This window comes from Hemicordylus capensis, chromosome 2 (genome assembly GCF_027244095.1).
Source record: "Hemicordylus capensis ecotype Gifberg chromosome 2, rHemCap1.1.pri, whole genome shotgun sequence".
NCBI classification, from domain to species: domain Eukaryota; kingdom Metazoa; phylum Chordata; class Lepidosauria; order Squamata; family Cordylidae; genus Hemicordylus; species Hemicordylus capensis.
In genome coordinates this window covers 399186385-399257025 of record NC_069658.1, presented here as the reverse complement: position 1 = coordinate 399257025, position 70641 = coordinate 399186385, and the positions used below count along the sequence as shown (strand labels likewise).

General features: G+C 44.7%; 3 protein-coding genes and 1 long non-coding RNA gene across 9 annotated transcripts; 1 reads left to right on the top strand and 3 right to left on the bottom strand.

The window, feature by feature from the left end:
• Window positions 1-12548: 12548 nt before the first annotated feature.
• MCRIP1 (MAPK regulated corepressor interacting protein 1) lies at window positions 12549-17990 on the bottom strand. Of its 4 annotated transcripts, none has more exons than XM_053297147.1 (5): window positions 17841-17990; window positions 17136-17196; window positions 15870-15988; window positions 15280-15381; window positions 12549-13608 (listed from the first exon to the last, which is right to left on the bottom strand). In XM_053297147.1, the coding sequence occupies exons 2-5, from the start codon at window positions 17141-17143 to the stop codon at window positions 13544-13546; spliced, it is 294 nt and encodes a 97-aa protein (XP_053153122.1). In that variant the 5' UTR covers window positions 17144-17196; window positions 17841-17990; the 3' UTR covers window positions 12549-13543. The 4 variants fall into 4 exon arrangements, with proteins under 4 accessions (XP_053153122.1, XP_053153123.1, XP_053153121.1 ...); XM_053297148.1 differs by having other exon boundaries at window positions 17136-17309; window positions 17841-17966; XM_053297146.1 differs by lacking the exon at window positions 17841-17990 and adding an exon at window positions 17528-17814.
• Window positions 17991-19675: 1685 nt separating this feature from the next.
• PPP1R27 (protein phosphatase 1 regulatory subunit 27) lies at window positions 19676-23089 on the bottom strand. 2 transcript variants are annotated; one of them, XM_053297144.1, is made up of 4 exons: window positions 22956-23089; window positions 22581-22775; window positions 21473-21623; window positions 19676-20499 (listed from the first exon to the last, which is right to left on the bottom strand). In XM_053297144.1, exons 2-4 carry the CDS (start codon window positions 22759-22761, stop codon window positions 20376-20378), a joined length of 456 nt encoding a protein of 151 aa, XP_053153119.1. In that variant the 5' UTR covers window positions 22762-22775; window positions 22956-23089; the 3' UTR covers window positions 19676-20375. The 2 variants fall into 2 exon arrangements, with proteins under 2 accessions (XP_053153119.1, XP_053153118.1); XM_053297143.1 differs by having other exon boundaries at window positions 22581-23073.
• A 22147-nt stretch (window positions 23090-45236) lies between these two features.
• On the top strand, window positions 45237-63430 carry LOC128345322 (uncharacterized). The gene is made up of 3 exons (XR_008316375.1): window positions 45237-45532; window positions 54975-55130; window positions 61398-63430. It is a non-coding gene; the product is annotated as an uncharacterized LOC128345322 (long non-coding RNA).
• On the bottom strand, window positions 46109-66800 carry P4HB (prolyl 4-hydroxylase subunit beta). Of its 2 annotated transcripts, none has more exons than XM_053297139.1 (11): window positions 66434-66776; window positions 64708-64914; window positions 59871-60004; window positions 59503-59640; window positions 53315-53419; window positions 53002-53127; window positions 52396-52596; window positions 50863-50983; window positions 50520-50701; window positions 50058-50144; window positions 46109-47140 (listed from the first exon to the last, which is right to left on the bottom strand). In XM_053297139.1, exons 1-11 carry the CDS (start codon window positions 66597-66599, stop codon window positions 47051-47053), a joined length of 1557 nt encoding a protein of 518 aa, XP_053153114.1. In that variant the 5' UTR covers window positions 66600-66776; the 3' UTR covers window positions 46109-47050. The 2 variants fall into 2 exon arrangements, with proteins under 2 accessions (XP_053153114.1, XP_053153113.1); XM_053297138.1 differs by having other exon boundaries at window positions 47079-49705; window positions 50015-50144; window positions 66434-66800.
• Window positions 66801-70641: the final 3841 nt, after the last annotated feature.

The following is a 70641-nucleotide window of genomic DNA, read 5'->3' as shown; positions in this document are numbered from 1 at the left end:
GCTCTTCCTCTCTTGATCACCAAATATTATTTATATATTGGGGGCACTCATAGGAGTTTGCAGCTTTTCAAAAGCATGCTATCATTGCACAAAACCAGATATTATCCCTTTTGGAAAACTCTAATTTGGCCAGGGTGCGGGAAGAAAAACTATCAGATGACACTGCTGTGGAATGCAAAGTAAGAGAAAAAGAGAAGAGGGCTCTTCAGTGAAGGTAGTTGAATAAGTCTTACTGTGAAGGTTTAAAAGCCATGGTAAAAATGGGAAAGGGGCAGGAAAATGGCCAGGACGGCATTTATAACCAGGACGACTAGTTATTTCTGGCACTAAGCAGCTAAAAGCCCTTCCAGACAGTAGTTTACTCCATCATAAATGATTATAGGGGATTTAATGGAATGTCCAGATAACATTCTCCTCATCCCATATGGAATTTACACTATGCTTAGACAGCCACCCGTTTCCTTTCAGACTTCATTTATTCCAACTTGAAAATACAGTACGAGCAGGGGGGGAAATGTCCAATGGGGAAAGGAGGGCCGGCTCTCAAGGGTACATCACCCCCTTCCACACCTGAGCACACCTTTTCCACTTTCCTTCTAGTTATTGTCCTTTGCAGTTTTGTTTTAAGAGTTCAGTTTTATTGTTACTATGATCTGCATTTAAAGAGATGTCTGCTCCAATTCATGTATACTCAGATGTAAGTTCCACTGTTAATTGGATTTCCTCCCAAGAAACTGGTAGGAGAACTTTGAGTTTTGGAGAAAGAACTAGGGTTGTGAACTGAGAACTTTGTTTCCATCCTGACTGCTCCAACTGTGGGGATTTAAATGACAATAAGTCAAGTCCCAAAACTTCAAAACGATAAAGCAAGCCTATATGAAAACCACTGCAGCTATTGTTTGAAATTTGGAGGGCATCATTCCATTCTGACAAAGAATGCCATCATGGGGTGAAGTGTCAAATTATCTTTACAGAAACACCCACACCATGTTGGTGGCAGTGTCCTCAGAAGGGGCTATCACACCTGTAATTTTCATTCCACTTTGTCAATAATAAGAAAGGTATAGGTATTTTAGTGATTCCTTATCTCTAGAGAATAGAGAATCTTGTCTATATTGCTCATTCTCCTCCACCCTCAGTAATTGAAAGAGTGCAAGAGTAGCAATTTAACATAAATTTCAGAAAGGAGGAAATTGTGGTCTCAACAGCACAAAGTATGCCTATTTACGAAGCAAGTCCCACTATGTTCAGTGGAACTTACTCCCAGGAAGGTGTGCATAAGACTGCAGCCAAGTCATTAAAGAGGAGCAATTGGGCAGGAGGAAAGGAGAATGACCTGCAGGATGTCAGGAACTTATTGAGTCCAGAGAACCAGATGTTTAAAGCCATATCAAACGTTGTTTTTTTCATTCCCAAATTTTATAGGAGTCTTGCTAGAAGGTGGGAGAAAAATAATGCTGCGGCAGTTTGATAAGCAGAATTTAAATTTAAAAACAATTCTCTGGGGATGTGGAGACAGTGGAAGGTACAGGGAAGGGACAGGAGAGACTGAGACAACCAACTGGCAACATTCTGCTCTCTAACATGGGTAGAAAATAGCAATATGAGCACACAAAAGAAACCCACAAGAACTGCTGCATGTAGAAGCTCAATTTCTCCTCCCCATGTAGTTCAATCCAGAAACCCATGGAATTAAGTGTAAAAAAAGCCCTCCATCTGAAGAGGTCCAAGGTTAGTGCTTGTTTTGGAAGAAGTGATATTCAGAGAGCTGGTCTTGTGGTAGCAAGCATGACTTGTCCCCTTAGCTAAGCAGGATCCACCTTGGTTGCATATGAAAGGGAGACTAGGAGTGTGAGCATGGTAAGTAATTATTCCCTTTAGGGGATGGAGCTGCTCTGGGGAGAACATCTAGGTTCCAAGTTCCCCTCCCTGGCATCTCCAAGCTAGGACTGAGAAATTCCTGCCTGCAACCTTGGAGAAGCCGCTGCCAGTCTGTGTAGACAATACTGAGAGAGATGGACCTATGGTCTGACTCAGTATATGGCAATGTCCTATGTTCCAGTACAAAAGTTCAGATCAGTGTCCTTCTCCAATCAGGATGAACATCACCAAAACACGATGAGCCTAAAGCACAACTTGCCCAAGCTACTAATATATTTACTAAAAGAGGCAGCTCATCCAAAAGTAGATTAGCTGGACATAAAACTTGCTCTATCTGAACTCTGCAAATTTTTAAACTAATTTTAAATATAAAAATCACAAATGTGTCTCAGAAAAACCATGTGCCTTTTGGCAGCCACAGAATAGCCTTCATACTATCCAATCACTCCTTACAACAAACTGCACTCCAGCCCTGGGACAAAGCACCCCATTCTTAGGTATTCCTAGCATTTTTATTAGAAGTTAAAAGTAGATCATTGGACATCAACCAGCCTATGCCCACCTCATCTGTGTATTTTCCTGTGGTGTCCTTCCCACTCCAGTGAGAGTCAGCTTGAGCCAATTAGTGTATAAACACTGCCATCTTCTGGCCAAAACCAGGAATATTCAATGAAATCTATCTAAAATATTTCCCCAGCGAAGCAGAGAACATGGGATGGGAGTACAAGAGCACCGCATCACATTTTGACTCCTTTTACTTGACTTCAGGACCAAAAATAGAAGAATGAGAGAAAAAGTGACTTCTTGTTGGGTTACATTTTTAGTACTGTACCAGGAGTCAACACTGACTTCGGGGCACAACTGGGACTTTTATTTGCAGGCAAGTTAAGCTACTCATGTTCTGTTGAAGAACAAAAAGGAGTGATGCCCCTTTGAATTTCTGGAAAGGGCAGTCACAACCAATCCAGGGCTGTTTCAACCTCTCTAAGAAGGACTGGGTGTTCTCGAGTCTCTCTTTTATGCTGCATCATATCACTCAGCTTGCTGCTGCCATGCAGAAAAGTGCAACACTAGCCAGGTTCTCCTCTCTCTTTTGGCTCTCCCTAGCCAGATACACCTCACTTTGTCCATACCTCTACAGGGATGCTCCTCTATAACCACAATAAATTTCCTCCTTCTAGCTCATCCTGCCACTTAAATTAGCTGAATGCACTACTTTCTACACTGGGATATGCTGCTGGAATGGCATAAATAATCTTTTCTGTATTTTTAGAAGCAATTCTGAATATAATTAGCAGATTTTAACTTTTATTGTTCTCAACAGATTTTTAACAATCAGATCAGTAATTCAAAAAGAACATTGTGCCCAAGAGAACCAGATCTTTTCAAATGTACCATATATACCTGTGTTATATACAGGAATATATGGCTACACTGGCTGCCGGTAAGTTTCCAGACAAAATACAAGGTGCTGGTTATTACCTCAAAAGCCCTTAACAGTTTAAGCTTTGGATTTTTAAGAGAACGCCTTCCCTTGCTATTACATTACCCCGGCTGAACTGATGAATTTTATGTCACACTTCTCCTTGCAGACAATAATTTTTCTATCACACACAAAGTTGCTAAATTTTGTGCAGCTGCTGTTAAGATCCGCCAACAACTAACTTTTCTGCCCTTGAGATCTTACCATAAAATGTTTTGTCAGTGAATTGTATAATAGATTTCTTGTCTGAATGCTGTATAATTTGTTGTGTTTATATCTGAATTATGATTGTAATAAAGTCAGTCATTCACAGAACACCTTCTTTGCCATGAGCCCCATCACCAGTTGAGATCTTCTGGAGAGGTACGTCTACGATTGCCACCTACTCACCTGGTGGCTATTCGGGCATGGGCCTTCTCCATTGCTGCTCCTGGGCTTTGGAATGAGCTGCATGTTGAGAGCCTCCCCATCTCTGGCAACTTTTAAAAAGGCACTGAAGACATATTTGTTCACCCAGACTTTTAATTAGATTTATAGTTTTAATACTTTTAATGTTGGGTTTTAAATTATTTTAATTGTAAACTGCCCAGACACACAAGTTTTCAGTGGTACAGAAATATGTTAAATAAATAATAAACTAGCCGACCCCGCTTAGAGCATCTGTGTGCTCTTTGGGGCCGGCGGTTACCTCTCCCCCCTCCCAACCACCTTCTGCCCCAGTCTCCGCTTCCGGGCCCAGCCACCTCTCCTCCCCACTGCCACTTCTGCCCCTGCACTTTCTTTCCCCCCTCCTGGGCCTTGCCTCCATGGCTGGGCTGGGCCTACGCCGCCTCTGGCCTCCGCGACTGGGCCTGCCGCTGCCACGGCGACCAATCCTCCTGGGTATGCCTCAGCCAATCAGGCACGTCCACCGCCCAGCCAATCAGCTGGGTGCTGGGACGCACATTCCAAGGCACACCCAGGAGAATTAATAATATAGATATTCAAAAATAGTAAATTTATTATGATTCTGATTTACCATATATTTATTTATTTAGCACATTTTTATACCGCCCTAACCCAAGGTCTCAGGGCGGTTCACAACAAACAAATACTAACAACAATTTAAAACAAATAACAAACAATCAAAAGTTTAAAAAATTAAAAAGTTAAAAAGCTAAAAAGCTTGGGTAAAAAGATAAGTTTTTAGACCCCTTTTAAAAGCCACTAGAGATGGGGAGACTCTTATTCCCACAGGAAGTGCGTTCGAAAGTCGACAACAGAGAAGGCCCGTCTCTGGGTGGCCACCAAATGACATGAAAGTAGCCACAGACGAGCCTCCCCTGATGAACGTAGTGGACGATGGGGATCATGCAGAAGAAGATGCTGTCTTAAGTACCATGGGCCTAAGCTGTTTAGGGCTTTATAGGTTATAACCAGCACTTTGTATTTTGCCCAGAAACCTATCGACAGCCAGTGCAACTCCTGTAATATAGGAGTAATATGGTCTCTTCGAGATGACCCGGAGACTAACCTGGCTGCCGCATTTTGTACTAATTGTAGTTTCCAGACTACCCACAAAGGCAGCCCCACATAGAGCGCATTGCAGTAATCAAGTCTGGAGGTTACCAGCAAGTGTACTACTGTTTTGAGATCATGAACTTCAAGAAACGGACGCAGCTGGCGTATCAACCGAAGCTGATAGAAAGCGCTTCTGGCCACTGCCTCAACCAGGGAGAGGTGTGGATCCAGAAGCACTCCCAGACTGCGTACCTGTTCCTTCTGTGGAAGTGTGACCCCATCTAGAACAGGTAGATCAATATCGCTTCCCAGGTGACAACCGCGCACAATAAGTACCTCCATCTTGTCTGGATTCAGTCTCAGTTTGTTATCCCTCATCCATCCCATTACTGCTTCCAAGCAGGCATTCAGGGAGGATATGCCTTCTCCTGATGATGTTGACATGGAAAAATAGATTTGGGTGTCATCAGCATACTGATAACACCCAGCACCAAATCTCCGGATGATCTCTCCCAACGATTTCATGTAGATATTAAAAAGCATTGGAGACAGTATGGAGCCCTGAGGGACCCCATATAAAAGCTCAGATTTTGAAGAGCAGCAGTCTCCAAGCAATGCAGACTGCATCATCAATGATGATGCTTTAGTTAAATTAAAGTTTCAAGCTGGAATCCTACAAATGTCAAACTGTTCTTTTACTTCCCTTTTGCAAGCACATTAATACGAAGCCTAACAAGCAGAAGGTTGCCAGTTCGAATTCCCGCTGCTACTATATCGGGCAGCAGCAATATAGGAAAGGCATCATGTTTGTTTGTTATTTCTCTTTGTAAACCGCCCTGAGCCATTTTTGGAAGGGTGGTATAGAAATAGAAATCATCATCAACATCATCATCATCAACATCTCATACTGCGTGGGAGGAGGCAATGGTAAACCCCTTCTGTATTCTACAAAAGAAAACCACAGGGCTCTGTGGGCGCCAGGAGTCGAAATCGACTTGACAGCACACTTTACCTTTACCTACTACATATATTTAATTTCTCTATCAGTGTAATCTATGCAAAATGACTTTGCGTGGTCAATGACAGGCCTCACTTACTAGTCTTCTGTATAACTTTGGGCCATATTTTGCCACATGCTACATATCCTTTTCTGCATACACCTTACATATCTAGATGAATAGAATGGTGAGATCAGCTACCCTACCAAGCATTTCTGCCAGTCTCCCCTTCTCACGGTGGCCCCAGGGGCCTCTGAAGTCTTGCTCCTGGTGGTTGAGGGGCCCTCCAGAGCAGGATAGCATGGATCACTGCAGCAGGGAAAGGGGGATTGGTGCAAGAAGTCCCTTCAAGTGCTTAGGAGGCAACCTCAAGTTTTTTTATTGTCACATGGTTTCTGGAGGAGAGTGTGAACAGAGGAAATATATTCAGTAAGTGTACCCATGTATAGTGAGCCACCTAATGGCACCAGGGGCGTAGCAAGGTTCAAGTGGGCCCAGAGACAAGATTTTAAAATACTCCCCTCACTGAAGCTCAGCTCATGAAGTAAAGAAATCTTAAATTATTTTTTTAAAGGTTTTGTAAATTGTGGACAATGCAAGTAATTTAATGGTACTAGAGAAAGATATGCTGTTCTGGTAGCGCCAGGTCTTAACACCAGCTCCAGGTCTCTCACATCAGTTTCAGAGGATGAATACAACTGAAGGAAGCCTGGGCGGGTGCACGGCTGGGGGAGTCAGTCATGTGACCTGCCTCTGCCCCCCCCCAAGGCAGTGGGCCCCCAGACAACTGTCTCCCCTTGGCCTATTATAGTTACACCCCTGAATGGCACAGCGGGGAAATGACTTGATTAGCAAGCCAGAGGTTGCCGGTTCGAATCCCTGCTGGCACCTATATCAGGCAGCAGCGATATAGGAAGATGCTGAAAGGCATCATCTTATACTGCGAAGGAGGAAGCAATGGTAAACCCCTCCTGTATTCTACCAAAGACAACCACAGGGCTCTGTGGGCACCAGGAGTAAACACCAACTTGACGGCACTCTTTACCTTACCCATTTATAACTATAGGAGTTGATACTTAAGGCTTCCCTAACCACATAGCTGTAGGTCTATATGGAAGAGATCCTACAGGAGTGGATTTTCATACAGATATTTAATGAAAAGGCAGTGATAGATATACAAAATAGGAAAAGTGGCAATTATTGGACAGAAGAGGTTTTTTCCTCCCATGTGACAGCAATGTGTATGGAAGGATAAAGAGTCACTAAGATGGGGAGATCCAAGGTAAGGACGTTCGTGCTCAGGTTTGGCACCTTGGGGAGCAGGGAATGGGAGCTTTATGAAAGAGGAGAGCAGGTCCTTACCTGCTCTCCGCCGCCCCATGCAGCTTCCTGCTGGGATGGCATGCATCCCAAATACCTGCTTGTGGTGCCAGCTCAGGCACCTTTTGTGTGGTCAGCAACCCCATGCTAATCACACAAATGGCACCCGCATATGCATGGATGTCATGTGCCTACTAGCACCACACATGGACACGTGGGTGCCTGGGGTGCGCGATGCCCCAGCAAGAAGCTGCATGGGGCAACAGAGAGCAGGTAAGGACCTGCTCTCCTCTACCTTAAACCTCCCATTCACTGCTCCCCTCCCAAGATGTCCCAAGTCCCCGCACGTGGCACCAGGACCCACATGGAATCCACTCATCAGCCATTTGCATGGTCAACACCATGCTGACCAGGCAAATAGCACCTGTGCATACACCGGCGCCATGTGCATGCTGGCGCCACATACAAGTACTTGGGAGGCATGGTGCCCCAGCAGGAAGCTGCATGGGGTTGTGAAGAGCTGGTAAGGACCTGCTCTCCTCTTTTTTAAAGCTTCAGCTTGCCACTCCCCTCCCAAGGCATCCCCAACCAAGGCATGCCATGTACCAGTGTGGCCAGCAACACCATGCTGACCCCTCCCTGATGCACCGAACCTGTGCTCGAACCTCAGTTCATGCACACACTTAATCCAATGGGGAGTTTTCCTCCCAATATGTTTCTGGGTGACTGACCCCTTGAGCCACCAAATGGTAGAGTGGGAAAATAACTTGCCTTGCCAAGAGGTTGCCAGTTCAAATCCCATTCCTTGCTGGTATGTTTCGCAGACTATAGGAAACACCTATATCAGGCAGCAGCAATACAGGAAGATGCTGAAAGGCATCATCTCATACTGCATGGGAGATGGCAATGGTAAACCCCTCCTGTATTCTACCAAAGAAAACCACATGGTTCTGTGGTTGCCAGAAGTTGACACCAACCCAACAGTGTAACTTTACTTTTACTTAACCCCTTCCCTTGGCAATCTTGTCATACTTTTTTTGGAATCGTTTCAGCTTCTTTGTGCTTATTTAGTGTTTTGGAATTCTTGTACTCCTTAATCACATCCAAAAAGCAGGGGTAGAAGGACTATCTCCCTGCAGCAAAATTGCCATCGCCATTCGCCTAGCATTACTTCAGGGCAGAATATAATGTTAACTGTCGCTGGATGAGAGCTAGGGCCAGCACAGCATTATACTATCTAGGGATTTTTTATCATGGGTAAAAAAAATGTAATTATGCCTACAGAGAGTCAAATGTTTTTACTTTAACCTAAAAAGATTTGCTCTGCCATAATTTGAGAATCTGCACATTAGAAATCTAGGTCACAAAATGCAGGGGAAAGACCATAAACCACAGCTCTGGCTCTGAAACCGGGGTTGTGTTTCAGGTGACAGAGTTCAGACTCGGTGAAGTGATGGGAGAAATCCTGCCTCCGCTAAAGTATACTTTAGATGGTATTAAATCCTCTGGATCAAAGGAGAGAAATAGATCTGGGTCTATTAATAGATTCAGCATTTAAATCCCAGGCCCCTCATAGCAACAGTAGCTCTCATGGCCCCTCAGAGGGCTGTGCTATCACATAGGCATAAAATACACCTAGCACAGGTTTTCAGAGCAATTAAGCCAGGCTACTCCATGTATTTGAATGCATATAAGGTGTCTTCCATGCCCATTAATGAACAACTTCCTTTCCAAGTTCCACACTCACAATTAGTAAAGCTGATTTGAATCCCCACTTCCTATAAGTACACACTGAACGGATGGGGAAAGTGCACCATTTCACAATCCTGATCATTTGAATGCGATAGACTAGTGAAGAGTAAATAAGTCCATGTCAGGTGATCTGAAGTATGTACTTTCAAGTTCTACAGCATTGTGAATCATTCGAAAATAAGACATAATACGGTTGCACACGAAATTAGCAACCATGAGTAAGAATAGGCAGCTGGAGGTCTAGGAGTTAGGGCTTTGCATTTGGCTTCCCAACAGACCCTCTGCTCTCAAAAAGGTATATATACACACACACACACAGTTACACAGTTTAGTCACTTTTTGTCCCAAGCCAGCGTGGTGTAGTGGTTAGAGTGCTGGACTAGGACTGGGGAGACCTGAGTTCAAATCCCCATCCAGCTATGATACTTGCTGGGTGACTCTGGGCAAGTCACTTCTCTCTCAGCCTAACCTACTTCACAGGGTTGTTGTGAAAGAGAAACTCAAGTATGTAATACACCACTCTGGGCTCCTTGGAGGAGGAGTGGGATATTAAATGTAAAAATAAATAAATGTAAAATAAATAAGACACAGATAAAGGGTTCTTTAACCTAATTTCCAACAATATGAACATCAAGAAAGGCTGTCACAGAACCCTTCCCTAATGCACTTCAGTTGCTCCTGCACAAAATCTAAGGCACAAGGCAAATGATAGTGAGTAGCTGAAGCAGGGCTGGCCCTTCCATGAGGCAGCAGATTACTGGGGTGCCAGAGATGTGGCAAGCTGCCCTCCTGCCCCTGCTTTAAATAAAAAGAAGTGGGGGAGGACGATGCATATGTGGCAGCCTGCCTCTGGTGCTGAGAGGTCTCAAGTCTCTCTGTAGCAGAGGCAGGAAGGGTCTGCTAAAGCCTCTCAATCTTTTCTCTGGAAAGATAGGATCAAAGAGTCCTTTGCCTCTGTCTGGGCTTTGTGGGAGAGTGAGTCAGTAGGCAGAGCCAATGATACTGATCCTTTAGCCCTTACACAGCTGAAAGAATATGGCCACTGTTGAACTGGTACCCCACCAGCAGCACAGAGTGAAATGTATGGCTCTAATTGCTTTGCAAATCAGACCACAGCTTCTAACATAGAAACTGGATGTTTCCTCTTGAGATCTGAGCTCTCTTGAGGAAAAGGAGGGAAAGCAAGCGCCTAGCCTTGTGGTTATGAAGGGAAACATGAAAATAAGATGTCCCCATAGAGAAAATAAGATGTCTCCATGTCCCCATGGAGCACCAATTTTAAATATCTATTGCTCATAATATTTTGAGTCACAGCCCTTCTTCTTTGGGTCATGACAAAATCAGTAGAACAATCAATTGCAAATTCTAAGGGGGAGGGGAATCAATGCAAAGAGTGAAACCAGAATAAAGTAAGTCTAGGCAGAATTGCCTAATTTCTCCAATAGCATCAATTTTGGATTGTTTAACACAGAACTCCAAACTTCCTAATCAAAGTCCATCCCAAATCCATCAAGTCTGTATGATTAGGGCTTGTATCCTATGAAATGATTAAGGGTAATTTCATAGGATACATTTTTAACCTAGTGAAAGCAGTCTTTTCAGAGATTTAGTAAAATGAACAGATCCCCACCATATCCTAGTTTAATCCTAATTTTGAAGACATTTCAGGACATACTAATTTTCTGGCCTGATTCATACATAAAGCCATTCAAATCAGTGACCTAATATGAACTGGGCTCCAGTATGGGTCCCATTTGGATCCCAACCAAGGCACGGAAGAGTCAGCTTGTGCAGACTTCAGCCCATACATATGGACCCAAGAAGTTAGCCCTCAAGCACACCTGCTTCTATACTCAAGGGAATTGATGAGGCCAGCATATATACGGTCTTTTGCTTCCCTGTACAGTAGGATTAGAGGTGCTTTTAGTCCAGGAGACTCTGCAGGTAGCTTTCCTAGTCACTTAGATATCCCAATCTCAGAGATTTGCAAAGTGGAGCACAGCCCCCCACAGCATCAGAAAACTGGGCGGGGACAGTATTTATGAGATGGGTGGGGGCAGTATTTATCTCAGTTATGCAAAGAGACTGAGAACATTTCTTGAGATCTACAGAGATTGCATACACTCTAGTCTATAAGATTAAGGAAAGGAATGAGAGAGAGAGAAACTACAAGTTAGCAAAGATTCATGGGGTAGCCACCAAAAAGAGCTACGCCATCTCTAGTGGCCCCTCCTCCACCCACCAATGTAGTAATGAAATATTTTGCACAACGTCATTGCATAGTGCATCCCCACTCTACATTACAGGCTGCTTGAGGAGAGGGGGACAGGAAAACGCACAATGTGATGACATCATGTCATTCACTTCATTACTACTAGGATGAGGAACTAGATACAGGGAAACTGTTGTTGGCCACATCTAGTTGTGCCCTGAGACAGCAATACACTAGTACGAATCTACTAGAAACACCAACAGCAATTAATGAAATGGACTCACTAAACCCCAAATATGGGTTGCAGTCCTATCCTGAATGAGGGTTCCCACCTTGATTCTCAGCCTTGGAGACCGGCTTTCTTTTGTTAGGCTCAGCTAATATAATCCCATTTAAATGAACCCACTTCTCATTTTGGTCTCCTATTTCAACCAGGAAAAGATCAGTGCAGTGCACTAGGGGGAACGTGCAGGATTAAAAGCACTGAAGGACCTAGTGGGATCATCTTAAGCCAGAAATAGATGTAAGTCTCTACAGTCCTGCTGCTCAGACACATCTCTGTATGATCCACAAAACTAATACACACAATCACTCTGTGCCATTTAAGACTACTCGACGTAATCATATGGAAAATAGTACCAGCGTCATACCTAAGGGTCTTAAGGGCAGGAAACACTAGAATTGCATGCTGCCAACCACCCAGATCACACCAGAACACGCATTTGGCCAAGGAAACACCATACTATTTGAAAGGCTACATACACATTAGCTGTCCTACATTCGGGCGACCATCAGAACAAAACAAGCCATACAATGCCTCAACACTAAATACTTGCTATCCAGCATCCTGTCACTCCATTGTCACACCAGAACATAAGCACAGTTCTAGTGTGTACAGTAATGTATATTGAAATTGAGTGGAATCAGACTGTGCCTGTATAGGAAGCAAAAGGAAATATTTCTAGAAGCAGGTGGCTAAACATAGCACACAGCTGGGTATTTTATAGCTCCCTTTAGCTGGGTTCCTATGGGACTGCATAAGAGAGCTTAATATCCTTCTAGAGGCATGGCACAAATCATAACCACAAGTCAGACTGAACTGTAGACTAGGCCAGATAGTTACTTGTCAGAAGGAGAATTTGTAAAGTCTGGCATAACCTGCCACTAATCCAGATTCAAAGAAGAGTAATGGTCAGGCAGGAAACACAGAAGCCATCCAACTAGTGGGAGTCAGACAACAATCGAACAAGTCATCCTTCCTCTCTCTCCTTCTCAGGAGCCCTAAGTCAGGCAAAGCAGGTTAGAACACTGGACCCAACATGGAACCCAGAAACAGACCAATAAGTGAACCCCATTCATGGAAATGCAACCAGAACGCAAGATAAATTCTCAGAGCAGAATGTCAAAATGACTAACCAGCTTTTATTTACAACACTCCTTAAGGACAGACACAGACCAAGAGGGGACATAACAAAGGGAAAGGAACAGCCACCATGCCCCTTGCCTACCCACCCTGGGGCAGGATCCCCGACATCAATGCCCGGGCTAGCAACAAGCATGGACAGTGCCACTATCTGTCAATGCCCAGCACACACCAAGGCTGTCCCCAGCCCTGCTGGGGCACGGGGCTGGGCTCTGGGGCTAGCTCAGAAATGCCACCTGCCCCCTGGCTGGGGCTACAAGTCAGCAGAGCGTAGAGACAACAGAAGTCAGAGCACCTTCTTAGCATAGGTTAAGGGAGACCACTCAGTTTTGTCCTATGCAACAAAATCCCAAGAGAGGTTGCCCTTGAGGGACTTTGCACCTCAGTCCATTTTCTGCTCTTCCCCATCACTGTCCCAAGGGCCTGAACATATACATACAGAGATGGTAGCACAACACCCTTCATCCACCAGATCCAAAGCTCAGGTATTGTATGAGGATACTGGTAGCAATATAGGTATTGTACTGTATCCACCTAAATTCCATGTATTGATAGGGTGGACTACAGAAACCTTTATTGCTTCTGTTTCATCATCCTCTCTCAGCCTCTCCCAAAGAAGGGCTGGGCTTTGAGAGGGGTATAGGAAAAGACTAGGTCTGGTTGTTCTGATTCTTCTGTCTTTTTTCACACTCCTAGATGGACAGGACAAACACACTAGCCTCTTGGCCACCATCAGAGTAAAATGTCATTTACTAAGGGAATAGGAAAATTCCTGGGCCCAATTGTAGAATGAAGGCAGGCAGCCCAGGCCAGGGGGTGCTGTGAAGGAAAGGCAGAAAGCCTACCCCTTCCTAGGAAATTCAGAGCCAGCCCCAGGCACAATCCAGACCAAAGGAGGAAACCAACACAAAGTCATCAAATTCATGTACCAATGGCCACACACCAGCGCTTGGGGCTGGACCGGCCAGGGCACCTTAGGATTTCTTAGCATCTTGTGTGTTCCGCCGCTTTAGGTCACTCAAGTCAACAGGTTTGAATGCTGTAAAAAAGAAGAAAATAAAAGCAATGAGACACAATTTAGGATAAGACTTCTGATTGCCCACATTGCTTTCCATCAAGACTCCCTCTAGTCCTGGCAAGAACAAGAATGCTAGACTCTCCACCATCACCTGACAATTACCACCCTTTATTCTAAGTAACTGTGAGTCAACTCCTCTATGCAACCCTATTCAAAACAGGCCATAAGCTGTCAACACTGAATACCACAACATTGAATTCACAAGGTCATAACACAGATTCTGCAAGCATAAAATTCCAAATATGTAAACTGGACTAAGTTTAAGCAAATTAGGTACATTGACATTCATGTACCTCATCACCAAATTCATGCAGATAGGATTATGAACAGCTATTAGCGATTATATCCAAATAAGTGCTATGTTCAGAAGCAGCATAAGTCTGAATAGTAGCTGCTCAAGACAAGCCATGTGCTTTTATTCCTCACTTGTGGCTTCTTGGAAACATCTATCAAGACTTTGTTGAAAACAGCATGCTACTCTAAGTAAACCTTCAGTCCGATTCAGCAAGCTCTTCTGAGGATATGAACATTTATTTTTAAAATCCAGGACAATGGGTGAGTAGGTATAGACAGAAAGGATTATGAGAAGGGGCAAGATGGACTGAAGACAATCCATACTCCAATAATCTTCAAGTCCTACCCAGAGCACCCACCCACCAACTTTGATTTCTGAACCTCCAGCAGAAGCATTGCATTTATCTGAGCCATTATGATTACAAGTCTGCATCCACTGGTGTGTGTTTGTTTGTTTAATTAGCAAACAGATTCTTAACATCCTAAAAAAAACCCTCCAGATTTTACAGTCTTCAGAGCAAGCATGGCAGAGTTCTAGATCACTATAGTCAAAACATATATTTATTCATTAAAGCATTTCTACCCCACCTTTCTGTCGCCAAGACACTCAAGAAGGAATACCACCATATTAACACACAATTAAAAGTAGTACAATCCTAAAATGACAAAATTCAGCAGGGGGATAGTGCCAGTGAGCAGCAGCAGGCACACTACATCTTCATGTTTCCAAATAGCCTCCTAAACAAGAGTTTCACAGTATGACAGGAGGCCAAGAGTAATGAGGGAACATGGACTTCTTGGGGTAGATTGTGGGGGTATGGTGGGGGAGCATTCTGCCAGCTATTATTTTCTGAATTTGTATCTCATCTTTGCAACAATGTGTCAAGGAAGCTAACGACCACTTTGGGGCAATGGCTGAAAAGGTCTTTAGCCATACAGCTACCCACCCCGCCTCAGATAGTGGAGGAACACAAAGCAAGGACTCAGATGATGACCAAAGTGAATGAGTGGGCTCATAAAGGAGGAGGCAGTCCAACTATCTTGGTCCCAAGGTCAAGTAGGGCTTTAAAGATAGACACCAACACTTTGAATTGAGCTTGGAAACAACTTGGAAGCTAACAAGATGATAAAGTATTGGAGTTGCATGATCTGAGCAACAGACCCAGTTAGGACTCTCATAGCTACATTTTAAACCAAATGAAATTTCCAGACTCCCTTCAAAGGCAGCCCCACATAGTGTGTGTTAAAATAATTGAATCTGATGTCACCAAGGCATGTGAAATACTGGGTAGATCTGACCTCTCCAAGAAAAGGCACCACTGGCAAAGAGAAACTCACCCTTCAGACTGGGGTTTGGAGTCTTCTCCACATACTCCTCCACAAGGCCCCGTTCACCACCTGCCATTTGGCTGCGGAGATCCCGCTCCACACACTGCCATGCTAGAGAAAAGAGGAACAGTAAGGTAGAGAAAAACTCCACACACAAACGAAAGAATAATTATTTTCCTTGGCCCAGACAGCTGCTAGTCCTGGGCAGGCTAAGATAACCTAGATATTAAGCAGTAGTTTGAACTCTGCTTTGGAAACCATTTTAAGATGTAAATAGGGAACTGGGGAGACAATGACCAAAGACACAGCTTTTTGCTATGTTAGATGGGAATTCAGAGGAGAATCTGACACATGGGACTGACAATGCTGATCTATTAGTCCCAAGTATCAGATTCACTCTGACATTACAAAAATCTCCAACTTCAGCCATTTCCCCCACTTCCCCATACACATCTTAAAGACACAGATAAAAACAACACTCAAATTGGCCACATTGTGAGGAAGAGAAACAATACAACAGGGTAGGAAGTGGGATAGTGCGCCACTGACTAAGTGGAGGTGCAGTAATTGGGAATCTTTCCCAAGCGTAACCACCGCACCTTCATAAATGAAGCGCACATTCTCCTCATGTGCAGGAGTGAAGATCTCACTGCTGTTGCTTGGGGAGCGAGGGCTGCTGTTCCTCTTGCCATTGTAAACAACTCTGGAGACAGGGGAGCTGGAAATGAAGTGGAGACCTCAGTGTGAGATAGGGCAAAATAGTGGTCTTTGCCACCAATAGAGAAGCAAGAGAGAAAGGGTTACAATAAGAGTCATGGCAAAATAATCCAATAAAACCCCTCTAGGGTCATCAGTACAGCTCTAATATTTACTCTTTTCAGATGAACTGTAGCCAGCTGAGATTGGGATGATTCTCCAAATGTGGTTGTCAGTAATGGGACACATGTCCATGAGCAAACTGCTTTAAAGTTCCTCTTAGTTTCACACTCACAACTAGGCCATGTTTTGGATTGTCCAAAGCCAAATAATATGTACCAATTCTTTGGGATCATTGGGAGATGGCTGCTCCCAGTGTGGCTGCCTCCTTGCAGTACTGAACATTTCTGGTGCGGGTGGGTGGCCCTCCTTTGCAGAAAGCAAAGCTCTGTACTGTCCCCAGGGACAGCACACAGGGAGACCTGGGAGTTTGTACATGGGGAAGACTGGGAGATATAGTCCTTTCAGGTGCTTTCCCCATAGAGCTCTATAGAGAAAGGACTACATCTTCCAGCATTCCCTGCATGTGGACTAGCGACAACTAGGACAACTTCCTAGTTGTTGCTGGGACAACACAAGGCTCTACTTCCTGTAAAGGAGCCCCCCTTGCAATGAAAGCACCTAGTACTGTGCAGACACTGCCAGACTGAGAATGGCTGCCTCCCTGCAATTCCAAAGGGCTAGTGCATATTATTCAGCTTTGGATATTCCAAAGCACAATCTTACTCACAACCCAAAGTAGACTGTTGTACAGATAATAAGCAGACACTTCCAACAGACTGACTTCCCAAGAGCTACCCAAAGAGTCTGGGTGTATGTGTGCTTGTATGTATTAGAATATAAATACAAGACTCTCAGGTCCAACCTGTTAAAGACTAATTAAGGGCTCAGACCCTGGCATTCATTTACCTTTGTTACCCAAACAATTCCTGATCCACTGTCAGGAAACAACACCAGGTAATTTTAGTCAAACAACTATTTTCACAAGCAAAAAATAATAATTCAAAGATCGATAGCAAAAGCTGCAAATATAAAACGTGAGCCAGATATGGACACCCTCCTTAACACTGACAGAAGTTCAGTCCTCACAGCCCCATCATTTTTCTCACCTTGTCATGGCTACCTCTTGTCCAGCGCTGGCCCAGGCACTGGATGTGTGGGTTGGCGACTCTAGAACAAAGATAGACACTGAGCTCACTAGAGATGGACCCTCATTAGCCACAATTTAAGATGGGGGCAAAATATCCAAATGAGTTAATAAGGATGGAGACATGCCCTGTTCACTGTGAAGAGAAGAGATAGTGCATCTTGCAGACACAGAGGACAGAATTCCAAGTACTTCCTTACCACACTTGCCCACAGAATCCCTACTCCCGTGCCCCATCACTAGAAACCCCCAATATGGTTTTTTTAAAAAAACAAACAAACGTGACCTCCCCTCTCCCTCGACTCTAGAGAGCCCCTGTTCCCAGAGACACCTGTGCTCTGGAGCCCTCGTTACCAGATGCGTCCCTCGACACCCCCAACCCCGGGCTGGCCTGTCTGTCCCCGTCCATGGGAATGGGAAGCCAAGTTTCCAGGCCGGGGATAGGGGGAGAAAGGAGCGAGGAGCCACAGCTCCCTAGACAGTGGTGCGCCCCTCCGTCCGAGAACTACAGCAGGACCGACGTGGTCTTGGCATCACGCTAGGCCGAGAGGAATAAGAGCGGACGGCTCCACGGGAGTCGGTTAATGAGGGCCGCGGCCTGGGGTTCCGCCATGGGGCGGGTTCGCGACCCCGCTCGCCCCCTCCCCGCCTCCCCCACTCGCTTCACCTGGGCCCGGGGTGGTCCCGGCTTTTCTCGCTGCTGCCAGGCCCGGGGCGGAAGAGAGCGCCTAGGCCGGGCTGCGCGTGCGCACTGCGGGTGAATGGGTCCGGATAGCCCCAGCTCGGTATACCCGAGGGAGAGGGTTTCCATGGAAACGGAGCGACAGGGCAGGGGGCGGGGAAGGGTTTCCATGGAAACGGGAGTCAGGGGTAAGCTTTGGAAGGGGAAGCTCCTGTTAACTAGAAGGACCCCGCTTCCCTCATGGCAGAGTCGGAACATCCAGAAACGGGGCTGGAGGGAGAAGAGCTGCCACAAGCCCTCGAGTTACAGCCGTGTCTGTTGCCTCCTTACTGCGGAATAGCTTTACAGGGAAATCTTTCGCTTCTCTTCTGTTTGTTCTCTGGCCAAAGCTAAGCTGGCTTCGTGAAAACTGCGTGACTAGAACATGCTAAGCCTATCCATCATTCATTATAGCCAATCCTCTGATTACTATGGGGGAAACCCGTAAGTAGTTTTCACACGTGACTCCTCCCCCCACCACCGTAGTTTGTAGCATATACCCTAAAGGAGGCTTTCCTATTTACAAAATCCAGCTGTTTGGGCTGTCCTTTGGGGCAAGGGAAATTCCAACGCATTTCCTGATATTTATTCTGTTTTGCTGGGGCAGGCTTGCTTTTGTTATCCGCTTCAGGATGCAGAAGGCTATAAGCACAGATATATAATATTTACACTCACACAAACACATCTCTTTCCTCACACTGCTAAAATCCCCATGAAAATTAAACTTGCCATCATTTGGATGGGTTTCATTATCCATCCATTTTAAACAAATTTTAGATGTTGCTGCCGATTTACAAGTGCTATTTACAACATTCTGAAGGATGGAACAAACTCTCAGGATTCCTCAGGAACAACAGCACAGCTAGTGTTGTGATCCGAGCAACAGACCCAGTGTAGTAGCAACACTGTGCTTCTGTGACACAATCCTAGATAGCTCAGTAGGGGAAAGTGTGAATGGCTACCACAGTGACATGTGGAACCTGAATCTGGAGGAAGACTGAGAGCGCCAACTGAGAAATTAGCCCGACTGCCCTAGATCTGTCAATGCATGCTGACCCACATGGCACCTATTCACTATTGGTTTTCACCAGGGAGACAAACTACCTGATTAGGAAGATGCAATTTTTAGCACTTCAGGAATCTTCCAGTATGGACCAACAACCTCCAGCATGGACTCTTCTCCAAGGAACACCACTTCTTATTTTCTCTGGGCCTAATTCCCTAGTTAATTCATTTGCCAAGTCATTACTAAAGTCATTAGATATAATGCCAAGTCATTACTACAGCTCAAGTCATTTAAAGTCTCCAGAGCTGGTGTAGCATAGTGGCTTAGAAGATGAGTTTCACAGCGCAGTTCTACCATGAATTCACTAGGCAAGCCATTCCTTCTCAGCCTCAGCTGCAATATGGGGATAATACTCAACTTAAGAATTACATCAGAATAATGTTAAATGCTTTGCATGCTCAAAAAGTGCTATGCAAATCCCAAGTATTATTTTTGGGGGAAAGGATAAAAACTTTGTTATAGACTTCTTATACCATCACCAAGTGACTAATTGTAAGAGAACCTTCTCTGCTTGAACTTATTAGAAATGGGAAACCAAAGAGAAAGCTCCAAGTACAGGAAGCCAAATAATTTGTTTCTGCTAACTGTACCATGTACCAAAGATCATACAATTATTAGCAGCAGCACTTTGAATGCACATACAAAGCCATTTATTAATTTGAACAGGAAGCATGGCTATCCCTATACATGAATAGAAGGAAGAAAAACCACCAAAGAGTTTGGGAATGACTTTATTGAAAAAATAAAAGGCTGTACCAGAATCACATAGAAAATACAGTAGAAAAGCAAATCTGGGGTGAGCAAACATTGAAAATAAGACTTTGTATACAACATCATTGGGATAGTCCATATTTACAGCATTGGGATGCCAGCTTGGGTTTGAGGCCATTTTCTCTTTTGCATTATTGTATAAGGATTCTTCTTGGAGTTTCTTCAGGAAAATAGCTTTAACATTGCTGAAATTGCATTATTCAAGATCACAGTCATTGCCAGATGGGTACTGGAAGATGTATGCTTGCACAGATTAGTACCCAGTCCAGTCCAGCTCATCACAACCTGTGTGAACCTCCTGTAAAACAGTGCCATGAAGGCTGGTATGTCCCAGCCATTATACCCATTTTAGCTAAAGCCTGCCTCCAGCAGGTACTGGGCAATGGCAGGTGGCACTTCTCTTTGAAGGGGCTATCTCAAGCATAGCTCTCTGAGAAACCCCTAAGCCACACACACACACACACACACACACACACACACACACACTACAGCCAGACCGCGGTCTCTTTAGGAGGCCATACATTCCCTTGCCAATCTAGTAAGAGCTAATGTCATTTTTGCTAGCCTCCTTCCAGCATGCAACAGATGTTCCTGCTTGCCATGGAAACTGGACTCCACATGGGAAAGAGCTGAAGGGTACAAACTCAGTCCATTCGGGTTGCTTTGAAAAGCTCCACAAGGTCCTTGTACTCAGGATCAATAAGGTCAGATGGCTTCTCCCCTTCATCATTGGTGGCATCCAACTCAGCTCCAAGAGAGATTAGGTACCTATGGAATCAGAGAAAAAGTCAGTGATTGGAGGGGATCTAATTTAATCTATTAAGAATCAAAGAGACAATTCCATCTCTGCTGGAAGTATCCTATATTGCAGAACCAGGTTGTAGCTAGAATTGTGCAGATGGGTTCAAAGAACCTGGGTCCCGCAGCTCCTGAGAGACCCCAGCTCCACCCCTTCCTATTTTCTTCATTATCTCACTCACTCCAAGGGGCCGCTGGGGTGAACACGGGCCCCCTCTCCCCTAGCTATGCCTCTGTGCAAGACCCAGTGGGGATCCTGTTGGTCTAGCACTAAGTCCAGCACTAATACATTGCAATAGGCAACTGTATTACATTTTTATCAGAGGGGCAATCTGTCAGATTCCTCCATTCAATCATTATCTGCGTTACGACACATATGGATCTGGCTGTCTGATTTCTTTGTTATTGCAGCTGTTTAAAACAATTGTAGCCTGAACTGCAGAAATGGCTGCTGATCCCATATGTATGCTGATCCCATATGTACACAGTCCAGCCAACTTTCCCTCATGTACAAGCTGTTGTACATAGGAAATTGAGATGTTGTGAATTGACCCTTTGAGTCTTACGTAAAGCTATCCTTTCTTGATAAAGAGTTCTGGCCTCTATAGGTGGTTTCTATTTTCATAGTCTCCCATTACCTATGTTATATTTGGGAAAGAATTTTAATCACGTATGCCAATGAAGTATCCTTGTCATTGAAAGGAATCCTAGTTTTGTCTGACTAACACTGTCTGTAATGTTGGATCATCTACTCCATGCTCTGAGTCAGCAGCAGACGCTTATTTTCATAATCTTCCAGCCTAATTGTGAAGCAATCACTTCTTCCCTATTTTCCTTGCCTACGAGGCCAGCAGTTTGTCAGTGTGCCAGGGGCGGGGGGGGGCAGGGTTGGACAAGTGGCTCTAGATTTGAAAAGAGGTTCATATAAGTTGACAACTCTGACCTTGCAATGTCAGTATGCCCATCACTGCAAGCTATGTGCAAGGGTGTCCAGCCATCTTCATCTTTTTGATGGATGTCGGCACCATATTTAACCAAGAGCTTGACGCAGTCAAGATTCCCAGAAAGCACAGCTTCATGGAGCGCAGCCATACCTAGTGGGGAGAAGATAAATATAATCAGCCATAGCCTGTGTGGACTCTCTTGAGCCCACAGGCTATGGTCCTAGGAGGGTCTATGAGAATCTGCAGTGCTAATGTGCAAGCAGAGAATCCAAAGGACACAAAAACCTCAGAGCAGGGAAAGAGAGGCCTGAAAGTGAGTTGAAACATCTTCCACTCTACTCAGTAACAGTTTCTCATGAAACCAGACTAGGACCTTGATTTTATTTGGGTAAAAAGACTCCTGCTATCTAAAGTCCGATGTGATAAGGTAAGATGTGGAGAGGCAGGAAGCTTGCAAAATAAGCAAAGAATGATGCACTAGTGAGTAAGAATGAAGCTCAGTTGGACATAGTAGTTAACACATAGTGTTTCTATGGTTACAAAGTAATGTCCTACTGGGTTTTCCAGATGCTTCTTTTCACAGTGAGATAATGGCAGGAGGAAATGGTTCAAAAGGGCAGTGGCTCCAGTTTGGTATGGAATCAGGGTACTTTCTGTCAAGCAGGTACTCTGTTCATTTTCTTGTGCTGCCATTGTGATATGGGTCTGGGATAGTCTTTGCTCTACCCCCACTTCATTTGTTCCGATTATAAATGTAACATTCATCTGCACTGGAACGTGTTATTTTGCAGGTTAATCAAGGGTTTTAAGCTTTCTTGACTAGAGAGAGAATACAAGCTTACATTTTTGCTATATGCCAGGAGATGTCCATCCCCTTAGAGGGGGAGCTAAGACAATTCATCTATAGGGAAGCAAATTATAAGGCCTGCTGTACTGGTGCAACAGAGGGATTGGAGAGATGGGGGAGAGAGCTCTCCACCCTCAGGCAACCCCGCCCCCCAACAAAAACCCCAACATTATATAGTTTGATTCATGGCTTGCCTCTGGGATGAGGCACCTTCTCATGGCTACCACTACCCCGGCTGGTTCTACCCACATCACACTTACCAGAAGGATAGATAGTGTCCAAGGTGACTTTCCTAGCGCGGATGAAACGTCCCACCTGCTCCAGGTCACCCTGCCGAATGTGGTCCTGGAAGACAACGTCGTTGGGGAAACGCACAGTCCTCAGGCTTCTATACCTCCTGTACCTGGGCAGCGACTGCGATGCTGGGTAGTAATACTTCATGGTGGCAGTCTGCTCTGCAGTACCCCGGGAGAAGGGAGAAGAAGAAACCAGTAGGGCGGGGAGACTGAGAAAGTGTCTCCAGAAAGAAGCAGCGGTTCACAGCACCCCACGCAGTTCTTCCCTTCTTGAGGTGCCAACATACATCAGCCCCCTAGCTCTTGAAGGGCCCACTACTGCCCAATGCTTGCAGTTACCAGGCTGAGGGGATTCTGGCAATGGGTTTCAGTTATTCCTGGAACTTCTCTTGAACAGCACTGCACAGTGTTATCTCTTGCCGAGGGATGGAGGGCTTCAGAGGCGTCTTCTGTTATATAGCTTACCCCGCTGGCTATTTTGAGGATCCTCAGCTCATGTTATTTGCCATGAGATTTTGTAATTGAGCTGCCCTGCCCTCCAGCCTCCCCCTTTCAAGCGCAAGGCAGAGTCTCAGCTTACAGCCCACCTGTTGATGTGCAATAGTCAACGGGTCAAGCTTGCTCCATGATTTGCATGTGCAGATCACTGCCACCTCCGATTGTGCAAAACCATTATTTGCAAAACTCCCTGTTTGCTCTGGTTGCAGCAGCCTGTTAGCACAGCGGCCATTGTTTCCCCCGAACTTGGTATACACAGCAATCTCCATGAGCAGAGAAATGCACAAAACAGCAAATGTTAACATTTTCCAGTGAGGAACAGTCCAGTTATGTGAGCACTGACGGCAACTTTTACAGGAAACAATGCATTTTCTTAAGTTGCATTGCTCCAGCTCACTGCACTTCATTATATCATGGCATTTTATAATTTTGCATTTAACATTTTGATCTGATTTTAAAAACATCTTTTAAATTGGTTTGTATTGTGTATTGGCTTCCCCATCCCCACCCCTCCCCTTTTTGGTCTGTTACGATTTAATGTGATGTGTCTTTTTATCTCATGTTTTAATATTGTGTTGTAAGCCACTCAGAGAGCAATTCATTATGGGCGGCTAGCATGGTTATTATTTGAATATTCAAGGTATTTTAAAGTGATATGGTGCATACACTAACAATGGCCACCGACTGAGAACGGTTGAGACATCAGCTTCAGTACCAGTTCTCAGCTGTTAACTGTTCATGCATTGTACAAAAAATGCATCAATGCAAAACAAACCTGCTCTCTGCACCAATGGAAGCCCATCCAGCTTGAGCAGTTAGACAGTGATTGTGTGTAATAGGAAGGATCACACCACCAACCTTGGGCCAGGTCTCAAGGCTGTAATTAATCTCTTGTTATTTTCTTGAACAGAAGTGTCTGTGTGAGGGAAAGAAACGAACTTCAACCACAGCTGTCATTCTCTTCACTATGTCCAATCTCTCCACTTGCATGAATTGCTCCACTGCAGCTGAACTCTATTGCAATAGAATAGGGGGTTCTACTTACAATCTAGGGGCTATATCCCAAGAAAGTTAGTCCTGACTAACTACAACTGAAATAAGTGAGACAATTTAGTCACAACTAACTCAGTCCCCATTCATTTCAGTGGGACCTGGGAACTGTAATTCTCTTAGAATACAATTCTAGGTTTTTCAAGACGCCTGCAGATACCGCTGGGATCCCAGGGCTGATCTGCCACTGCAGTCTCGGTCTCTCTTTGTGAAATTTAAAAGTAGCATTTGGAAGGAAGAGCTTATCAGGAGCAACTTTGGGTCCTTCAGGCCAATTTATAGTACAATTCAGTAACCACTGTTGTCAGTAAAAGAATAGAGGGGAGAAGGGGAAGGGAGCAACATTCATGCTGAAATATCTGTTGGCCTAACCTACCTCACAGGGTTGTTGTGAACAGGAAATAATCATGTATACTTCCCTAAGTTTCTTAATTTTGCATGTTATACCCTCTTTCCATTGTTCTCCTTCCCATTTACATTTACAAGTAAACACAGCCATGGCTGTGTCTACTCTGCATTTAAAAAGTCGGCACCAAAAATCCTGAATTCTGTAACAGAACTTTTAAAAATGTGCAACGAATTCTGTTCGTTTTGCACTGATACACTTGTGCAGAATTTAACAGCTAAAGCATATTGTGTTAGGAATTGGTAAATAAAACAATGCTAACAATATAAAAAGTGACTGATAAAGTGGAAAGTAAAGTGATTAGGCAAGGCTCTCCCAGAACTTCAGACCCTAAGCAAGAGTGTTCATTTCAGACTGCAGACTTCACCATGCTCTCTATTCAGCAATGTTTCAAAGATGAAGGAAATTGGTCTATAACACTGGAACTCTTTCCTGACCATTCATTTGAAATTGTTGATGTTATAATAGAAGTGACCTTCATGCCCAAAAGTATCCAATAGGACCTTAACATTTGTGTCTTAAAGCATTATCAAAGCACGGTAGCCAGTCTGGTCCTCAAGGAAAAAGGCCTCCTTGTAACTATTTAAAGATGCTATCAAATGCAATAGAACAAGACACTCAGGAACAAAATTACTGAGCTTCAAGAAGAGGGAACTCTATCTAGATTTCTTACTGAAGAAGCGATAAGTTAAATCAAGCAGTGTGCACTCTCCCAAGCTTAAGAGTATTTGATTATCTGTTGTATGAATATTTTAATGGGATTAGTGTTTAAGCATTTACTTCCTGGTTGTCTGATGTAGTCTGTATACTAAGAAGGGTGTGAGTAGCAGCCTACAGACTGTTGGAAGTGAAAGACTTTGCGCTGTCTCTTGTCTCAAAGACAGTGGAGGACAGACTAGTGAGTCAGAGGGCTAGAGGGTCAAGACATTGGTCATCCCTTCTCTACTGCTCTGACACTATCCCTTTGGAATGTAGATTGCTACTCTTAGGGACTAACTTCCTTCCTTCCTGCTTTGCACTTCCTCTCTCCCTCCCTCTCTTCCTGTTCCTTCTACCTTGCAGAACTTGTGCATGTGTGCACATGCTTTGCTGCTTAGTCACATTCCATGACATTTACAAGCCTACACAGAATGGGATAAAATCCTCAGAACAGACATTTGACTGCAGCATAAATACAGAAGAGTGGTACAGCTTCATGCAAGGCATCATGAATTCTAACAAACATTATTTTGACCCGACTACTCGCTCACTCACTCCAGAGTTGATGTGCAAACATCGGTAGGATGTCTGTGTTGGGAATTCTCTCTGGTAGGAGAAACCCTTTTTCATTATAGCAGAGTGCACAGAGGCACCACACAGCGGAATTTAGTTAGGCATGCTTGTATGCTGAGAGTAAAGTAACTTGGAGCCAGTTAATAGTTTCAAATCAATATATATGGCATTTATTAGAGAACTCCATTCTAGATAGGAAAGTGAGGAATTAGAAACTCTAATCTAGCTAGCTAGCTGGATGCAGATGGATTCTGCATCTCTGCACACAGGGTGCAGGGAAGAGGAGCCTGCATGTTGAAGGTAGAAGGAACAGGAAGAGAAGAGAGGAAGGAAGTGTCTGGAAGGAAGGAAGTACCCTGAGAGTAGCAATCTACATTCCAAAGGGATAGTGTCAGAGCAGTAGAGAAGGGATGACCCTCTAGCCCTCTGACTCACTAGTCTGTCCTCCACTGTCTTTGAGACAAGAGACAGCGCATAGTCCTTCACTTCCAACAAGAACATCCATGGCTTCTGCCTGGGGGCACTGGTACTTCGTGAAAAACTTCTGAAGCCGATGGTTACTTGGTGATACAAACAGGCCCACTACTGGACAGCCAAGGACTCTGGTCATCTGGAGGAATGCATCCCGGTGAAGGGACCATTCTGCGGGGTCTATTGTCTGGCAGCTCAGCCAATCAGCATGTACGTTTGAGAACCCGCTAAGGTGTTCTGCTAGCAATAGGAGATGCTCTTCTGCCCAGGTGAACAGGAGATCCAATTCTGCCATAAGGGCCCTTGATCTTGTCCCACCCTGGTGATTTATGTGAGAATTTGTGCAACATTGTCCATCTTGATGAGGACATGGCTGTTCTGTATGTGCGGTAAAATGTACATTAGTGCTAGATGGATGGCAGGTAGCGCTAACCAATTTATGTTGTGCCACAGTTCATATTGTGTCCACTTGCCTTGCACATAATGGTGTCTGTAGTGTGCTCCCCAGCTGGATAGACTCTCCTCCATCATAATGGCCAAGCAGGATGGAACTGAAAGTGGTGGTCCCTTGTCCAGTGCTGGTCACAGCCACCATCATAGAGATTGCTGCAGTTTTCTGGTTAGTGGAAACTGTTTCTGTGCATGTTCCATGATATCCTGTTGGTATGGCAGTATATGCCACTGTAGTGTTTGTGAGTACCAATGGGCCCATGGTACGCATTCTATGCACACTATCATGGACTCCAAGACCTGTGCTAGGCTCATCAGGTCCACCACCTGTTGGAGCACTATGGGGCTGAATTGCTGTCCTTATCTTTAGAACATAAGAACAACCCTGCTGGATCAAGCCCAAGGCCCATCTAGTCCAGCATCCCGTTTTGCACAGTGGCCCACCAGATGCTGCTGGAAGCCACAGGGAGGAGTTGAGGGCATGCCCTCTCTCCTGCTGTTACTCCCCCGCAACTGGTACTCAGAGGCACCCCGCCCCCGAGGCTGGAGGTGGCCTTCAGCCCTCCGACTAGTAGCCGTCAATAGACCTCTCCTTCATGAAGTTATCCAAACCCCTCTTAAAGCCATCCAGGTTGCTGGCTTTCACCACATCTTGTGGCAGAGAATTCCACAAGTTGGTTATGCATTGTGTGAAAAAGTACTTCCGTTTGCTGGTCCTAGATTTCCCAGCAATCAATTTCATGGGATGACCCCTGGTTCTAGTGTTATGTGAGAGGGAGAAGAATTTCTCTCTATCCACTTTCTCCACACCATGCATGATTGTATAGACCTCTATCATGTCTCCCCGCAGTGGTCTTTTTTCTAAATTAAATAGCCCCAGGTGTTGTAGCCTAGCCTCATAAGAAAGGTGCTCTAGGCCCTTGATCATCTTGGTTGCCCTCTTCTGCACCTTTTCCAGTTCTACAATGTCCTTTTTTAGATGTGGTGACCAGAATAGTACGCAGTACTCCAGGTGTGGCCGCACCATAGTTTTGTATAAGGGCATTATAATAGCAGTTTTGTTTTCAATCCCCTTCCTAATGATCCCTAGCATGGAACTGGCCTTTTTCACAGCTGCCTCACATTGAGTCAACACTTTTAACGAGCTGTCCACCACGACCCCAAGATCCCTCTCCTGGTCAATCACCGACAGCTCAGATCTCATCAGCATATACTTGAAGTTGGGGTTCTTCGTCCCAATGTGCATCACTTTACACTTGCCAACACTGAACTGCATTTGCCACTTTGTCTCCCACTCCCCCAGTTTGGAGAGATCCTTTTGGAGCTCTTCACAATCAGTTATGGATTTCACTACCCGAAAGAGTTTGGTATCTTCTGCAAATCTGGCCACCTCGCTGCTTACCCCTGCTTCTAGATCATTTATGAATAAATTAAAAAACACTGGTCCCAGTACAGATCCCTGGGGGACCCCACTTCTTACTTCCCTCCATTGTGAAAACTCTCCATTTATACCTACCCTCTGTTTCCTGTCTTTCAACCAGTTAGCAATCCACACATGTACTTGTCCCCTTATCCCATGACTGCTAAGTTTCCTCAGGAATAGTTGATGAGGAACTTTGTCAAAAGCTTTTTGGAAGTCCAGGTAGACTATGTCAACTGGATCACCTTGATCCACACACTTGTTGACACTCTCAAAGAACTCCAAAAGGTTGGTCAGGCAAGATTTACCTTGCGGAACCCATGCTGGTTCACTCCCAGCAGGGCCTGTTCTTCTAGGTGCTTTACAATTTTATCCTTGAGGATGCTTTCCATCAATTTGCCTGAACGGATGTTAAGCTAACTGGCCTGTAATTTCCCGGATCACTCCTGGATCCCTTATTGAAAATTGGTGTTACATTTGCTACTCTCCAGTCCCTTGGTACAGAACCTGATTGCAGGGATAAGTTATATATTTTAGCAAGGAGGTCAACAGTTTCACATTTGAGTTCTTTGAGGACTCTTGGGTGGATGCCATCTGGCCCTGGTGATTTGTTAGTTTTCAGTTTTTCCAGACAGTTTAGAACATCCTCTCTCGTTACTTCTATCTGGCTCAGTTCTTTAGCTGCCATCCTTGAAAAGCCTGGTTCAGGAACAGGTATATGCTCAGTATCCTCTGCTGTGAAGATGGACGCAAAGAACTCATTCAGCTTCTCTGCAACCTCCATATCCTCCTTAATAATCCCTTTCACTCCCTCATTGTCTAATGGTCCAACTGCCTCCCTGGCAGGTTTCCTGATTCTGATGTATTTAAAGAAGTTTTTGTTATTCCCCTTGATGCTTTTAGCTAAATGTTCCTCAAATTCTCTTTTCGCTTCCTTTATTGTCACCTTGCATTTCTTTTGCCAGAGTTTGTGTTCCTTTCTGTTCTCTTCATTTGGACAGGCCTTCCAATTTCGGAAGGAAGTCTTCTTCCCTTTTATGGCTTCCTTGACAGTACCCGTTAGCCATGCTGGCATCTTCCTGGACATAGTGGGACATTTCCTCTTTTTGGGTATACAATCTAACTGGGCTTCTAGTACTGTGGTTTTGAGTAAACTCCATGCACTCTGGAGCGAAGTGACTCTCCTGATTTTCCCTTTCAGCTTTCTTTTCACCATACTCCTCATTTTAGAGAAGTTTCCTTTTCTGAAATTCAAAATGTCTGTGTTAGACTTCCTTGGTGATTCTCTCCCCACATGTATGCTGAATGTGATGGCACTATGGTCACTGTTCCCTAAAGGGTCGATGACATTGACATCCTGCACCAGGTTCCTGGGTGCCACTCAGAATTAAGTCCAAGGTTGCCTTCTCTCTGGTCGGTTCCAAGACCAACTGTTCTAGGGCACAGTCGTTTAGTGCATCTAGAAATTTGACCTCTTTGTCATGACCTGACTGTGAATTTACCCAGTCTATGTGTGTGTAATTGAAGTCACCCATGATTACAGCCCTGCCTCTCCTTGACGCCTCCCTGATTTCCTGCTGCAGCTCCCAGTCACTGTCAGCATTTTGATTAGGAGGGCATTAGCATGTCCCCAATAGAATGTTCCCTTTCAGGCCTTGTATTGTCACCCATAGGGTTTCTGTGGAGGACTCGAGTCCACCCAGGTTTTCTAGCTTGTTAGATTCTATGTCTTCTTTAACATACAGTGCTACTCCACCTCCAAGGCACCCCTCCCTGTCCTTTCTATAGAGTTTATATCCAGGGATAACAGTGTCCCACTGGTTCTCACTGTTCCACCATGTTTCTGTTATGCCCACTATATCTATTTTTGCGTTAGCCACCAAGCACTCCAGCTCACCCATTTTGGCTCGGAGGCTTCTGGCATTGGCATATAAACACCTATATGCTGAATCTCTCACCTGATGTACGCTATCTTTCTTTTGACTCTTTGACCAGCTGGTACAGTCTCCCGTCTGCTCTTTATGTGGTACTGCTCTGTCCCCTTCTGTTTTATCTGAATCCTTTGCACCCTTCGCACTTTAAAGGATGGCTTTTGCTGAACGGGATACTGCCCAGCTCCCATTGGCTGTTCCCCAGGCGTCATTTTAAAAGCAGCTCTGCAACCTTTTTGATTTTAAGTGTCAACAGTCTGGTTCCATCTTGGTTCAAGTGCAGCCTGTCCCTTTTGTACAGGCCTTGCTTACCCCAAAATGTATCCCAGTGCCTAACAAATCTAAACCCCTCCTCCCGGCACCATCTCATCCACACATTGAAACCCCTCAGCTCTGCCTGTCTCACTGTACCTGTGCCTGGAACAGGTAGCATTTCTGAGAATGTGCTCTGCTGGCAAAGATATCATGATGTTTGAGTGTTGAACTCCAGATGATGGAGTGACTGGGAGGGTACTAGGTGGATTTTCTGGTAGTTGATCACAAAACAGTGTTCCTGTAGAGCCTGGATGGTGCATTGTACATCTAAGCATGCCTGTGATTGGTTCTGAGATCTGACAAGCAAATCGTCCAAATATGGGTGTATGTGTATGGTTTGCAGGCATAGGTTTGCCACCAGTACTTCCATCAATTTTGAAAATACCCTCAGGGGAGAGGACAGTCCAAAAGGCATAGCCCTGTATTGAAACTGTATATTGTATGTGAACTGGAGGAACCTGAGGTACTGTTTGCGTATTGGCACATGTAAGTACGCCTCCAAGAGATTTATGGAAGTGAGGAATTCTTGAGGCCTGATCACATCCTTGATTGACCTCAGGGATTCCATACAAAATGATTTATTTTAAAATGAAGCGGATGAGGCACTTGAGGTCTAGAACTGCAATCCAAGAACCATCTTTTGGGGGCACCAGAAACAATATGGAGAAAATGCCTTGCTCTGACTCTGTTGATGGTACTGGTTCTATGGCATTGATTTCCAGAAGATGCAGAATCTCCATATTCATTTGAAGATGTTTGGACTGATTTCTGGGAGCTAGGGATGGAAATAAAATAGTTGGGGCGGGCGAGGAGTAGCCTCAAACTCTAGGGTGTACCTATTTAGGATTCTAACACCCAATTGTCTGGAGTGGAGGCTAACCTGGCTCGAGAGTGTCATGTGAGCATGCCCTCAACCGGGGCCAAGTCATTGTTTTCAGGCCTGGAAGTTGGAGGTGATGGGCAATTGTCTAGACCAGGGTTTCTTAACCTTGGGCTCTCAGATGATGTTGGACTACAATTCCCATAATCCCCAAGCACAATCCATTGCAGCTGAGGATTCTGGAAGTTGTAGTCCAACATCATCTGGTAGCCCAAGGTTAAGAAACCCTGGTCTAGATGATCCCCTGGAGCAGTGTTGCCACTAGGGGTGCCAACCTTGTCTGTTGGGCATTGGTTTCTGGGGAAGGTTCTATTAGAACAAAAGGAATTGTTATTAAAGCAGAAAGGACATTGGGAATCCCTTAACCCCAGAGGCATGGCTTTTTTCTTGTCCCTGGTCTCCACCAATAGGGGTTCTAGGGAATCACCGAATAGCTTGCTTCTAGAGAAGGGAATGGCTGCCAAGTTGAGCTTGGATTTGGAGTCTGCATTCCAAGACTTGAACCACAGGCTCCTGCATACTGTTATGTGGGATGCCATGGCTCTAGAAGCATGCTGTATGTAATCAAGACTGGAGTCAGCCACTGGTAGTGCTGCTGCTTTGCAAGCTTGTTTACCCCTCAATGTAGCTTTCTGTTTTCTGGAGGTATAAATTGAACCAGTTCCTTTGCCCAGATAATATATGCATGTGTAAAGAGAGTTTGTAGTGGCAGCTTTAATCACCGTTAGCAGAGCATCACATTTTTTATCCTCTGAATTTCAGTTGTTCTTCCTCCCTCCCTGTGCATAATTGTCCCCTGAAGCAATTCCATAATATCTGGAGGAAGATTGTATAGTCTTTTAGGAAAAGATGTAGAAGGTCTAGCAGATACTGGACTATTCCATCATGCCACCATAGTGTTTTTGAATAGAGGTGAGAAAGGAACTGTGGCTGATGGTGTTAGTTCAGATGGAAAAACTTGGGTCTAATCCAGAAGTGGTCTGGGGCACCTGAGGCACTGACACGTTCTTGATAACTCTCTTAGCTTTGGATAACAGTACTTCAAAGACCAGCTCTCCTCAGGAGAGGAGAGCTGGTCTTGTGGTAGCAAGCATGACTTGTCCCCATAGCTAAGCAGGGTCTGCCCTGGTTGCATATGAATGGGAGACTTGATGTGTGAGCACTGCAAGATATTCCCCTCAGGGGATGAAGCCGCTCTGGGAAAAGCAAAAGCTTTCAAGTTCCATCCCTGGCAGCATCTCCAAGAGAGGGCTGAGAGAGATTCCTGCCTGCAACCTTGGAGAAGCCACTGCCAGTCTGTGAGGACAATACTGAGCTAGATAGACCGATGGTCTGACTCCGTATATGGCAGCTTCCTATGTTCCTATGTGATAAAGAAACAAAAGGGGGTAGGTGGCTGTAGGGTAGAGCTTTCCTCCAGTAGTCCTCCCTCCTCCTTATTGGGGTCTGACTGACGATTCCTGTGAAGACACCTGGGAGATTGGTGCTGCAGGACCTGGTATTAAAAGTGCTTCTGAGGAGGGAGGGACAGAGCTAGAGGCATGGAAGGGGAAGGAGGAATAGAAGGAGGAACTTGGGGTACAGGGGGTGGCTTTTTGGGAGGTGGGGGATTCCTTTTCAGATGAAGATGGTTCACAGTATACCCCCCTCTTCACCCATGGGGCTCTGGAGTTTGGTCTGAAACATCTCCTTTCAGACCAAGGTAAGGAGAATAGCTGCCATGGCCTGGTTGGAGTCAGGAGAAGAAGGGAAAAAACCTGCTTGGTTATGACTCCCTTTGGGTGCAGCCCTGGGAGAGAGGACTGGTTGACCTGGTATAGCCACTAGTGCCTTGCATTCTGTAACAATGACTCGATCAGCAAATCTGCTACATCAGCAGTAAAGGATATTCTGTGCCTCTAGGACACATGCTCTTGGTTGTGGAGGCTTGGAGACCCTCACAGCATGGTCCATTGGACAAACGGGGCCCCACAAGGGCCCCCGAGGGTCAGGGCAGGGGCCCCCTGAGCAGACCGCCCCCCTGTCCCGCCATGCTGCTGCCCCAATGCTGCTTATCTTTGCCCCCATGCAGCGGCGGGCACTGTGGCTGGGCCAGGCCTCTCCTGCTAGCCAGCATGGGCATGAGACATCCATATTCAGAACGAGGCCTCTCCAGCTGGCTGGCAAGAGAGAGAGAGTAAGAAACAGTAGCGGGGCAAGGGCAGGGGTGGCAGCAGGGGGGGGAGATGGTTGTGGACCTGCTCCTTGTGTCTGACATCAGATGTGTGGCTTGGGGCTTAATAGGGGGCACAATAGATGCACGATAATGGGGCTCCCTACAAAGATTTTGTTCCTGGGCCCCTGGGAGTCTTGCTACTCCCCTGCCCCACAGGGTTAACCCCAGGCAATTAGGAACATAGGAAGCTGCTGTATACTGAGTCAGAGTCTTGATCTATCTAGGTCAGTATTGTCTTCACAGATTGGCAGCGGCTTCTCCAAGGTTGCAGGCAGGAGTCTCTCTTGAGATCCTGAAATTTTTTCCCCATAGTGCCAATATTTTGCTTTGTTGTGTTTTTTTAGCTTCCTGCCACTGCCACCACCCCTCCTGCTGCTGCTCCTTGCCTCTACTGCCTACCTCTTGCTCAGTAGATGGTTCAGTGCAGCAGTGGGGAGGGGGAGCATGGTTTCTCTCCTCATTTGAATGAGAAGAGAAGCTGTAGAACCCCTTGCCACTGCATGACTGGCTATATAATGGAAGGTGCACATACGGTGGCATTAGGCATCAGGGCACATGTGTGGCACACCTTCCATTTCTTAGCTGGCTCATGCAGTGATAAGGGGGTTCTATGGCTTGTTCAAGTGAAGAGAGAAGCCATAGAACAGCCCCACTGCTGGGCAATCTGGTTACTGAGCAGTGAGAGTGAGGAGCAGCAGGGGCATGGAGGCACGGTAGGGCAGGTGGAGGCGACAGGGCAGGAAGCAAGCTGCAGCAGCAAACAACAGAAGTGGGGAGGGGGCAGATGGTGGACCGGACCCGGAAGGGGGGTTCTGTGTTCTCTGGACACCTTTGGACACTAATAGGATATGCCCGATTAGGAAACTGACCTTGTAACAGAACCCACCCCATATTATTGTATTGAAGTGGGGTGTGTGGCCATTGAGGTGGGCATAGCTATGGAGACTGTCATGGTCAGCAGCTGCACTTCTGAATGGGCAAGTATACCACTGATCCTATCCTCCTCACATCCCAGATTTAAAAGAGGTAAACACCATAGACCACCACTCACTCCTGGAAACTTTGTTTACATTCTTATTGCAGCCACAAGTAACCGTCTCAGGACAACCCTGACATTTCTGTGATATCTCCCCATCCCCCTCAGCGTTGGGCACCATCCAAAAAGCATCCCCAGGAGAGCTACTTGACAAGAACTTGCGTCTCCCTCCTCCTGAAGAAATATGCAAGGCAGCTGCTCCTGCAAAAGGAAACCCGGTCAGCTGCTTTTCTTGGACACCCCAACAGGCACTGGCTGGTAAACAGTGGGGCAGCAAGGAGCTAGGAGACTTCTTATCGGTTCCCTGTGGCAGTCTGTGTTTTGCAAGACCAAGACATCCTCCACGTACAGGCACTGGAATAAGGAATGCCAGTGTTTTCTGCCTTTGACGTCATGAAGTACAGAAATACTACACGCTTGCATCAGAATGAGCAAGTTGCTGACCCACAGATTAGCCTTAGGTTTCAGGGTGGATCAAGCAGCTACAACCATCACCTCAAGAAAACATTGCCAGCTTGCAGGCCACATTTAGTAAATGAGATAAGCAGGGTGCTCATATAAAAAATGGAGATGTCTGTTTTCAATATAGCGCAGAACGAGATGGGATTTGTCTTTTCCTCAAAGAACAAAGAGGTTTAGCCTTAAAATTACAAATCAAGGCCAGGGGTGGGGAAAGACAGACTCCGCTAGTGCATTCAAAACTCAAGAAGCGAAAGGTACCATGTGGAAGGGTATCTATACCCTTACACAGCTCCCCAGACCACAGTCACACCCATGCTGCTAGAACAATATTTTTGCAGAAAGCCAAGTATCGCCACCGAAACATTCAGCAACGTTTGCACAGCTTCCACTGAAGAAAGCTATTTGCAGTTGACTATTAAGCAGTCATTGTAGGTGTTTTTGGAGACCGTTAACAGAAATTTCAAAACATCCCAACTGATCAGAGCAAGAAAACTAACAAGTCCTCCACGAGCTCTCCTCCACTGCCAGGCAACATGCAGCAACTTGTTTCCCTTTCACAGTGCTGTCAGTCACTCCCATGTGACAAAAGAGCAAACACATTCTCTCAACTGAAGTGGCCCACAAGCCTGACAGCTGACAAGATCACTCGTATGGCAGGTTATACGCTGTACAGTACATGCCTCTCTAGACACTATTTATTTGAATTAAAAGAAAATCAAATCAGATTGACCTTTAAAATCTGCTGGCTACTCTGAGAAGCTTAAACTTACCTAGTGGCTCTTGCCCGCCTTCATGGCAGAGTTGGGCAAGGGCGAAAGCTGGCACACACACAAGAGTTTCAGATTCAATAAAAAGCTAAGAACTGAGAACTTAAAAAACAAAACACCACTGTGCCAGATATAAACAGCTGATAAAACATTTAAGATACTCTAAAAATTTGTTTTCTTCATTGTTTTTTTTTAAATACTGAGGAAGGGAACATGGCAAAGTTGTTCAGGGAGGGCATTCCAAAGCCAAGGGGCCACAACTGAAAAAGCCATGTCTCTAGTCCCTGCCAACCAGATCTCCGTTAGTGGAAGGGCCATGAGGAGGGCCTGAGATGCTGAGCAGAGGGCCCTAGCAGGTTCATATGGGCAAGTGACAGGTACCCTGGCTCCTTTAAAAGGTCAAGACCAGTACTTTAAATCTAGCCCAGTAGCAGATTGGTAACCAATGAAGCTGTCACAGGATGGGTGTGATACTCACGAAGTGACTTGCACCCACGAGCATCCTTGCAGGAGCATTCTGGACCAGCTGAAGCTTCCAAACAGTCTTCAAGGGCAGCACTTCATAGAGCACATTGCAATAGTCCAATCTGGATGTTACCAAAGCATGAGTGACTGAGATCAGGACTGTCTTCTCCAAGTAGGGTCACAGCTGGCGTACCAGGTATAGCTGGTGAAAAGCACCTCTGCACACTGCCACTACCTGTACCTTCAAGGACAGTGTTGGGTCCAGAAGCACCCCCAAGCTATAGACTTTGTCTTTCAGGGGGAGTGTGACCCCATCCAAGACCAGATTTACCTCACTACTCAGATGAACAGTTTTACCAACCCAGAGCACGTCTGTTTTATCTGGATCAAGTTTCAGCTTGTTTGCCCCCATCCAGTCCAGAACAGCCTCCAAGCTGTTCAGAGCATCCACTGCCTCCCTTTTATCTGCCGACTTAAAAGATAGGTAGAGCTGGGTGTCATCAGTATATTGATGGCACCACGGCCCACACCCACAGATGACCTCTCCCAGGGGCTTCGTGTAAATGTTAAACAGCATGGGGCACAGAATAGATCCCTGTGGTACTCCTCAGGCCAAAAGCCAAGGGGTGGCGCAGGAGTCCCCCAGCACCACCTTCTGAGTACAACCCTCAAGGCAGGAGCAGAGTCACTGTATAATTGTGCCCCCAAATCCCAACCCAGAGAGATGACCTAGAAGGTTACTATGGTCGAAAGCCACTGAGAGGTCCAGGAGAATCAACACACTCCCTCTGTCTATCTCTTGACGTAGGTCATCCACTAGGGCAACCAAGGCAGTTTCCACCCCATATCCAGGCCGGAAGCCAGACTGGAAAGGTTCTAAGTAATCAGATTCATCCAGGACTGCCTGGAACTCTGGATTCCTGTCTTCTTTCCTATGTAAAAAAATAAGTCTCAACTCTTTTTCTTCCAATCAGACCCCCAGGTTAGGGATGTGCACGAATGTTATTCGGCGCTGGCGGGGGTGGTACTTTAAGGGCGGGGGAGGGTGTACTTGTCCCTCCCATCGCATTTCCCCTGCCAGCACTCTGTTATTTCTAAGCCCCTCGGGGTGGCAGCGTTCTTCCCTGCCGCCTTGTTTCCCTCATCGGCCGGAAGTAGCAACTGCATGTGTGCACGCGCGGTCACTATTTCCAGCCGATGAGGGAAAGGAGGCGGCAGGGAAGAACGCTGCCGCCCCGAGGGGCTTAAAAATAACAGAGCACCAGCAGGGGAAATGCGGTGGGAGGGACAAGTACACCCTCCCCCACCCCTAAAGTACCACCCCTGCCGGCGCCGAAACCCCCCGTCCCGAGCCGAAACGTTTTGGAGACCTTTATAATGGCCTCTGAAACGTTTTGGGCTCAAGCCTACCCCAGGGTAGCATTCTCTGAAGTGCTACCTGTTCCATGTGCTGAGACATTGAGACAGACTGAGCTGAGGGGTTTCATTATTTAAATTTCTTTTAAATTTAAATTTCTTGTTTTTGTTTTTAATTAATGTTTTAATGCTGTTTTTATTTGTTTTGGGCAGTATAGAAATGTGTAAAATAAATAAATATGTAGATGAGACAGTGGTGCTAGGAGGAGGGGTTTAGATTTGTTAGGCACTGGGATACATTTGGGGGCAAGTGAAACCTGTACAAAAGGGATGAGTTCCACTTTAACCAAGATGGTACCAGACTGTTGCTTAAAATAAAAAAGGTCATAGAGCAGCTTTTAAAATGACACCTGGGGGGTTGCCAACAGGAACTGGGAGGTATCTGGTCCAGCCAGCAAAATTCCCTAAAGTGCAGGGGTGCACATGTTTCAGATAAACCATAACGGGACAAAGCAGAGCCAAGAGTTGAGCAGAAGGAAACACATGACAGCTTTCCAAAGAGGTCAAAGTTTGGCAAGGGAGAATAGCACATGACAACACCAAGTGAGGGCAGATAGGTGTCTATATACCAATACCAGAAACCTCTGAGCAAAGATGGGTGAGCTGGAGTACTTGGTTACTAATGAAAACAGATATAGTGGGTGTAATGGAAACCTGGTGGAACCGTGAGAACCAGTGGGACACCGTTATTCCTGGATATAAACTCTACAGAAGGGATAGGGAGGGCAGGATTGGGGGAGAAATAGCACTGTATATCAAAGAAGGGGTAGATTCCAACAAGCTAGAAGACCTAGGTGAACCGGAGTCCTCCACAAAATCATTATGGGTAACATTATGAGGAATGGAACTGTGTTACCAGGGATGTGCTATCGCCCTCTTGATCACAATGCTGAGAGTGACCTGGAGCTGGAGAAGCAAATACGAAAGGCGTCAAAGAGAAACAGGGCAGTAATAATGGGTGACTTCAACTACCCACACAGACGGGGTACATTCATATTCAGGTAATGAAAGAGGCCAAATTTCTAGACATGCTAAATGATTGTGCCTTAGAACAATTAATCACAGAACCAACTGGATGAATGGCGACCTTGTATTTAATCCTGAGTGGTGCCCAGGACCTGATGAGAGATGTCAGAGTTGCAGAACCATTGGGTAGCAGTGACCATAGTGTGATCCAATTCAGCATATATGCAAGTGGAGAATTGTCAAGTAAGTCCAACACAGATGCATTGGACTTCAGAAGAGAAAACTTCTCAAAAATGATTGATTAAGTGCCGTCAAGTCAGTGTCGACTCTTAGCAACCACAGATAAATTTTCTCCAGGATGATCTGTCTTCAACTTGGCCTTTAAGGTCTCTCAGTAGTGCATTCATTGCTGTCATAATCGAGTCCATCTACCTTGCTGCTGGCCGTCGTCTTTTTTCTCCCTTCAACTTTTCCCAGCATGATGGACTTCTCAAGGGAGCTGGGTCTTTGTATAATGTGTCTGAAATATGATAGTTTGATCTTGGTCATTTGTGCCTTGAGGGAAAATTCTGGATTTGTTCTATGATCCATTTGTTTATTTTCCTGGCTGTCCATGGTGTCCTCAAAAGTCTTCTCCAGAACCAAAGTTCAAAAGCATCAATGCTTTTTTCTATCTTGCTTCTTCAAAGTCCAGCTTTCGCATCCATAGAGTGTTACGGGGGAAACCATTGTCCAAACAATTTTAATCTTTATAGGTATAGACACGGCGTCTAAATATCATGTCATGGCATCTAAATATCCTTTCCAAGGCCTTCATTGCAGCCCTACCAAGTGCTAGTCTGCAGGATATTTCTTGACTGCTGGATCCTTTTCTGCTGATGGTTGATCCTAAAAGGCGGAAGCTAGCCACCACTTCAATGTCTTCACTATCAATTCTGAGCTCCTTGACTTTCGTTACTAGAGCTTGCAGATCATCCACATTTTCAGCTATCAGAGTGATGTCCGGGCTGTGCGGCGGCCCCTCACTCCGTCCCCGCGTCAGGCTTCAGACATGGGGGCTAGCCATGCCCCCGTGTCAGACACAGGAGGCATGGTCTGGTGTAGGGAGCAGGGGGCATGGTTCGGGGCTCCTGAATGGAGCTGCGCAGCCCCATTCGGTAGCTAGATCCTATCTGGCACTACGTTCGCAGCATGGCCAGGAGCGGCTCTTCTCTGCCTTAAAGGAATGCAGTGCAATCTGTTCGTGCAACAGGTTCGTGCAATCTGTTAAGTCTCCTTTCTTTGGTATGGGTGTGTAGACTGACTTCTTCCAATCTGTTGGCCATTGTGTCATTTTCCAAATTTGCTGGCATAGTTTGGTTAGAGCCTTGACCAATTCTTCTGTTGCTTGCCATATTTCTGTAGCGATTCCATCAATTCCTGTAGCCTTCTGACTTGGTAATGACCAGAGTGCTGATTTAACTTCATCTTCCCGTAATAGAGGTTCTTGCAAGTAGGGAATATCTTCTAGAGCAGGGATCTCAAACTTGGGTCCTCAGGTGTTATTGGACTTCAACTCCCATAATCCCCAGCCTCAGTGGCCTTTGGTTGGGGATTATGGGAGTTGAAGTCCAATAACACCTGAGGACCCAAGTTTGAGAATCACTGTTCTAGAGTATCTTGGATGTTGATGTCCCTGCTGTACAGATTTTCAGTATACTCCTTCCATCGCTGTTTGATCTTCTCTGAATCAGTTACTATCTGTCCTTTGGCATCCCTTAACATACCGATCTGAGATATGAGTTCAGAGATCTTTTGGAAAACTTTGCTTGTTTTTTGTGTCTATTTACATCCTCAAGGTCTTTACAGATATTATTGTAATACTGCTCCTTGTCTCTTTTAGCAGCTCTCTGAAATTGCCTATTAAGCTCCTTCCTGAGGTCTTTATCTTTCTTGACTTTGGCTTCTCTCTTCTTGGCAATTTCCACCGTCTGTTTTGACATCCATTTTGCTTTCTTCCATTTCTTGGTCTTTGGCAGTCTCTTTTAACATTCGTCCTTAACTTATTTGAAACTTATTTTTCTTCTCAAAACTGAGGGGACCGGTAAAAAGGACATTGAAAGAGAAAGTCAGGAGCGTCAAATCTCTTCGGAAAGCATGGAACTTATTTAAGACCACAATACTAGAAGCACAGTTGGAATATATACCAAGAAGGAGGAAAAGGTACCATCAAGTTAATCAGGACACAAGCATTGTTAACAAGTAGAGTCAGGAAAGCTATAAAATGGAACTACTGCCCAAATGAAGAGAACGGAAAGGAACAGACTCTGGCAAAAGAAATGCAAGGACACAATAAGGGATGCAAAAAGAGAGTTTAGCTAGGAGTGTCAAGGAGGATAGCAAAAACTTCTTTAGATATATCAGAAGTAGAAAGCCTGCCAGGGAGGCAGTTGGCCCCTTAGATGATGAGGGTGTGAAAGGGATTATTGAAGATAAGAAGATTGCAGAGAAGCTGAATGAACTTTTTTGCATCTGTCTTCATGGCGGAGGATATTGACCATATACCCTCTCCGGAATTGAGCTTTTCTGTGACAAGGGAAGATGTTCTACACTCTATTGAAAACCTAAAACTAACAAATCACCAGGGCCAGAGAGCTTCCACTCAAGAGTTCTGAAGCAACTCAGATGTGAAATTGCCCATCTCCTAGCAAAAATATGTAATTGTCCCTACAATCATGTTCTGTACCAGAGGACTGGAAAGTCGCAAATGTATCTCCAGTTTTCAAAAAGGGATCAAGGGGGGGGATGTGGGAAATTACAGGCCGGTCAGCTTAACTTCAGTGCCAGGTACGTTGATAGAAAGCATACTTAAGCACAAAATTGTTAAACATATAGAAATGACCTTGCTGAAGGAGAACCAGCATGGCTTCTGCAAGGGCAAGTCTTGCCTCACTAACTTTTGGAGTTCTTTGAGAGTGTCAGACATGTGGATAATGATGATCCGGTTGACATAGTATACTTGGACTTCCAAAAAGCTTTTGACAAAGTTCCCCACCAAAGGTTCTTCAGTAAACTTGGTAGTCATGGGATAAGGTGACAGGTTCATGTGTGGATCAGTAACTGGCTGAAGAACAGGAAACCGAGTATAGAAATAACTGGACAGTGTTAACAATGGAGGGAGGGAGGGAGGAAGTGGGGTCCTCCAGGGATCATAATGGGACCAGTGCTCTTTAACTTGTTCATAAATTATCTAGGAGTTGGGGTAGCAGAAAGGTGGCCAAATTTGCAGATGACACTAAACTATTTAGGGTAGTTAAATCCAAAGCAGATTGTGAAAAGCTGCAAAAGCATCTCTCCAAACTGGGGGACTGGGCGACAAAAAGGCAAATGCAGTTCAATACAAGCAAGTGCAAAGTGGTGCATAGTGGGGCAAAAAAAAACCCCAACTTCACATATACACTGATGGGATCTGAGCTGTTGGTGACTTACCAGGAGAGAAATCTTGGGGTTGCGGTATACAGCTCATTGAAAGCTGATTCTGTGCACAGCAGCTATGAAGAAGGCTAATTCCATTTTAGGAGTCATTAGAAAGTGGGTTGAAAATTAAAAATGTTAACATTATAATGCCCATATACAAATCTTTGTTGTGGCCACATCTGGAGTACTGCATTCAGCTTTGGTCACTGTGTCTTAAGAAGAATATTGTAGAACTAGAAACTGTGCAGAAGAGGGCAACCAAGATGATCAGGGGCCTGGAGCACCTTCCTTATGAGGCTAGGCTACAGCATCTTTGGCTCTTTACCTTGGAAAAGAGGCAACTAAGGGGAGACATGATCAAGGTGTTTAAAATTATGCATGGAGCGGGTGGACAGAGAAATTTATCTCACACACCACACTAGAACCAAGGGTCATCCCGTGAAACTGAAGGTTGGGAAATTTAGGACTGACAAGAGAAAGTACTTTCACACAGCACACAATCAATCTATGGAATTCTTTGCCATGTGATGGCCACCAGCTTGGATGGCTTTAAGAGGGGCTTAAGACAAATTCATGGTGGACAGGTCTATCAGTGGCTACTACTCTGGTGGCTATTGGCCACCTCCAGCTGCAGAGGCATGATGCCTCAATACCAGGTACGAGGGATCAAGAGCAGTAGAGAGGGCATGCACATACCTCTTGCCTGTGGGCTCCCTAGAGGCATCTGGTGGGCCACTGTGAAACAGGATGCTGGACTAGATAGGCCTTGGGCCTGATCCAGCAGGACAGTTATGTTCTTATGTGTGCTCAGCAAAGAGACCTCAGCATGTTTCAGCACTTGGATCAGAGCCCTCCCAGCTGATCTAGTAGTCAGGTGGTTACATTTAGTTTGGAGCAAACAATCCCTAAAGTACCTGGGGCCCAAGTCATTCAGGGCTTTAAAGGTAATAACCAGCACCTTGAATTGTACCCAGAAACAGACTGGCAGCCAGTATAGTGCCTTCAAGACTGGAGTCATGTGCACACTGCAAGCAGTCCCAGAGATCAATCTGGCCACCACATTCCACACCATCTGTAGTTTATGAATATTTTCAAAGGTCAACCCCACGTAGAGCACATTGCTATAATCCAAACGTGATGCAACTAAGGCATGGGTGACAGAGGCCATATGAGCCTTCAGAAAGGGTTGCAGCTGGCACACTAACCAAAGTTGAGCAAAGGCACTCCTGGTGGCCACCACCACCCAATTTTCTAGGAGCAGCACCAGGTCCAGGAGAACCCCCAAGCTGCAAACATGCTCCTTCAGAGGGAGTGTAACCCATCCAGAACAGTCTGAAACTCCATACTCCAGTCAGGCCTTCTACGAAGCATCATCCCCACCATATTGTCAGGTGTAAGTTTCAGCTTGTTAGCCCCGATCCAGCCCATCACAGCTTCCAAACAATGGCTCAGAACCTCCTCTTTCTCCCTGGGACCAGACCAGATGACAGTGAGACAGAGCTGGGCGACAACTGAAAATTATTGACACGGGAGCCCAAATCTCTGGCTGATCTCCCCCAGCAGTTTAATGTAGATGTTAAACATGGGGGACAAAATTGAGACCTGTGGGACTCCACAGGACATTTGCCATGGAGCTGAGCAACAGTTCCTCCAGTAACATCTTCTGAACCAGACCCTCCAAGTAAGACCGGGACCAGTCCAAGAGTGACCCACTCAGCCCTGGACCAGAATGATACCGTGGTTGATGGTATCAAAAGCTGCCGAGAGGTCCAGCAGAACCAACAAGGACACCCTCTCCCTGCCCAGTTTGCAGCATAGATCCACTCACTAGGGTGACAGTTTCAGTCCCATAAACAGGTCAAAAACCAAACTGATACAGGTCCAGATACGATATGTCATCTAAGACCCCCTGCAGCTGGGCTGCCACCAGACACTCTATCACCTTGCCCAAGGTAAGATTAGGAACTGGCTGGTAGTTAATATTGGAGGTATTGAGGGGGCTTTTCCCATATAGGTCTAATAACCACCTCTTTTAGAGCAGATGGAAACCTGCTCTCCCTCAATGAAGCCTTCATTTCCCTCTATAAAATGGGGAATAGCAGGGACCCACTTCCAAAGGCTGTTCAAATGTAAATGCCTGCAATTGTGAATGGTTAACACTTTTCAACTAGTTACTAAACTGCAGACATCCTACAAGAACATAATTCTGCAAATCTCAGTCTGTTGCTTCCTGGGACCATTAGGTCACAGGAGTAGCTATTGGGGCCTATCAGGAAACTGAAGCATCAGTGCCAATTGCTTACCAATGACAGTTGCCATCTAACCATTCTGTAGTTGTATGGGGCTGGAGGCTGTCTTCAGAGGGACCATGTCAATGCCATAACTTCAAAGCCAAATGACACAATTTGTCTACTCAATTCAGCTTTCCAGGTGTCTGTGCTTTCATTTAAAAAAATTCTTACTATATATAGTTGCAAGGATCCAACTGAAGGTGTGTCGCATGACTGACAGTCTCAGAAGCCAGAAGCTGCTAAGTTAGAGAGGGATTGCCACAGCTTGCATAGCTCCCTGCTCTTCCCCATGATGAGCACAATTAGAATTGTGTGGAGTAGGAGGAATCACAATTTGCTTAACTTGTGTGATTTATGCAGGTTGCAGAGTTCAGATGACGCAGGACACAGCTCAGCTTACAAGGCAGGGGGTAAAACTCGGGAGTCCATTACACCAGCGACTTCAAGACACAATTCAGAGTGCTGGTCATGACATTAAAAGCCCTAAATAGCTTAGGCCCCACATACCTTCCAGATCATCCTCTCGTTTAATCAATTGAGTGCTTCCTCTTATATAATCCCATCCATCAAAAATCTACTAGTAGCTACTCCACCATTTATAGAATTTCCTACCTCAGCAGCTTTGCTGGAAGAGGCTTCAGAAGAGATTTAAAATCCGTTTTTGAGAGGTTCACCTCAGGAAACTTGTTTATTTCATTTGTATGTCACCTGCCCTAAGCCTCCAGGATGGGTTATCAATTCAGAATGGCTGGGCTAGCTGGTTGATCCATAAAATCATGAGAACCTTATTGACTTGCCTTCCTCCCACAGAAGTACAACCTGAAGCCTAGTCTACACAAGCAGAGGAAGCAGCAATACTATGTTGAGAGGGTAGAATAGACCACCACCTTCAGAGTGCAAATTGAAGATTCTTTTCAGTGCTCACCTATAACAAAGCTTCCTAAAAGTAGAGACCTCTAGCAGAAACCTCTGCCTCCAATGTGTTAATTGCAGTTTCAAGTTCAGGAAGTCTACATGAGGAACATGTTAAAAATGGCACCCTGCTACCTGCGCATGAGGTACAAACCACTCCCACTCCATGCTGCTGCCTATGTAGACGAAACTTAAGCTTTGGCAGGCAGTGAGAAGGCAACAGGATGCAATATTCCAGTAAGTGCAGGCTCGGACCGGCCCACGGGGCATATTCCTGGTGTGCCCCACCCACAGGGCGCCCAGCCGCACTCGGCAGCAGTCAATACGCCCATCCTTAAGTACCCATTCGGGTCAAAACCCAGCACCCTCCCCACACACATTCCACTGCCCTCTCAGAGCCCCCAGTCCTGCCCTGAGTAAGTGCACAGTGTGAGCATGAAGTGAGGGGGACAACTCATTTTACCTGTATGAGTAAATTTTGCAAAGAACCCATCGTGCAGAGCAGAATTTAAGAAGGCATCCAAGAACACTGGTTTTTCCCATTTTTTGGTAGCCGTTAGCCATTGTGCCCTCTACCGCTCTGCTTACCCCAATGTTTACACTTGTCAGATAGACCTTAACAGCATTTTGAGCCACTTTGTACAGACATTCATATTCTGTTTTTATAATATGCAAGTAGTCTTTATAAGGTTCTTTGCAGGGAATAACCACTGTGCATTTAAGCAAGTCCTCAATCCTCCTGCAATTGCACAGTATTTCAGGACTGGTGCAGAAGAGCCCTTCAAGTATTTTACATTCAAACGACATACAAGATAGTATTAAAATCACTTTATTTGGCCAATGAGTTCCATTCCTTTTAGCATCATAGATGCACAAAACTAATTCCAATTCTGCCAGCACACATCCCCTCCCTGTACCACTCGTTGGCTCTCCAATTCCCCCCCCACTCCCAAACCCCGGTAACTGAGTGCCCTTTGTTGCATTCTGGCAGGCCCCTTTCCAAACAGCCCTGTAAACACTAGGGAAACCCAGGTACAAAGCAACAGAGAGCGCAAGTCTCATTTGTTCAGGGCCAAGGTCGCATAGAGTTAAGATTCTGCTTCAGGCAGGGGAGCAGTTGGGTCCTCTTTCCTCAGCAAGAGTTGCATCTACAGCACTCCCCCTTGTGATCTTTGGAAGAGAGACATCTTGTTCAGCAAAAGAGGGAAGCAAGACCATATGATGAATTAAGGGGACCCATCTGCTCCATTCACTCTCCCTTTACTGGCACCACTATGGTCAGCCTAGTGGTTTCCCCTGCACTGAAGCGGCCCAAAAGAAAGGACAGCCGAGTCAGAACCAAAGCCCTGCCGGGCCGACAGCAGCATATGACATTAGACAAGTGTGACTAAGCTTTAAGGAGGCATTATTGGTGAGGCTCTGAAGTGAGTTAGGCAATGGGACATGTTGCCATTTCAATCTGCTTCTACCAGATCACAGAACACGCTAGGAAAAGAAAATGTACATCACAGTGTGTAGATATATATAAAAGACCCAGTAGAGCTGGCTACCTAGTCAGATCCCTCTTCCAAACTGAAAAGTAAAACTAGAAGAATCAGCTGACAGATAGATTAGGACAAAGGGTTATTTTAGACCATTCCCTGTACTTTCAGCCAGCATTTGCTTTCTGGTTTGAGTTGGTTTCTGGACTCGCTTGACTGCATGGAGTAGGCAGCCACAGTGTAGTGTCTGGGGATATGCAGATTGGACTCCTCTTTACAGTTCATCTTTTTTAGTTTTAGCATCTTCCTCCTCCTCCTCCTCCTCCATGTCCGGCTCTTCCATATCTTCTAGATCTTCAAGATCCTGTTTAAACGAAGAAAGGTGGGTCAGTCAGCTGCAGCTTCTTGCATCTCACAGTGACAAGTGCCAAGCAGGCATTTTCCTTGGGCCAATTCAGAGCTAGAATCCTGCCAGAGCAGCAGCTATTGCCCTTACCAGTATGATAATCCATGCACCTCCCTCTAGGCTTGCAATATTAAGCTTCTCTGGAAGGTTGAGCCCTGCCACACACACACCCCAGCCAGGAGCAGTCCCATGCTTTCCAAGGCAGCAAAGTGGGACATGGAAATGCCCAAAGCGCACAGCCTACAAGCATTTCCATATACCAGGAAGAAAGGCATTAGGCTAATGGTCAGCCTTTCATGACTCAAATCACTTGTTAAGAATTCAAGATGGTATATGGTTCGATTTCTGTTTGTAGAGCACCTGAATACCACTTCAGCTTTGAGCCACGTTCTACACAAAGTCAGGAAAAAAAATTAACACTGCTATAGAAGAGTGTACAGATGGCCCTTGGAATACCTTTTATCATACTAGATGTTACAGGAGTGAACAGGAACAAGCTGAGATTTCAAGGAAGCCCAACCCCTCAGATGAAGCAGAACAAAACCCAGATTAAGAATGCTGTTCTAATACCTGGGACCCTTGAAGATATGGAGCTGTGTACATAAAGTCTTTTAACTCAGTTTAATAGACAGTACTCCTGTATTCTACCAAAGACAACCACAGGGCTCTGTGGTCACCAGGAGTCGACACTGACCCGACGGCACACTTTACCTTACTTAGTCTAGTGACACTATTTTCTCCTCCAGCCACTAGCCTTGCCCATCCCAAGAGAAGCCCCGCTGACAAACTACTCATCCATTCCCAAGGTGATAAATGCAAATAAAATGAGTGGAACGCGAGTTCCATTGGTGATTAGAGGCAGTGGTCTAATGCAGATCTAGCCATCTCAAAGATGTCTGCTCAAAAGCTACTTGGGTTTTGTACTTTTTTCAAAGTCTGACTCTTCAAGTGGAGCATCCTCAATGGCAGCAAGACCCTTTTTTAATCAGCCTCATTTAAGATTCCCTACCTGGAATACAATCTTGCTCAAATCGCTCTGAATACACCAAGGCAGACTGGAAATAAAAGCAGCGTGCACCTGGCTACCAACATATTGATAGGGGATACACCTAAGCATTGAGAGCCCTATCTTGCTAGCATATTTTGATGTAGCTACACCCTATCCTATAGTTAGTGATATGGGAGGATGCTAGGCCATTTCAGTAAGTTTATATGCAACCCCTTACAAGACATCAATCTAGTAAGCAGGCACTGGGCACCAACAGTTATCCAACGTCTCAAAAACTGACAATAGCCAAAATAGATACTGATCCCTTCTGCAAGAAGTAGGGAATACCAACTATATCTTCAGTTCCAGGTGCTTTCTCCAATTTGGAATTTTCATGAAAGCCCAACTCTATGGTCACCCAGGAAAACCCAAGAAGCTTGCAACTCCCAAAGGGCTTTTTTGTCAGTTCAGATAGGCCTGTTATACTCCTGGACCTATGCTTTTAATCGGACCTTACAGGCAACGTTATGTCACACATAACTTGGGGTAAAGAGTCGGACGAATGGATGGCCTCTGGCAAAACCACTGCCCCCATTTCAAGCAATACAGGACAGATTAAAAACCATACAAGCTGAAGCAACACAAGTCAGCAGGGCACCATCTTAGCTATGTTAGCACCAGGTCTTGTACCTGAAGGTCACACTTTATTCGCTACCAGCCAACCAGACCTTATCCAAAGGAAGAGAACATTAAAATCTGCTCATTTTTATCCGTCAAGACTGAAGCAGAAAAATCTTAACTAGGCTCAAAATATGCAACAAGGAATCGAGTCAGGGTAGAGTTCCTAGATATGCAGAAAATTCAGATCACACTGCCAATGGTAACTTTCCTTTTGGGACAGAATGCAGTTGCAGAATGAGGAAAGAAGCAACAGAAGAGGGTGAAAGCCTCCCTCTTTCCATATTTTGCAATCCAGATCAGTGCTCCATGGTGCTATTTACAGTAAGACCTAGAGACACCAGGGTTAAACTATGCTTTTAATGCAACATGTAGTTCAGCCCTCAGGGTCACCGACCAGCAGGCACCAACTATAACTGCAGATCTAGAAAGTCTCCCTTCGAAGCAAAATTCATCTTCAAGTCACCACACAGAACTCACTGGGAGTATGCCAAGGTGGGATTGTCAGTTATTCACTGTGCCCAACTTAAATAGAAAGCTACAGCCCTGAGCATACAGCATTAACCCAGTCTTAACTGGGTTAGTGCTCACAACCCAATGGTGTCTCCTCCAGTTTCAACTGCCACTCCTGCAGAGTAGCCCACAAATAAAAATCGATAGTACTGCACAGGGCTAGCAATAGCACAAATCCAAGAACAGTGGCCAACAGAAACAGAACAAGCAAAGTTGTTACACATGCTGAAAGCAGCAACTGCTCGATCCTAGTAAGGAGGACACGCGCACCTGATAACTGGTGTTGGAGAATGAGCCAGCCCAGTGAAGATTCATCCCTCGAGAACTAGATAGTTGGGTTAAGGCTGAGGGGAATGCAAACATTGATGTTGCTTGAGTATTGGTGATCTGTAGGGATGGTGGGACCCACAAGCTACTGCAATTTATGCATATGCTTCCAACCCATTCAGTAGGGCTTGTTAGTTCACATGGAATTACAGCTATTCAGAAACACTCCCCACCACCACCACCACCACTCTGGATGCAACCAGCTGTGCTTATTTACAAGTTGCTATGGAACCAGCATTCTTTGCAGTCGCAGTAAGCCAGAAGTAACTCCACAGGACAGAATTCCCCTAGTGGTCACATCTGAGCTTTGCCCAGGAACTGCATACATGCCAGAGTCCCCAAGGATGTGTGGCCCTGACAAGAACTCACATCTTCATCTACACCACCATCTTTCCCACCGCTTTCCAGGAACTTCTTAAAGCCTTCCAACGTCCTCTCACCATTGTAGTCTACAACCTATAAAAACAAAGGACAGAGAGACAGTTACTCAAAAGCAAAGCTAGTCCTTGGTGGTGGAAGAATTCGTTTTCTGAACAACCAAACAAGAAGAATTAGAAAATTCACCTTCACCCACATGAGTCGGAGAACAGCCAGCCACTAGACTCCTGTGATTGCTGCGAGGAGGAATAGTCCGCACATGAGCACCATCCTCTACAAAGCAATCCTCCCCACGTCAGCTTCACTAGTCAACACCCCCAGGAACCCATCAGCAGCAACTCAACCCAACTGATACTAGTCATGTGAAGGCACCCCTCCCGAGACCAGAAGCCCTCAGACACTTCCTTTCCAGCACAAGAACACAGGTCAATGTACCCTCTACAGTCTGCTCACCGTTCTGCCAGGGCCAGCAGGGAAAAACTTGAGGGTAGGAAAGCTGTGAACCTTCACTGCCTCAACTTCATTTGATGTAGAGTCCATTTTGGCAATGACAATATTCTCATGGTCCTTGTAAGTCTCTCCTAGTTTATCCCAGATGGGAGCCAGTTGTTTGCAGTGGCCACACCAGGGAGCATCTGCAAATCAATAGGTGACAGTCCCAGTTTAGCATCTGTCCAGCAAAAGACTACCCTCATATGCCATTCTCTGCCAAACACATCTCCAGTTCAACATCTGCAGCTCAGGACAGAATGCACTCTCATCATTCAAGTGTGCATACTCGACTAAAGTTACTTACAAAACTCCACAAAGACATTCTTATTCTCATCAAAAGCTACTTCCTCAAAGTTCTTCCCAACTAGAACTTTGACAGGCTGTTTGTCCCAGTCATCAGAAATGTCTTGGCTCATCAGATGGGGCTGAAACAGACAAGCACGAAAGCTAGCATGAAAGAAACAGCATGGAATGTGACAACAGGAAACCCCACCACCCACTGTCCCAAAACAGCCCAGAGCGACTGATAAGTCACAGGCTATAAAAAGTCAGATTAATATAGACTTCCTCTTTCAAGGTCAATCCCACCCCGTCCAACAAACTAGACACCAAGGATGCAGATTTAACTACACAGGACAGGATTATAGATGCTAAATTGCTACACTAGTCCAAGACCTTACAGTTAACTAGCAGAAGAAATGCAGTGAATGCATTTAACCAGATGTGAAGGGAAGACTTTCTCACAGCATTTAACTTTTGTGTTTTTTTCTTTCTAGAGGACCCCTTGGATCTTGTCACAACTGTGTTCCAAAGCAACATGATCAATACTCTGTCTTAAAAATCCCTCTGCCTAGGCTACTTGTTCAAGTCAGAAGGGGTCATGGCTCAGTATTAGAGCAAATGCTTTGCACATAGAAGGTCACAGGTTTGAGCTCTGGCATTTCCAGGTAGAGCCAGAGAACATCTGAAATGCTGGAGAGAGGCTGCCAGTCAGTGCAGATCAGGTCTCCCAGGAAGTTGGATTACATGCAAACAGGTGGCCTGTAGAGTATTACTTGAATATGGGTATGACTACAACCTAACATTTTCTTTGTGAGAACACCATGCTGTTCACATGTTCCTTTAATGTATCTCCTATAGCCCCCTATCTTAGTCAGCTGGCCTGACAGAAATGTTGCTAACATGTATTTTGTTCTTGTTTTAGTAATTTATTCCCTGTCATCAGCCCTGCTTTGTTTAGAAAGATCATATTGAACTCTTAGCCTGTTAAGAATCCTTTCCAGCTTTATATTCCCTCATGTTTTCTGAAGTGTCCTGTTCATGCTAAGTAATAAAAACCAATAGTGTTACTTCAGCAAAGAGCAAAAGGAGAGAGGAGAGAACCTGGGACAATCAGGAAGAGCTGAGAAACAGTCCAATTGTTTAGGAGCAGAGCTGAACAAATGCAGTAGCTGGCTCCACACAGCCGCTTTCATCTCTCAGTGAAGATGGAAGTCCCCCAAGTACTTGTGCATGAGGGCAGCACCATGCTGCCTCCTCTCCTGTGCCAAGACGACCTAAGTAGTTCTTGGATCCACACCACCAGCACTACGAGCAGTTCAGCTTTACTGAGCAGACTATCAGCACATAAAGGCTATTTACATACTGGCACATTGCCCTGCTGGCTTTGCCCTTTGGGCTTCTCAGCATGAAGCTCTAGATACTGTGCTATTGGACATACTGCAAAGCCAGCTGGAAAGGCTTCAGGTCACATGACTGTGCTCAGGTTCCATGCCATTTGTGCTGCTGGGATTGCCTCACATGGGTGCCTGCCCCAAAGAACCATAAACATGATTACCTTAACTTTGCCCTCCAGGAACCGGTTGCAGAAGTCCCTGATGTTCTCTGGAGTCAGCTCATCGGACTCTGGCTTGTACTTGGTCATTTCTTCTTCCAGGGTAATGAGGCGTATGGCAGGACATTCCTCTTTCTTGAGGCCAAAGAACTCCAAGATCCTCTGGTTGTCAGCATGATCACTGTCTATGAAGATGAACAAGATCTGGAGAAGGGTAGAGAGTCAAAATGAAAGCATTAGGCCAATGTGCTTAAATATCCTGCTGTTGCAATCCCTCGAGGACCAGTTACTTCTCTCACCCACTTCCATTGTGCCTGAGAGTAAGCCATAATACTTGCCCATTTATTGTACCGCACCTTATGTGTCTCACCCTGAGAGTGGCGTTCTCATCTAGTTGTGCTTCTCTGGATTAGTGCATGCTGAACCAGTCTGTGCTACCCTTGAAATATCCATACTAAAGAAAATTCTAGAATCTGAGCCCCGTCCTCCCTGGCAATACAACACAGATGGAGAGGAGCAATTTCCAGAAATGAAGACTGCAGAACATACCAATTGTCCATTGCATAGTATGCAAACAGAGAAATTTAACAGATGCTTCTTACACCTTACCTTCCCTTTAAAGCTCTCAGCTGCTTTCTTGAAGTTGTCCAGTTTGCCCTGGTAGTCTGTAACACTCTTGGGCAGGAACAGTAGGATGTGGGTTTTGATCTCTCCTCCAAAGATCTTTGGAGCAGTCTGGAGGGAATAAAGACACGTGTATTGCTAGAGTCAAAAGTGGCAAAGAATCCCAATTTTGCCTTCAACACTCTTCCTCCCCTTTCCCCATGATTATATAAACAGAGAACAAGTTTAACTAGCATCCTCTACTCCTAATGGAAACAGCAGATCCCCAGCCTGATTATGAACATTCTTGCTTCCATACCTGCTCGGTGAATTCAATGACCAAGGGCAGCTGGTTTGACTTGATGAAGTTCAACAGGTTCTCTTTGGTTATCTCTCCATCAAAGTTGTTACGGCCTTCATCAAACTAGGAAACACACAAACAATGAAGCTAATCAAGCATACAGATACATCAGCCTACCTAGCAGTAATATAGAGTAGTAAAGGCAAGACTGAATGTTCATCAATTCTGGAAAAGAACACCAAGTACAAAATGTGGTAATGAGCACAGGATAAAACTTCATCTCCATGTTCATTTAGGTTGCTAGCCTTTAGGGTTACAAATAAATGCTTGCAAGCATGCACACCCATCTATGTGAAGTTTCAAGCCAGAAGCTTGGCAGAACGAAGTTTCTAATGGTCAGGCATAGGGTATTAGTGTCCTACATAGCTTGTCCTTCCCCTGAAATGAGATTTCACATCCAAAATATGACAAAATAAAAAATTTCCTAGTCAAAGTGTACATAGGTTCACATAATCCATCTTCCCTTGGCACAGAATAAACAGAGTCCTAAGTGGGTATACAACTATTGGGCCCATGACTCCCTTTCATATCCAAAGGGCACACATTTCACATTGCAAGCAAGGCACAAAATTCTCAAGTTAAAATGCAGAGCGCAATTTGGACCAAAGTTCTCATCTTACTAGCAAGTGAGATCCTCAAGAGTAAATAGAGCAGCATGGAGAAGGGAGCTTGGCAGTAAGGCCCAATGCTTGGTGCAACTCCCACTTTCTCAGAAGAGCCCTTGACCAGCATTCTAGAACATCTTAACACAGAGAAGTCTCTTCAAATTCCAGAGACAGACACAGGGCACTAGTACTCTAGAGCAGTGTTCTCTCTAAGGCGTATGCACATGCTTGCGCCCACAAGTTTTTATTTTTATGTCCACTCAGTTAATTTTAGAGCCCATTCAGGTTTAATCAAGAAGCTCCCGCTCTGAATGCATATGTGCGCACACTGCCTCGATACTCCCACCCAGAACAAAATTCATTCCGCACAGGGATGAAAAAAGTCTTACAGGTCTTGCTGGAAGCATGCAACTACCTGATCAACAGAGCCATTAAAAAGAAGTTAATGTTCCAGGCAACAGTACACACTAAGAGACCACTAAATAAATAGTCGTTTACTCAAAGGGCACACATCCCTACAGGGCTATTGTTAGTGACAGAAGAACAGATGTTAAAAAGCATGCTACGACTCCAGTGCCAGGAATAATTTTATAGTGGTGCAACACCTATTACTGTCCAAGGTTTTCAGAACCTTTCCTGGAACCAGGGTGAGAAAGAGAAGCATCAAGGTTAACTACCACGAGGGACAAGCAACAGACAGCTTTTATCCTACTGGCGGGGCTCCCTAGCAACACTGCTCTGGAGGTGGCACACATAGGCCAGTGTTAGAGAGACTTCCCAGAAAAGCTAGACAGAATCTGCCTCTAGAAGATCTAGAACTTTAGTTAGTAAAGAACACACAAGTTAGGCAGGTATAGTGATGAAGCTAGGAGTGCATGTTGTGAAGTCCCTGGTCCAAATTATTCATTAAGTCAGTAGGTAGCTTTAGGCAAGTCATTCTTCTAAATAGATTATATTTGTCATACTCGTATTCTGTGTCTCACATTTGCAATATTATCTACCTGCTTTCACAGCGTTCTTAGGATTATCAAGAAATGCTTACAAACTGCTTAATGCAACTTGCTCTTGAAGAATGATTTGCTAGCTTGAAGGATGAACAGATCACTGACATACAGACACAGACCACGGATGCAGAACTTGCAGCATGCAAACAGATGAAGACTTCCAAGGTAGTTTCAGAGACTTCCCACTCCAAAATGTCAAGCTTTTCTTCAGCTCTAGTGTAGTCTTAATGGGGCCTAGAAGCTTTCCCCTAGCACAGTCATGACTGCCTTCTTCTGCAGATTATGCTTAGGAGTTGCAGAGTTTTCTCGGCCTGTGAGCACCTTTTGTATCAGGCTGTCCAAGTCCTACCTACTCACTGCTTGTATGAAACTGTAGTTTGGCAAAAACAAGCCAAGTTTGAAGAGATAATGTTAGACTTCAATGCCCTGCCATGGTCCTGCAGATTTTTAGTCCCACTATCATCTAGCCAAGGCTCTCTCAACGAATATGCCATGGGACACTGACTGCTGTGTTATATATAACTGGCCCAAGAAACCCCTTGGAGCAGAGTCAACTACAAGTCCCATGATGCACCAGGCAGGGCCAGCCTGGACTTCAAGCAAAGAGAGAGTTTGCAACCCATTTGTGCCTGAGATACAATCTGATAGGCCAGTCTGGTGTAAGAGTCCCAGATGGGTTTGGGATGGGTGGCAGCCACCTGGAAGGAGGTGGAAGTTCTGGCACTGACCCCTACCCTCTGAGGTGCAGGAAAGCAAGCAGAGTGTGGAGCACCTCTGCTGGGCCAACATCTGCTCATGAGCCCCATCCCAGGCAAAGGAGAAGAGGCAGGTGGAGTTGAAGTGAGATCCAGACAGGGCTAAAATATGGATCAGAAATCTAAGGATAGGTTTTTTGAAATAAGTGAACTGAAAGTGGAGAAGAAAATTAAATACTTGGGCGTCTGGTTGACAAAGAAAAACGCTTTGTTGTTTTTAAATAATTATATTAAAATATGGAATACAGTAAAAACTGACTTGCAAAGATGGTCTAGAATGAACTTTAATGGGAAGAATTTCAGTTGTGAAAATGAATGTTTTACCTAAAATGCTGTTTCTTTTCCAGACTATTCCTATAATTAATATTTTAACTTGTTTTAAGCAATGGCAAAAGGACATAACCAAATTTGTTTGGCAAGGGAAAAGACCAAGAGTTAATTTTTAAAATTTAACAGATGCTAAAGAAAGAGGTGGTCTTACCCTGCCAGACTTAAGGTTGTATTTTGATGCTGTTTGTTTGACGTGGTTAAAAGAATGGATAACATTAAGAAATCCTAGAATACTTGATCTGGAAGGATTTGTTAGAAGGTTTGGATGGCATTCATATTTGTGGTATGATAAAAGTAAAGTACATAAAGGTTTCCTTAATCACTATGTAAGAAGAAGTCTAATGAGAGTGTGGGTAAAATATAAAAATGGCTGGAACCTAAAACTCTGTTATGGCTATCCCCGATTGAAACTTTAGCACGTAAAGAGATAAATATGCAACCGGAATGGGGTACCTATAGGGATTTGTTATGTTTCCAAGAAAAGGGCTGTAAATTTAAAAAACCCTAATTGAAGTACAAAATTTGGTTAGTAATTGGTTTCAGTATCATCAATTAAATGAAGTTTATAAGAAGGATCTTAAAGTTGGATTTGAGGATCAGATGTCGAGATCTGAGAAGGAGCTGTGTGAAAATGATGAAAAATTAGTTTCTAAGATGCATAGGCTGTTGCTTTTGGAGGAGACAAGAGATGAAGTGGTTAAAACGACTATGATAAAATGGGCTCAAGATGTGGGTCATAATATAGATATGGCAGCTTGGGAAAAATTATGGAAAATGGATTTAAAGTTCACTGCATGTTATACTTTAAAAGAAAATTATTATAAGATGATGTACAGGTGGTATCTGACACCTAAAAATTAGCACTAATGTATAAAAATGTTTCAAACAAATGTTGGAAATGTGGACACTGTGAAAGAACTTTTTTCCATATGTGGTGGTCCTGTAGGAAGGCAAAGGCCTCTTGGGACATGATATATAATGAGTTAAAGAAAAAAATTTAAATGACATTTGCTAAGAGACCAGAATCCTTCCTTGCTGGGAATAACACAAGGAGAGTTTTCCACAAGAAATTTAACATTCTTTATGTATGCAATCACGGCGGCCAGAATAGTATATGCGCAGAAATGGAAGGATAATGAATTACCCTCAAAAGAAGATTAGTTGATAAAAATTTTGCAATATGCTGAGATGGCAAAACTTACAGTACTGATAAGAGATCAAAACTTGAAATGTTTTAAAGAAGATTGGAAACCATTCTTATTATACCTAAAGAACTATTTTTCTAATATTGATTTTTCAACAGGGTTTGAAATTTAGTAATATTAGCAGGTTGAGTAGAGTAAAATCGAGTTTGTAAGGTATAGGATATGTGTTTTGAATTACTATAGCAATGGTTGAATTGTATAGTTAGTGATTCGCGCGGATTGGTGAGCGGGAAGTCAACATTTGTTTAATTGGATGTAACGAGATTGTTAAGATATTGTAAAAATCAATAAAAAATTTAAAAGCAAAAAAAAAAAGAGAGAGAGAGAGATCCAGACAGGGCTGCCTTCCTGTGACAGCCCAAGAATGGTAGAAAACCCGGGGGCGGGGGAGAACTGGCAACCTGGACAGAGTCCAGGCCTGGGAGGGGGGAAAGGGGATGGGGAGCCATTCAAGAGCAGCCAGTCCGGAGGGGGGGGGGGGCGCGGAACGGAGTCCCCACCCCAGCCTGCCAAATCATTAGGAAGGGGATTGAAAATAAAACTGCTTTTTAAAAAATAATGCCCTTATACAAAGCGATGGTGCGGCCACACCTGGTGTACTGCCTACAATTCTGGTCACCACATCTAAAAAAGGATGTTGTAGAACTGGAGAATGTGCAGAAGAGGGCAACCAAGATGACCAGGGGCCTAGAGCACCTTTCTTATGAGGCAAGGCTACAACACCTGGGGCTGCTTAGTTTAGAAAAAAGACATCTGTAGGGAGACATGATAGTGGTCTATAAAATCATATATAATTCTTTATTATACTTTCTGTCCACTTTACCTTTCAGGTCAGGCAAATGTTAATAAAGCTACCAAGGCAGAATCAAATAGCACAGAATCAAATAGCAGAATACACAACAGTTGGAGGAAATGCAACAGGCTTCCTCCTCATGAACAGCATTTAACCTATACTGGAGGCTCTTTGCAAAAGCCTAAGCATGACTATCGGAAAGTCAAAAACCAATTTGGCGAAGGCATGGGTGTCAAGGAGAAGCATGCAACACAGAAGGCAATTCTTCTCTGCTCTTTAAAATGGGTAAAAGCAAGCTTGCAAATTGTGAACTTCCCAATTATCTTTAAGAACCCGGAAGAGCAGTTCCACCCTGCTGCACACCATATCCAAGAATGTATTGTGTTGCAGATGGTGACATTAGTTATGAGAGCACAAGAGGGCTAATTCATTCTTGACAAGCAGCTTGACTGAACTGAGTGAAGGCACAAAAGGACTTTGCTATGTGAACTGCCTCTAAAGCAGTGGTAGCCACAACAAATTGTGGTTGGGGGTAATGGGGGTGGTAGTTCAACAGCAGGAGGAGAACCAAGGTTGCCTACCCTTGCTCTAAAGAATGTCTACTATGACAAGGAGGTCTGAGCTCTGGCATCATCCAGCCCAACCCACTCTGCAACACACCTTTCCCAACATTTTCCCTTGGCAGCCAATACCGCTACTGAGGAGTATTTGAGGACCTGTGAGCCAACATCTACCTAGCCCTTGGATAGAACTCAAAATAATCTACCACCACCACCCCACTTAGGACTGAGCTCCAAGCCAAGGTCAAACAAGCCAATGCATATAATCTTCCAGGGATCTCCATTCACTTTACCTTCTCCATTTCCTGCCCTGAACTCCAAGTGCTCATATCAGTATCCTAAAGCTGCAATGTCCTAAAAAGCAAGCTGGAACTAATTGATACTTATTCTTGGCACAATTTTGTAGACTTCTGGAAGATTTGGGGTGGCTTTTGGGCCCTTTGAGAAGATCCCTCACACATTCTGATATGGCACTTGTGTAACCTAAACAACATTTAAGGCCATTCACTGCATCCTAGCTTAGAGGTTCTTCAATGTTAGGTGCTCATAACCAAAGCAACCTTCTGCCTCATTTTGCACATGCAGTTCCCCTATTTAGGAACTCTGGCATACATGTTTCCCTATGCCGCCACCATCTTTAGTTCAGACATCCAAACAGATCAGTTTACTATATTAGCTTGCCAGCTAGGCTGCCAGACCGCTTCTTCCTGTTCAGCTTTCACAAGCCTTCTAGTGCTTTCAGTTTTCACAAGGCTAGAGCAGAAGAACAACTTCAGCTCACTTGAGACTACAATGCAAACAGTTTTGCTGCAAAACAGTGCCTAAAACTCTAGAGATTGCTGCTAGGAAGTCCTAACATGTACTGAGAATTTCTCCCCACCCCCAGTTACTCACCTTTTTAAAAAGGGCAACTCCATCTTTGCTGAGCTGGTATTTGGCAAAGACATCACTGCTGGAAGAGATCCCAAAGGGAATGTCATCAATGGACTCTGCTGCCAGCAAGAACTGTTTGGCAGCATCAGACTCTGCATCCTAAATGGCGGGAAGAAAAGGTTGATTTTTCAAACCCCACACCATGCCTTGATCTGAAGCATCTTGCATACTCATAATCCCACAAAAAAAAACCCCAAGACAATGCGATACCCATTTCCTTATAACTGGAGAATAAGCTCTTCCTCACTAGGGCAGGTAGAGCTCTACAGGAAGAGGCAGCTAAAGTTACAAAACAGAAGTAGCTACCAGTCCAGAGTGAAAGACTCTACCTTAAAGAATCCAATCACAGCAACTTCACTGGCATCCACCAGACCCTCAGCAGCAGCTACATCTGTCAGTGTGGTGGCAGCTGGGCCTGTACGTTTCTTCAGCCAGTTCACAATATCATCAGCTTCCCTGCCAGCTACATGAGAAAAAACACACACACTATGGCCTCTCTCCACTTTCATCAAGTACTTTAGCTCTGATCAATCAAAAGAGTCTCCCAACAATGTCTTCTCAGACAAGAACAAGTATCACTCATCTTTCAGGCATACAACCCTCTTCTCTTCCTTTGTCTTCCAGGACATTTAGTGGCCACCAGAAGGTGCTGTTAAATACAAAGATACTCAACTCTGGCCCAATCTGTTCCAGAGAACTTGCCCTCCCCCCTGGTTACAGCAAGCTGTATACTTCACTTTAGTGACAGAAACAAGTTTAGACTTTGGTCACTTCATCAGTGATGCTGACTTGTGTCAGATGCTGGCATTTTCAATTTCCAGTATTCGACTGAGTGCCTAAGTGAAGAAAAATGGAAGCTAACTTCTCTGGTTCTCCTACCCTAGCTCTTTTGCTTTAAAAGCATGTTATTGCCTTTTAAACAATGTTAAAATTAAAATTAAGTTTTCAATTCACTTGAGAGCCCTATCCTTCTCGTCAAATCGTGTTGGATGAGGACAAAATGTCCTCAAAACCCATTTACCTATTTTGTATAATCAATGCAGGAAATGCTTAATCAGTTACTGGATCATTGTGTTTACAACCAAACTGCATTTTCCATCAGGCAGAAAAAAGTAGCACCTGCAAAAAGAGGGCTCCCTAGAATGAAGAGACCAGTTTTCCCTGCTTATACATGCCAAAGCAATCTGGGGAAAGCAAGGGCGGGGCATGCCACTGTATCCCTCTCCTGGTCTAACTTCTATATAAGGTAGAGCTCTAAAGCAGGGAAGGATCATGCTCAAAGTATAAATTCATGTTTTGATCTCACCAGGTAAATAGCATTCCATTAATTTTAAACACTAGTGTTTAAAATTAATTATACCAACTAGTGGAAGGTTATTGATGTAGCAACACAAAACCGTCTGAGTAAATATGAATGCACTGAGTGACTATATGGATACATTCTTCAAGGTGCTGTTTGGATTATAGTTTAAAAAGACAGTTGGGGCAAAAAAGTCACATTGAGTTGTATCTTAAGAGCTCATAGTTAAAGTGGGAAAGTTCCACTCATACAAAGCAGATGGCTAGTTCTCTCCCTTTTCATCATCCCCCACCCTTCCTGCTGCAGCTTCATGCTACACTGACCTGAAAGCCCCCATCCCACGAACAGATTTTCAGGGGCACAAGGAAGGGGAAATCAATGAAAGTCACCCCTCCCTCCTGCCCCAGCAGCACTACTGCTCACACTACAAAGCACTTTGGACATAGTCCACCAAGAAGAATGTTCACCTGCATATGGTAAACTGTTCTTGTCCAGCAAAGTTGGGACAGCTACTGCAGCCTGGGGAATTGACTTTTTACATCTTTAATTCCCACAGAGTCAGTCACCACTACCACCATGGAGAAGAGCCAGGAGCTGCAGACAGTCCAGGTGCTGAGATGAGATGCCTTGCCTCAGAGCAACAAGCATCTACTAGGTACTAGCAGGCCTTGGCTGTTTGGTAGAACATTTCCATGGGGAGGGTTACTTTCCCACATGGAACCTTTGAAGAGCAGCAGTTGGAACAGCCACAGCAGAAATATCTTGGACTGGGCATTGGACATTTATTTTGTTTATTTATTTTTACATTTATATACAGCCTTTCATTAAAAGAAAACCCCAAGACATCTTATATCATTGTCCCTCTAGAACATTCAGCTGTCACCACTGTCTTAAGCAAAAATAATTTGATTAAGTATTAATTTTCTTATGTTCAGCTGCCTTGGAGACCTATTGTCAGGCAAGAAGGTCGGATAGATAACTGGAATGCTTACATTAACTCAAGGGGATGCTTATTATGAACTCTTTGGCTTCAACCACAGCTTGACTATTTGCATTTCTGGATAAAGCTATTGCATGCAACATCCAGCACACGATCAAGGTAAAACCAATGCTTCCTGTGCTCTCTCCGCCGCCCCACCCCACCCCCAAAAAAGAATTCAGCCATCACTGTATGTATGCCAGTTGATTAGCAGTTCTTCCACTGGCAAAAAGTTAATTTGATAAAGATTTATACTTCCCTGTGTAAGCTATCGCTCTCCGGCATATTATTAACTTTAGTTTCAGTAAGCCAATATAGCATCTTTATACCAGAATGCTGCACAAGGCTATTTTTAAAGATTCAGTATTCTTTCAGTTGCCACAGATCCTTGGTGCATCTGAACTCAGTGCTGGTGTTGCCAAGAATTGGTTCTCCAGGCAGCAGATTCCAGATTCAGTGCCATTTTTCTAGCTCTATATATGTACAAAAATGTCTTCGGGCCAGCACTGTTTGGACTTTTCATTTGATGTAGCACTGACAGTAGGGCTTATTTTTACAGACCAAGTATGGAACTACCTAAAGCTCTGTGCTCTGCTCCATAATCATATCAGAAAGAAGCTTTTCCCAGATAGCTTGCTCATCCTGCACTTCCTAGTCACCAGTCAAGGTGAAACTTACAAGCCCATAAACTTTAAATCCATACCTTGTTTCAAAGGCCAAATGTCTTTTCTGCTGCTAATGCCCTATCAACTTTTAATTTAGCAATGATGTTAATACAAGCCATACTAAGGTATTTGCTCATGTAAAAACAGGTATAATTTTTCACATTTATCCAAAACTGATAACGGCATTTCACACTCATTCAGGCTTCAAGCCACAAAAATACAGGTCACTCCCATTTTATGTCTCCATGTGGCGAAGGTGCTCAAACCAAGGAGAGAGTCTATGGCTGAGCAAGCACGTTTGAGTTCAATGCCTCAAAGATTCAAGCTGATGACTATGATCCCACATGCAGCAAGTGTACAGTTTTGAATACAGAAACTGAATTGCTCAGTAGGTTTACTGCCTACGTAATCTCTGAAGTAAGCTCCATTCTCAGTGGAATTTGCTCCTGAATAGACAGTTCTAGAGAATACATATACACAAACCATTACAAGGGCTACATTGTCTACACTGTGTACTTTGCATCTAAATGGTGTAGTCACAAAGGACCACCTGCTCACACATGATCCTGTACTGAGCTCTACTGATGCTCTGCTCCATCTCCCAAATACAACTGGTAGGTACATGCAAGAGAGCTTTCCTGGTCATGGCACCGAAAATTTGGAACTCCATTTCTTGTGAGGGATGTCTAGACCCTGCCCTTTTAGTAAAGACCTTCCTGATTAGACAGATTTTTGATGTAGTTTAATGTAGCCACGTTTCTCAGCTTTCCTGCTTGTTTACCTTTTTTAAAAAAATGGTTGGTTTTTTGGCATTTTATGGCTTTTACTATTTAACTGATTTTAAAGTTTTAAGTGTGATTTTAATGACATTTTATTGTATTTTAATGTTTGCAAACCTCTGTAGAATGCCTTATGAAAGACAGTATAATAAATAAATGCACTCCCCTTGTTAATTTTTATGGCCTTTTTTCCCTGACTGTTTTGGTGTTGTTGCCGCTTTTATGATTTTTTGTTTTTAATGACACTACACCACTTTGAAAGTCCTTGGGCCAAAAAGCAGAATACATCTTAAAAGACAAAGGAGCAAACTGATATACCCCAAGAAAAGGACAGTTTGCCAAGCAGCACCCATTTATCCTCAAGCAGATAAGAAACAAGGAAGCACCATGGCATTATGCTCCAACTTAAAGGGTTTTCCTTTGTTACTCCAGTGCCTACAGCTTCTGAGAAATCCAATGGTGTGTGTTATACATCAAGTATTTTAGCTGATCTTCCAGTAATCTTTCAAAAGGTTCTATATGGAAAACAGTTTGATTGGTTCTATATGTAGGACTTTGCATACAAGGTTATGAACAGCCAGTTACCGATTCTCTTCAGAGCCACTCTACTTCAAATTCAGTGTTCCTTCTGCTAATTTGCTAACGTGGTTAAATTCTTACAACTCCACACAAGCAGCAGGCACCAATACTGCTGCAAGTCACTTCAAGGAAGGCAGGGTTGACATTTTTTAAAAATACGTTAAAAGAAGGATGCAGCAGCAGCAGGCAGGCCAGCGTTTTATCCCTCTGTGGGAAACCTCAGCCCTTGGTCACTGCTCCTGTGCCAAGAGGACCACAAGCAAAGTGGCAAACAAAGAGCACAAGTATTACAGGGGATCCTGGGGCACAGCACAGTCACTTTCCTTGTCAAAAACTCCTAATCTGCAAGACACATTTGAAGATCAGGGGCAATCTCTGACAGGCCATACACCTAAGCCCATGTGGCTATATTTTGCCCACTAGCTATAGCTTTCTTGTCACATGCTATGGCAAGCCTAGGAAAGACAATGGCATTGTAGATTCTGTGAATTGCAAAAATCAATTGGCTTGAGAGTTAGAGCAGCTATCTGTATTAGGCAGATGCACAAAGGCAGAAAAGGAAATTAAGGACAGAGCAGCACTGAAGAGATGACAAGAAGGGCAAATGAGTGAAAATGAGGCAAGAATAAAGTTTTAAGTACTGGAGAACATTGTATGCAAGCAAATGGAGTTTGAAGTTCATTCTGGAAAGCAACAGCAGCAACACGGGAAGAGTACTTTAGCAGATAACTATGGAGGAGTTTAGCAACTGACAACATGAATCACTGTTGTGAGCAAAGGGTAAAAGTGAGGCTCTACAACACAACTCAGCCCCCATCCCCTGAAAATTCATTACCAACCCTCTTCCAACATCAGTTAGCTCACCTGTGTATTCTTTGGGGGAAGATTTATCTCCATTTTTGAAGAATTTAATAGTTGGATAGCCTCGAACCCCAAACTGTTGGGCAAGCTCAGACTCTTCTGTTGCATCCACCTTAGCCAGTCTGATTTCTGAATTCTCAGATTTTAGCGTTGCTGCAGCTTTCACATACTCTGGTGCCAGAGCTTTACAGTGACCACACCAGGGTGCATCTGAAAGAAACAGACAGATACCATGCAATTTCCCATTGATACTGTCAAGGTGCAACAGCATTCCTGTGGATACAAGCATTCCATACCAAGTATCCCCTAGCATCCAGAACAAACTATAAGAGTTTTATGGCCAAAAGGTTCCATCTGCAACTGCACCATAATACAGTTCCCAGCAGCCCCATTACCAATAAAGCCTTCTGTAATTTGACCAGTTTTTTCTCTACTGCAGAAAAAAACTACAATGAAGACTAGACAGTGCTAGTAACAGATTGATCTATAAAAACAAAAGGTTATTTGATGCAGTTTGTGACTTTTTGCAACAGAAGAGCTTGGTGAACTCAGTTGAATATGAAATAATCAGAAGGGCAACAAAATACATCACAGCAGAAGTGTGCTGGTGGGGAGATTACCTGGCATACCCCCACATAAGTGTAATGTGTAAGAACTTACAAGAGTTACCTACTAGGAAATGAACACAGTAATATTATTCTATCTACAACCACCCAACTAGATTCAGGCTACATCTTGCAAATTGTTCATGTCTTAGACATTAAATCAGATGGCAAGAGTAGTTAGATATAACCTTGTCAACCAAACAGGACTAAAGTTTTGGGAGAGTGAGAAGAAGTTAGAAACACTCCTGCACTCTTCAGAAACAGCCACAATCCTCATAGTGAGCATATTCCTTCTTGTGCAATATAATCTCTTAAACTTAACACATTTTATCAGTGAGTGGGCCAGGTCTCTCTTCCAACACTGCCCTCATCCAAGGCTGTCCTTAGGGGAGGACAACCACCCTGGGACCCTGCTCTTTTAACCCCGATCAAAATTAACTGGAAAGGGGCCACATACTGCCTGATTTGCCCCAGGTCCTGCACACTGCCAGGGCTCTCTAAGCACAGCCCTGCCCTCACCAATAGGAGTTAACTGGCAGTACACCGCACCTTACATCAGCCCATGCAGAAATCCAACCGGAGCAGTACTTTTACAGAAGCCTCACACAGCACATCCCCTCCAAATGTACTGCTTGCCCTCTTTCAATATTGCTGAGCTAAGAGATGGAAAACTAACCTACACTCTTATGCAGATCAGAAACACGCTCACTGCCAGAGCCTTCATCAAGCCACTTCCTTCTCCTACCGCCAACTCACGCACAGCAGCCTCCAACTGCAGAAGCAGGGTATGCAGCGCGCTGGGAACAGACTTGCTGATTAGGCATAATTAGCAACGAGCCACTCCAAACACTCCGTGCATCTCGAATTCCGACAGCAGCAGGAGGCCAAGCGCCTCAAGGCCTCGCACAACGAGCACAACTACCACCGGCTAGCGCCCATAACGACGGGCCCGTGTGGCCTTACTCTCCGCGTAGCACCCGAGAGGAGGCCAGAAGGCCTCGCCACGGCGCCTTCCGAGGCGACTACGGGCCCTCCCGCATCCCGGCCGGAACTTGGCTCCCCGCGTCCCACAGCAGGCTTAGCAGCGCACCCCCCCTTCCCCCGCAGCCCGCCCACTCACTCACAGAACTCCACCAGGATGTTCTTGTGTTGCTCCAGCGCCCGCTCGAAGTTGGCCGCCTTCAGCACCAGCACGCCCTCTTCTTCCTCGATCTCCGCCTCGGCGGCGAGGCAGGCCCGGCCCAGCAAAAGCAGGCAGAGAAACGGAGACAAGAGCCAGGCAGTCTTCATGGTGGCGCTGACAATGACGGCAGGCTCCTCGGGCAGAGAGCGAACGGCAACCCCAGGCAGCGCAAAAGAGAGCGCTCCGTGCCCGCCTCCCGCTTATAAACCCGCCCTCTCCCCGCTGCGGCTACCCCCCTATTGGCTATGCCCGCCCTCCTCGTCTTCCGCTCTCCTGGAGCTGGAGCAGGATTTAGGGCCGCCCTACGCCATTCATTGGACAACGTTAAAGGCAACGTCACCTTTCCTTCCACTTCCGAGCAGGCCTGTGTGTTCTCTTTTGTTTCACCGGCTTTGATTGGCCACATCATCCTCTTTGCAGCCTGCGATTGGATAATACCGCTTCCCATAGACCTCCATTCTGTCGCTTCTGATTGGCTGATCTCCACGACGTCTCTTCTTCTCCGGACCGTTTCACCTCTCTCCTTTGGAACGTGGCATTTGCAAGGCACGCCCGTCCTGGCGCCGCGCATGCGTATTGGAATGTGACGCGGAGACTTCGTTCGTGTTGGATTCTGACTGGGCCGCGTTTGAGAAGTGACCCGGAAAGTGAGGAAGTAAGCAAGGAATTGTTTCCGGGGCATTCGAAGAAGTGGGGGGGCGTTCTGTTTAATGAATTATCTCGAGGGAAGGAACAATTGGAATGTATCACAAATATGGTGGTTGGATATGTCAGATGCTGCAAGGCAGGGGGAAGAGGGGGATCTTGCTTGGTGGGGAATATTTATGTTAAAAATGAATACGGAGTTTCCTTGTTAAATTGGTACGAGTCCTACAAGTGTTTTCATGTTTATTTGTAAGGAAGCTCCATTGAGTTCATGGCCTTATAGGGTTGCTCCCTAAGTGGCTTTCCTGCTTAAAAGCAACAGAGTTCGCCTGTCGTTTATTCTCTTTGTGTCTTTGAGGTAGCTTTAAATAATAATGATAAAGTTGATAATTGTCTTTGCTGTGCAGAAAAATGCTGTTGTTCTCTTAAATCAGCAGGGTGCTCGTGAAGGATGTATGTAAACATCTATGGTCCTGATGCATTGAAGACTATTAATTTATATTCTATCTTTTAACATATAGTTTGATAAAGTGCTGCACGTTTTTGAATGTAGAAATAATCCACATAAAATTAATATTAAAATAAAAGAAATAACAAAAGCAGCAAGACCCTAACAGCCATGTCAGCCAGCTGTAGAGGTTTTTCTCCACTTTCCAGTCTATCTCTTCTATACATGGTTTGTGTGCCCTGAAGAGTATGTAAGGGAGTAATTACTAGAGCGAGGGGCAACTATTTTAATGGAAACTGGTCTTACTGTTCCTGTTTATTTAAAAACGTTCTGTAGTGCTTTTCAAGCAAAACTCAAAGTTGTGTATTCTATAACTATTAAAACAGAAAATCTAAATTAAATGAAACAGCTACAGTACAATTGGGAGATTAACAGAGAAAAACCTTCTTTTAAAAATGTTTTGACCTGCCTATAGAAAGATAGAAAATGACCGCCATATAGATGTACAGATCACTTTGTAGACCAGACTAGAGAATGATGTTACATCAGTCTTAGGACTGTATTACAGGGAGTACTAAGGGGAAATAGAATATGTAGTGTGAACCTAAACATCTTTACTTACATGTGAGACCTGCTGACTTCAGTGAGGCAGTTGAGTGGGGGTGGTATTACAGCTTTTCTCAGTGTAAAATCAGTTGGAGGGTGCCAACTATACACACACATACACTTTTCAGTCAAGGAGAAGCTTCCTCTGATGTTCAGAAAGAGCATTATTAATTCAGACATAAGAGCACAACTCAACTTCATTGTATGTCTTCAGCTTGCAACGTGTCTGCACTTCTGAACTATACTGAAGCACTGGAACTAGTACACATAATAAAGGAATAGGCTACTTTACTTGTCAGCACAACATTCTCCTGAAGCAGTAATTCATATTCCGCATCTGTTTTGAAATACTTCCCTTTCCAGTTAACCTGGTTGCTGTTAAGTTATGCAGTGCTATTTTTGGAGCTAAAAATTCAGAGGAATTGCAGTCATTGCGGTGTACTGCCAGTTACCTGAAAGCTCTTGCTGTGCATGGCATAACTTCTCCTCTAAGTTTATTTTGGAAGCAGTTTAAAAAACAAAGTCATAGTTGAGAGAGAAATTTGTAGCTAGTGGGAGGCATTCTCATCTTTCCTGGACTGTTTAAAACAAAAGACTGCTGAGTTTAGAGTGTTATCTTTTTCCATTACCAAGTTCCCGTCAGCCTCAGATGAAGACTCTACACCCAGGTCTTAAAGATGCAGGACCTACTCCTAAGACCTGTTTTAGTGTGAGACTTAGTCTTTGTTCCTAGATCATATCAAACTAATAATAAAACTGGAAAGCCCATGGGTTCTTTGGTGAGTGCCAAATGAAAACGACATCTTAAGAAGTGTATCTTTGTGTATTTGGCTTTCAGCCTGATCCTATGCATGTTTACTCAGAAGTGAGTAAACTCACTTAACATCCTCACTTTCCACAACAAAACTTCTTTCTAAATAAATATATATAAGTCTTCAGCCTTAGAGCCTTAACAATTGGTTGCTTTAGAACTGCTTATACCCGGCTGAACTTCCACCTTCCAGATATATTATTGGGGGATTAGAAGGTCAGTATAACACTCTTCTTTTTTTAAAGCATCTTGGAAGTGCCAGGAAATTAGAGGCTTCTTAGCCTTAACATCTGTCCCTGGCAAATTGATGGAGAGCATGCTTAAAACTAACATTATCATCATCTATATATTTAATTCTCTTTGGACATGCGTGCCCAAGATTTGGCGGAACTCTTGCAACACGCTGCGAGAGTTCTGAAGTGAGGACTGAGGAGGAGAGGGGGAAGAAAGTGCCGGCAGAGGAGGGGGGAGAGAAAAGTGGCAGCGGGAGGGTGGGGGGAGAGAAAAGCCGAGGCGGCGGCAAGCGGACAAGAGGGAGAAAAATGGCGGTGGCGGGGCCCTTCTTGGCCGCCCGCTGTGGCTCTGTGTGTGGGGAGGAGTGGGAGGGGAGGAGGGCTAGAGAGTGTGGGGCCGGAGGGAAGGGGAAGAGAGGAGAGACCGGGGCAGGAGGAAGAGGGAGGGGAAAACAGCCGGCCCCAAAGTGCCGCACAGATGTTCTGTGCGGAGTTGGCTAGTATACTTAATAAGGCTTACTGAAGAAAAAATCCACAGGTTTGTGCCAAGGGAAGTGGTACCTCACCAGCCTTTTAGAATTCTTTGAGTGTGCCAAGCATGCGTCAACAGATAAGGGTGAAACTGGAAGACACTGTAAATTTGGACTTCCAGAAAGCTTTTAAAGCATTTTATTAGAGGTGTCTGAGCAAATCCACATGGAATAAGAGGATGGATAATCCTATAGATCAGGCCTGCTCAACTTAGGCCCCCCAGCTGTTTTTGGACTACAACTCCCATAATCTCCAGCCACAGTGCCCAGTAGCTAGGGATTATGGGAATTGTAGGCCAACATCTGCAGGAGGGTTGAAGTTGTGCAGCCCTGCTATAGATGAACAACGTGTTAGACAACAGGAAACAAGGTAGAAGTAAGTTGAGAGTTTCACAATGAAGAACGTAAGCAATGGGGTCCCCCAAGGATCTGTATTAGGAACAAAACTTTATTTTATGCATTTAATTTATTGAGTTGGATGTGGGGGGGGCAAGTGAAGGAGGAGAGCTGGTCTTGTGGTAGCAAGCATGAATTGTCCCTTTGCTAAGCAAGGTCTATTCTGGTTTGCATTTGAATGGGAGATGTGTGAGCACTGTAAGATATTTATTTTATTATTGATTTAACATATTTTTATGCTGCCCAAAACTTGTGTCCCTGGGCGGTTTACAATTATTATCATTTAAAACATTAAATCAACTAAACAATTAAAATCATTTAAAACCAACATTAAAAATTAAAACCATAAATCTAATTAAAAGCCTGGGTGAATAAAAGCCTTTAATAAAAGGTTAAAAAGCCTTTAGTGCATTTTTAAACATTGCCAGAGACATGGAGTACATTCCAAGGTCCAGAGGCAGCAACAGAGAAGGCCCATCC

Excerpts from the sequence above, each read along its gene's own strand:
- P4HB (XM_053297138.1), bottom strand. The coding sequence starts at position 66,599 with ATGAAGACTGCCTGGCTCTTGTCTCCGTTTCTCTGCCTGCTTTTGCTG. Across the intron at positions 50,702-50,862 it reads GAATGTCTTTGTGGAGTTTT|ATGCTCCCTGGTGTGGCCAC; the intron begins GTAAGTAACTTT and ends ATTGATTTGCAG. Across the intron at positions 49,706-50,014 it reads ATCCTTGGGGACTCTGGCAT|CCTTAACCCAACTATCTAGT; the intron begins GTATGCAGTTCC and ends CATTCCCCTCAG.
- MCRIP1 (XM_053297146.1), bottom strand. The coding sequence starts at position 17,582 with ATGGACGGGGACAGACAGGCCAGCCCGGGGTTGGGGGTGTCGAGGGAC. Across the intron at positions 17,197-17,527 it reads GGTGTCGAGGGACGCATCTG|AGTCGCCAACCCACACATCC; the intron begins GTAACGAGGGCT and ends TCTTTGTTCTAG. Across the intron at positions 15,989-17,135 it reads CAAGAGGTAGCCATGACAAG|CTCCCCTGTCTCCAGAGTTG; the intron begins GTGAGAAAAATG and ends CTTCATTTCCAG.
- PPP1R27 (XM_053297144.1), bottom strand. The coding sequence starts at position 22,761 with ATGAAGTATTACTACCCAGCATCGCAGTCGCTGCCCAGGTACAGGAGG. Across the intron at positions 21,624-22,580 it reads GGACACTATCTATCCTTCTG|GTATGGCTGCGCTCCATGAA; the intron begins GTAAGTGTGATG and ends TCTCCCCACTAG. Across the intron at positions 20,500-21,472 it reads GGGCATACTGACATTGCAAG|GTACCTAATCTCTCTTGGAG; the intron begins GTCAGAGTTGTC and ends CTGATTCCATAG.